The sequence below is a fragment of the Rhinoraja longicauda genome, chromosome 36 (genome assembly GCF_053455715.1).
Source record: "Rhinoraja longicauda isolate Sanriku21f chromosome 36, sRhiLon1.1, whole genome shotgun sequence".
Classification (NCBI taxonomy): Eukaryota; Metazoa; Chordata; class Chondrichthyes; order Rajiformes; family Arhynchobatidae; genus Rhinoraja; species Rhinoraja longicauda.
In genome coordinates, this window is record NC_135988.1 from 3615751 (window position 1) to 3686910 (window position 71160).

Here is a 71160-nt window from a genome sequence, read left to right on the forward strand (position 1 = left end):
TGGGCCGAAGGGCCTGTTTCCATGCTGTATCTCCAAAACTATACAAAATCACTCTTAAGATGTTCACCCTTGTGGACAATGAACAAGATGTACAAAGGCGTACAGGTATGTAGGTTAATTGACTGGGTAAAATGTAAAAATTGTCCCTAGTGTGTGTAGGATAGTGTTAGTGTGCGGGGATCGCTGGGCGGCGCGGACCCGGTGGGCCGAAGGGCCTGTTTCCGCGCTGTATCTCTAAATCTAAAAAAAAATCTAAAAGATGGGTGTGGGTTTCTTAAGAGAGGCTAATGCCTTCCATTAACATATATATAACATATAACAACTACAGCATGGAAACAGGCCTGTCCGGCCCTACCAGTCCACGCCGACCATTCCCCCTGACCTAGTCTCATCTACCTGCACCTTCCATTCTTGTTGCCATGAAGGTAGGTCAATACTCGATCCATCTTCCTTCAAAGTCCTGCGTCATAAACCACGGCCTCACCAGTGCAAAAGTGTAAATTGGCCCTAGTGTGTGTAGGATAGTGTGTGGTAATGTGGGGCGATCATGGACTCGGTGGGCCGAAGGAGGCCATTTGGCCCTTCGAGCCAGCACCGCCATTCATTGTGATCACGGCTGATCATCCACAATCAGTAACCCGTGCCTGCCTTCTCCCCACATCCCTTGAATCCGCAAGTTCCGGGATTTATCGAAGGATAATAGTGCATAGCGTTGCCAAACTTGTGGTGGAATACCAGTGTTGTGGCTGGTAGAGCCGCTGCCTCACAGCACCAGAGGCCCGGGTTTGATCCTACCTCAGATGCTGTCTGTGTGGAGTTTGCACGCTCTCCCTGAGACCACATGGATTATATGCGGGCAGATGAGAATTGCTCTTGGCATCGTGTTTGGCACAGACGTGGGGGACAATAGACAATAGACAATAGACAATAGGTGCAGGAGGAGGCCATTCGGCCCTTCCAGCCAGCACCGCTGGGGACAAACGGCCTTGCTCCTGCACTGTACTATTCCATGTTCTGTGTAGTTACAGGAGGAGGCCCTTTGGCCCTGATAACCATTCAATACTCAGCACGGCACAGTGGCACAGCTGGTGGAGCCTCTGCCTCACAGCGCCAGAGACACAGGTTCAATCCTGATGATGGGTGCTGCCTGTGTGGAGTCTGCACGTACCCCCTGTGACCGCGCGGGTTTCCACCAGGTGCTGCGGCTTCAACCGGAAAACGCGAAAAGGTGAGGGCTTGTCGGTTAATCGGCCCTCTGCAAACTGCCCCAAAGTGTGTAGGGAGTGGATGAGAAAGTGGGATAACAGAACCAGTGTGAACGGGATAGTCGGCGTGGGCTCGGTGGGCCGAAGGGCCTGTTTCCATGCTGTATCTCCAAAACTAAAACTGAAACTAACTTGAACATTTTTTCACCTCTTACATAGAAACATAGATGCAGGAGGAGGCCATTCGGCCCTTTGAGCCAGCACCGCCATTCATTGTGATCATGGCTGATCATCCACAATCAGTAACCCGTGCCTGCCTTCTCCCCATATCCCTTGATTCCACTAGCCCCCAGAGCTCTCTTAAATCATGGCTGATCATCCACAATCAGTAACCCGTGCCTGCCTTCTCCCCATATCCCTTGATTCCACTAGCCCCCAGAGCTCTCTTAAATCCATCGAGTTATTTGGCCTCCACTGCCCTCTGTGGCAGAGAATTCCACAAATTCACAACTCTCTGGGTGAAAAAGTCCCTTCTCACCTCAGTTTTAAATGGCCTCCCCTTTATTCTAAGACTGTGGCCCCTGGTTCTGGACTCGCCCATTGTTCCCCTTCATTGTTCCCTCCTTCAAGTTATGTTGCTTTCTGACTGTGGACCAGTTTTGCAGATGTAGTCCCACTTAGTATTTTTGTGTTCATTTTTGGATAGATACACTTAGGTAGGAAAGAACTGCAGATGCTGGTTCAAATGGAAGGTAGACACAAAATGCTGGAGTAACTCAGCGGGTCAGGCAGCATCTCACTCCCAAATATGAGACAAGGTGACGTCACCGCCCCGCGCCCCACGTGACCTCACCCAGCCAGCGGCCACGTGCTCCCGCTCCACCAATGGCGGCCGCCCGGGCCGGGAGATGGGTTGCTACGCCACCCCCGTTAGGCGAACACATTTGGCCCCGCTCCCCGAACACACTCCGTTCGCCCACACTGTCCCGGCCGACAGCGGCCCACGGGCCTAATATGGGACAAGGGCGGTCCCGTACCAATTTAGCCCAAAATACGGGATGTCCCGGCTAATACGGGACAGTTGGCAACCCAACAGGCAGCATCTCTGGAGAGAAGGAATGGGTGACGTTTCGGGTCGAGACCCTTATTCAGACTGATGTCAGGGGAGGGGGCTGGACATTCCTTCTCTCCCGAGAGGCTGCCTGACCCGCTGAGTTACTCCAGCATTTTGTGTCTACCCTCAGGTAGTATGTGTTATCTTTGTGATCCATCGCAGGGCCACAGCTCACCAGCTCCTCTGGCAGCTGGTTCTATACACCCACCAGCTGATCGTGATTCAGCCCACTCTCACTTTCCATGTCATCTTACTTTGACAGCAAGGGTCACTGAAACCAATACTAGAAGATGAGCGGCCTCTGCTGGTCTCTGCGGCTCATTACAGCACGAGATTTATATTCATGTATTTATTCCATGAATTGGAATCTATTGTAGTTGAAACAATGACAACAGTGATTCAAATCAAGACCCAGGATCTGAGCTCATAACCTTACAAATACAAAATGGTATAGGTTTCAGAACAATATATAAAGACTTTGGTGAGAGACACAAAATGCTGGAGTAATCAAGAGAGAGCTCTTATGGATAGCGGAGTCAGGGGGTATGGGGAGAGGGCAGGAACAGGGTACTGATTGAGAATGATCAGCCATGATCACATTGAATGGCGGTGCTGGCTCAAAGGGCCGAATGGCCTATTCCTGCACCTATTGTCTATTGTCTATTCAAGATTCAAGATAGCTTTATTGTCATCCAAATTGGACGAAATTCAGTCACCCACAGTCCAACAACAAAAGCATCAAAATAGGCATTAAAATTACACAACCCCAAAACACACAAAAGAAACATCCATCAAGAAAACATCCATCACAGTGAGTCTCCTCCAGTCCTCTCCTCACTGTGATGGAAGGCCACAATGTCTTTTCCCTTCTCCTGCTGTCCTCTCCCGCAGTCAGGCTGTTGTGGTTGCAGGCCGCGCCGGACGGTCCGCAGCGGGCCGAGCCTAAGGCGAGTCGCAGCCGCTCCCGCAGCCTCCGAAGACGGCCGGCTCCACCGATGATAAGTCCGATCCGGGGCGGGCGAACACGCTGCTGCTGCCGCTGTTGCTGCACGTCGGGGCGGTCGTGGCTCCCGACATTGAAGCCCCCGCCCAGCAGAGAAATATCCCGCGGCATATCTTAGGTTGCGCCGGTCGGTGAAATGTCCGCGACCCAAGCCCCAATCCACGCGGCCCGAGCCTAAGGCGAGTCGCAGCCGCTCCCGCAGCCTCCGAAGACGGCCGGCTCCGGTGATGGAAAGTCCGGTCCGCGTGCTCTGCGAACCAGAGCCCTGGAGGCTGCCAGCTCCAGGAGTTGGGCCGATGGTAGGCCGCAGCAGGAACGGAGACACGGCCCAGAAAACAAAGGTCGGGTCTCCGTTCGGAAGGGACACATATTTACAATTTTACAGTTCCCCCACATACACACATAGTACACAAACACAAAAACACGACATCACAACTACAATTAAGACAAAAAAACAACAAAAACACAAAGACAAATGGACCGCAGGTAAGCTGCAGCTGCTATGGCAGCGCCGCCATCTGGAGAGAAGGAATGGGTGACGTTTCGGATCGAGACCCTTCGTCAGACCCGAAATGTCACCCATTCCTTCTCTCCAGAGATGCTGCCTGTCCCGCTGAGTTACTCCAGCATTTTGTGTCTATCTTTGGTATAAACCAGCATCTGCAGTTCCTTCCTACACAAGACTTTGGTGAGGCTGCATTTGGAGCATTGTGTTCAGTTTTGATCACCCCATGATAATGATAGATGCCATTATAGACAATAGACAATAGACAATAGGTGCAGGAGGAAGCCATTCGAGCCAGCACCGCCATTCAATGTGATCATGGCTGACCATTAACCTGGAAAGAGTGCGGGGAAGATTTATGTTGTCGGGACTCGCGGGGCTGAGCTACAGGGAGAGATTCTATCCTGTTCTATGTCGTGGACTGATTCAAGTCAAGTCAAGTCAATTTTATTGTTATAGCACATTTAAAAACAACCCACATTGCTGTACATCAGTTCAGGTACTAAGAAACAAACATACAATGGCACACAAACATAACAGCACATACATAAACAGTTCACAGCGCCCCCTCAGAGGGCCTCAAACGCTAGGGAGTAGAATAGGTTTTGAGCCTGGACTTAAAGGAGTCGATGGAGGGGGCAGTTCTGATGGGGAGAGGGATGCTGTTCCACAGTCTAGGAGCTGCAACCGCAAAAGCGCGGTCACCCCTGAGCTTAAGCCTAGACCACGGGATAGTGAGTAGCCCCAAGTCGGCCGACCTGAGATAGATAATCTGTAGATAATTTATAAATAAGCTGTAAAGTATCTGCCCAATCTGCATCTGTTTTTCCCAATGTTTAGTTTAGAGATACAGCATGGAAACAGGCCCTTCGGCCCACCGAGTCCATGCCAGCCATCGATCATTTTGTTCACACTAGTTCGACGTTATCTTACTTTCGCATCCCACACATGAGGAACAATTTACAGAAGCCAAATGGCCTGCAAACCTGTACGTGTGCGAGGAAACCGGAGCACCCGGAGAAAACCCACGCAGGTCACAGGGAGAACGTTAATTGTTATGTAGTTAATTATGAACGTTATGTAGGTTAATTGGCTGGGCAAAAGTAAAAACTGTCCCTAGTTGGTGTAGGATAGTGTTAGTGTGCGGGGATCGCTGGGCGGCGCGGACCCGGTGGGCCGAAGGGCCTGTTTCCGCGCTGTATCTCTAAAACAAAAACGTACAAATTCGGTACAGACAACACCCGTAGCCAGTATTGAACCAGAGTCTCTGGCACTGTGAGGCAGCAACTCTACTGCTGCACCACCTTGCCACCCCGATGTGCTGGAAACCACACTGTCAGCACCTGTACGGCCGTATGTTAAATTGGAAGAAGATAATAAATGCTAAAGAGCGGGCAGAGGTGCCAACATTGACCAAAACATTTTAAAACAGTGCTAGCAGGGGGCGCATAGTAACCTGGCCCAGAAGCTGGAACCAGCCACTTCCAACACTAGGGTTGCCAACTGTCCCGTATTAGCCGGGACATCCCGTATTTTGGGCTAAATTGGTTTGTCCCGTACAGGACCACCCTTGTCCCGTATTAGGCCCGGGGGAGCGCTGTAGGCCCGGACACTGTAGGAGGATGAGGGGTGATCTTATAGAGCTGTACAAAATCATGAGAGGAATAGATCGGGTAGACGCACAGAGTCTTTCACCCAGAGTAGGGGAATCGAGGACCAGAGGACATAGGTTCAAGGTGAAGGGGAAAAGATTTAATAGGAATCCGAGGAGTAACTTTTTCACACAGAGGGTGGTGGGTGTGTGGAACAAGCTGCCAGAGGAGGTAGTTGAGGCTGGGACTATCCCATCGTTTAAGAAACAGTTGGACAGGTACATGGATAGGACAGGTTTGGAGGGTTATGGACCAAGCGCAGGCAAGTGGGACTAGGGTAGCTGGGACATTGTTGGCCGGTGTGGGCGAGTTGGGCCGAAGGGCCTGTTTCCACACTGTGTCTCTAAGGGAAAGAGAGTGATGACAGACAGAATGAGGCCCCTTAGAAACCAAAGCGGCCATCTCTGTGTGGAGCCGAATAGGATGGGCAAGGTTGTGAAGGCTGGGACAGTTAATGGAAGAATCTTGAGGACAGTCAGGATTACAGTCGAGGAGGTGGTGAACATCTTAAAGTGTATGAAGGTGGATAAACTTCCTGGGCACGATCAGATATATCCAAGGCCTCTGTGGGAAGTTGGAGAAGAGATTGGGGGCGTCCTGGCTGAGATTTACAAACCATCATCAGATACAGGTGAAGTGCGGGAAGACTGGATGGTGGCTAATGTTGTGCCTCTCTACAAGAAGGGCTGCAAGGGAAAGCCTGGGAACTATCAGCCAGTGAGTCTAATATCTCCTCGATATCCCACAGCTCTGCTCACTCTCCCTCCCCCCTAGTCACAGCAGGGCCAGAGTTCCCCTTGTCCTCACCTCTCACCCCATCAGCCATCGCATACAGCACATAATCCTCCGGCATTTTCGCCCCCTCCATCGGGACCCTACCACTAGCCACATCTTCCCATCTCCGCCCCTCTCTGCTTTCCGCAGAGACCGTTCCCTCCACAACTGCCTGGTTAACATCACTTCCCACCTAAACCATCCCCTCCCCAGGTACTTTCCCCTACAACCGCAGGTGATGCAACACCTGTCCCTATAACTCCTCCTAGTCACATACAAAGCCCTAAACGGGCTTGCCCCCCCATATATCAAAAATCTTCTAACCCACCACTCTATCTCCAGGTCCCTCAGGTCGGCCGACTTGGGGCTACTGACTATCCCGCGGTCTAGGCTTAAGCTCAGGGGTGACCGCGCTTTTGTGTTTGCAGCTCCTAGACTGTGGAACAGCATCCCTCTCCCCATCAGAACTGCCCCCTCCATCGACTCCTTTAAGTCCAGGCTCAAAACCTATTTCTACTCCCTAGCGTTTGAGGCCCTCTGAGGGGGCGCTGTGAACTGTTTATGTATGTGCTGTTATGTTTGGGTGCCATTGTATGTTCGTTCTTAGTACCTGAACTGATGTACAGCACTTTGGTCAACGTGGGTTGTTTTTAAATGTGCTACACAAATAAAATTGACTTGACTCCCCTCGACTCCATCCAAGGACCCCGACAGTCTTTCCAGGTGAGGCAGAGGTTCACTTGCACCTCCTCCACCCTCATCTACTGTATCTACTGTTCCAGATGTCGACTCCTGTATATCAGCGAGACCAAGCGCAGGCTCGGCGATCGTTTCGCTGAACACCTCCGCTCAGTCCATCTGAACCTACCTGATCTCCCGGTTGCCAAACACTAACTCCCCCTCCCATTCCCACACTGACCTTTCTGCCCTGGGCCTCCTCCATTGTCAGGTACAGCACCTCATATTTCGCTTGGGCAGCTTACACCCCAGCGGTATGAACATTGACTTCTCTAACTTCAAGTAACCCTGGCTTTCCCTCTCTCTCCATCCCTCCCCCATCCCAGTTCTCCCACCAGTCTGACTGTCTCCCTGATTACATCTTCCCTGTTTACTTTGTTGTCACCTTCTCCTAGTTAACCATGATCTATTCTACATTTTCCTAGATCCGCATCTCTTTCGATGTCTCGTTTTGACACCTTGCCCTTCCTTATCTCTGTGTCTCCCTCTCCCCCGACTTTCAGTCTGAAGAAGGGTCTCGACCCGAAACGTCACCCGTTCCTTCTCTCCAGAGATGCTGCCTGTCCCGCTGAGTTACTCCAGCGTTTTGTGTCTATCATATATGTATGTAGGTTAATTGACTGGGTAAATGTAAAAATTGTCCCTCGTGTGTGTAGGATAGTGTTAGTGTGCGGGGATCGCTGGGCGGCGCGGACTTGGTGGGCCGAAAAGGCCTGTTTCCGCGCTGTATATATATGATATGATATCAAGATGAAAGCAGAGAGAGGCCAAACATGCAGGAACACTGGATGAAACATTTCTCCCGAACCACGTGTCTGGTCAGAGCCAGTCTAGGATAGCTGTATGAGTCTGATAATGCTACAATACATGTGTACAATACTTGTGTCCATGGCAGTTTGCACCCGGTCAGAAACAGGCACAGTAAAGGCCTGAAGAAATTCAGTGGATCAGTGTTCACCAGTTCATACCAGTGTGTGTAGTTCTGGTTGCCCTCTTACAGGAAGGGTGTGGTGGCTTTGGAAAGGGTGCAGACTGAAAGGGTTTCAGTCAGAGGGTTGTAAATCTGTGGAATTCACTGCCTCAGAAGGCAGTGGAGGCCAAGTCTCTGAATGCATTCAAGAGAGATCTAGATAGAGCTCTTAAGGATAGCGGAGTCAGGGGGTATGGGGAGAAGGCAGGAACGGGGTACTGATTGAGAATGATCAGCCATGATCACAGTGAATGGTGGTGCTGGCTCAAAGGGCCGAATGGCCTACTCCTGCACCTATTGTCTATTGTCAGACGTGGTTTACCAGAATGATGGCTGGATTACAAGACATTAGTTACAGGGAGAGGTTGGACAGACTTGTATTGTTTTCTCTGGAACACCTGAGGTTGCATGGAGACCTGCTAGAAGTACATAACACTGTGAGAAGTGCAGAGTGGATAGACTGCCTGAACCTACTTCCCAGAATGGAAATCTCCAATCGTATCGGGCATAGCTTTAAGGTTAGCCTGACTTCGGTGGTTGGGAAGATTTTAGGGTCAATTATAAAGGATGAGGTTAGGCAGTACTTGGAAGTTCACGATAAAATAGGCCAACGTCAGCATGGTTTTGTGAAGGGAAGATGTTGCCTGACGAATCTGCTGGAGTTCCTTGAGGAAGTTCATAGCAGGACAGAGAGGGGGGAGGCTGTAGATGTTGTTTACCGAGATATTCAGAAGGCCTTCAGTAAGGTGCCGCACGTCAGGCTGCTTGGGAAGCTGAGAGCCCATGGCATTGAAGGGCAGATACTAGCACGGAAGGCAAAGAGTTGGCTGCCAGTGACTGGTGGAGTCCCGCAAGGTTCGGTGCTGGGGCCAGTACTCTTCACGTGGTACATTAATATTTTGGATGAGGGGATTGAAGGCTGTGTGACCAAGTTTGCAGATGATGCTAAGACAGGTGGAGAGGCAGGCAGTGTCGAGGAAGCTAGGACTCTGCAGAAGGACGTGGACAGGTTGGGAGAGGGGACAGAGAAGTGGCAGATGGAATATAGCGTAGCAAAGTGTGGAGTCGTGCATTTTGGTAATAAGAATAAAGGCGTAGATTATTTTCTAAATGGAGAGAGAATCCAGAAATCGGAGGTACAAAGGAACCAGGACTCCCAAAAAGTTAATTTGCAAGTCGAATCAGTAGTAAGGAAGACAAATTCAATGCTAGCATTAATATCAAGAGGACTGGAATGCAAAAACAGAAATGAAATGCTGAGGTTTCACAAAAACCTGCTGGAGTAACTCAGCAGGTCAGGCAGCATCTCTGGAGAGAAGGAATGTGCGACGTTTGTGTGATAAGGCGCTGGTCAGGCCGCATTTGGAGCATTGTGAGCAAATTTGGGCCCCATATCTGAGGAAGTATGTGCTGGCTCTGGAGAGGGTCCAGAGGAGGTTTACAAGAACGATCCCAGGAATGAGTGGGTTAACATACAATGAGCATTTGACAGGTTGAAGGGGGACCTCATTGAAACGTACAGAATAATGAAAGGCATAGATAGAGTGGATGTGGAGAGGATGTTTCCACTGGTGGGAGAGTCTCGGACCAGAGAGTCATAGCCTCAGAATTAAAGGGTGCTCTTTTAGAGAGGTGAGGAGCGACTTCTTTAGTCAGAGAGTAGTTAGTCTGTGGAACATTGCCACAAGAGGCCAAGTCAGTGGATATTTTTAAGGCAGAGATAGACACGTTCTTGATTAGAACGGGAGTCAAGGGTTATGGGGAGAAGGCAGGAAAATGGAATTAGGAAGGCAGAGATCAGCCATGATTGAATGGCGGAGTGGAGTCGATGGGCCGAATGTCTTATAACTTGTGAACTTGAGAGGGCTAAAGTTTAAAGGAGACGTGGGGGGGGGCAAGTTTATTTACACAGAGGGTGGTGGGTGCCTGGAACATGCTGCCAGGGGTGGTGGTTGTGGCAGATACCATAGTGACATTCAAGAGACTTTTGGATAGGCACATCAATGTGCAGAGAGTGGAGGGATATGGATTATGTGCAGGCAGATAATGGTTGGTCATGGCAGCTTATTCGGCACAGACATTGCGGGCCGAAGGGCCTGTTCCTGTGCTGCACTGTTCTACATTCTATGTTCTTCTGTACACCATAACCTTCTGGGATGAAAACATTCTTACATAAGCGGAGCCTGTGACCACCTGGGCAAAGATACCAGAGGAGCAAGATGGGCCACTCCGTTGAAATCGCCTATACTGAAGTGTAGTACGCAAAGGAGCGTAACGGCCGCCATTTTAGTAAGCAAAGCCCGCCGTTCGCTCTGCCTCTCGCAGTGTAATCAGTGTTTTGGGGGAACAGTATGTGTGATGATACCATTAAAATGCAGAATATATCTCATCTATCAATTCACAGATTTTTGTTATTTTTCTTTTTAAACGTTTCTGCAAGTTTCTGCCGACTAAAATGGCGCCGTGACGTACTACGGTTTTTAGGGTCGAGTGGTCTATCTTGCTCCTCTAGTATCTTTGCACCTGGGTCTCCCTGATGTGTTTAGTACAACATGGCGACTGCCTGATCCAAACTGCAATTGCCTTACTTTGCAAAATATGCGGATACATTTCTAGCTGATATTTTAGCTGTAAATATAATTATTTTTCATTGCAGATGTTGGAAATCTGAAATATAATTCAAAAATACTAGAAATGCTCAGTGGGGTCAAGCAGCATCTGTGGAGAGAGAAACAGAATTAGTGTAGTGACAAAGTGCTGGAGTAACTCAGCGGGACAGGCAGCATCTCTGAAGAGAAGGAATGGGTGACGTTTCGTTTCGAGTCGAGACCCTTCTTCAGACTAAGTGTCAGGGGAGAGGGAAACTAGAGGTGTGAAAAGGTACACGGAACAAATCGCCGATGACCAGGCAAAGCTGGAGCCCACAATGATCCATTGTTGGTTGTGAGGCAAGGGTGATACAAACAGAGAAACTCGGCAGGAAGACTCTCAGCCTGAAGAAAGATCTCGATCCGAAACGTCACCTATTCCTTATCTCCAGAGATGCTGCCTGACCCGCTGAGTTACTCCAGCATTTTGTGCCTAAACCAGCAACTGAGGTTCCTTCCTGAACAACGGAGATAATGTTTCAGGTTGAGGTAACTTCATCAGAACTGAGAACGTAAGATTATTAGTTAGTTTTAAGCTGCAGGGGGTGGACAATTAAGACGAAGGGAATAGCTCTGATAAGGTAGGGCCAAAATAACCTGGTGATGTTCAGTAAACCCTCGTTGTAATAGACCATAGTGGAGGTAGGGTGTCCATATTGGCGATTGTCCACTATAACCAAGTAAGGAATTACCATTGTATAAGTAATGGATATAAGGATCTGCAGATGCTCGTGACACACAAAAGGACACAAAGTGCTGGAGTAACTGGATGTGGACCTGGAGAGGATGTTTCCACTCGTGGGAGAGTCTAGGACTAGAGGTCACAGCCTCAGAATAAAAGGACGTTCCTTTAGGAAGGAGATGAGGAGGAATGTCTTTAGTCAGAGGGTGGTGAATCTGTGGGATTCATTGCATTAGAAGGCTGTGGAGGCCAAGCCAGTGGATATTTTTAGGGCAGAGTTAGATAGATTCTTGATTAGTGCGGGTGTCAGAGGTTACAGGGAGAAGGCAGGAGAATGGGGTTAGGTGGGAGAGATAGACCAGCCATGATCAAATGGGGGAATAGACCTGATGGGCCGAATGGCTAAATTCAGCTTCTATCGCAGAATTTGAACTCAACAGGTCAGGCAGCATCTCTGGAGAACATGGATAGGTGACGTTTCAGGTCGAGATCCTTCGTCAGGCTGTGGGTCTGGAACTGGGCCTGGAATCCAGGTGAGTGGAGGTGGGGATCGGCGCAGTCAATGGTCGTGGCAGGTGAGTGTGGGTGAGTCTGGGTGAGGGAGGGTGAGTGTGGGTGAGGGGGTGAGTGTGGGTGAGTGGGGTGAGTGTCGGTGAGTGGGGTGAGTGTGGGTGAGGGAGGGTGAGTGTGGGTGAGTGTGGGTGAGGGGGTGAGTGTGGGTGAGGGGGTGAGTGTGGGTGAGGGAGGGTGAGTGTGGGTGAGGGGGTGAGTGTGGGTGAGGGAGGGTGAGTGTGGGTGAGTGTGGGTGAGTGTGGGTGAGTGTGAGTGAGTGTGGGTGAGGGGGTGAGTGTGGGTGAGGGGGTGAGTGTGGGTGAGTGGGGTGAGTGTGGGTGAGTGGGGTGAGTGTGGGTGAGGGAGGGTGAGTGTGGGTGAGGGGGTGAGTGTGGGTGAGGGAGGGTGAGTGTGGGTGAGTGTGGGTGAGTGTGAGTGAGTGTGGGTGAGTGTGGGTGAGTGTGAGTGAGTGTGGGTGAGTGTGGGTGAGTGTGGGTGAGTGTGGGTGAGGGTGAGGGTGGGTGTGTGGGTGAGGGGGGTGAGTGTGGGTGAGGGTGAGGGTGGGTGAGTGAGGGTGAGTGTGGGTGAGTGTGGGTGAGTGCGGGTGAGTGTGGGTGAGTGAGGGTGAGTGTGGGTGAGTGTGAGTGAGGGTGGGTGAGTGTGGGTGTGTGTGTGGGTGAGTGTGCGTGAGGGCAGGTGAGGGCAGGTGAGGGGGGTGAGTGTGGGTGAGTGTGAGTGTGGGTGAGTGTGGGTGAGTGTGGGTGAGTGTGGGTGAGGGGGGTGAGGGTGGGTGAGGGGGGGTGAGTGTAGGTGAGTGTGGGTGAGTGTGGGTGAGGGGGGTGAGGGCAGGTGAGTGTGAGTGTGAGGGTGGGTGAGTGTGGGTGAGTGTGGGTGAGGGGGGTGAGTGTGGGTGGGTGTGGGTGGGTGTGGGTGAGGGGGGTGAGTGTGGGTGAGTGTGGGTGAGGGGGGTGGGTGAGGGCAGGTGAGTGTGGGTGAGGGTGGGTGAGTGTGGGTGAGGGTGGGTGAGTGTGGGTGAGGGTGGGTGAGTGTGGGTGGGTGTGGGTGAGGGGGGTGGGTGAGGGCAGGTGAGTGTGGGTGAGTGTGGGTGAGTGTGGGTGAGGGGGGTGAGTGTGGGTGAGGGTGGGTGAGTGTGGGTGAGTGTGGGTGGGTGAGTGTGGGTGAGGGTGGGTGAGTGTGGGTGAGTGTGGGTGGGTGAGGGTGGGTGAGTGTGGGTGAGTGTGGGTGAGTGAGGGTGGGTGAGTGTGGGTGAGTGTGGGTGAGGGCAGGTGAGTGTGGGTGAGGGGTGGGTGAGTGTGGGTGAGTGTGGGTGAGGGGGTGGGTGAGGGTGGGTGAGTGTGGGTGAGGGGGGTGGGTGAGTGTGGGTGAGTGTGGTTGAGGGGGGTGGGTGAGTGTGGGTGAGTGTGGGTGAGTGTGGGTGAGTGTGGGTGAGGGGGGTGGGTGAGTGTGGGTGAGTGTGGGTGAGTGTGGGTGAGGGGGGTGGGTGAGTGTGGGTGAGTGTGGGTGAGTGTGGGTGAGGGGGGTGGGTGAGGGGGGTGAGTGTGGGTGAGTGTGGGTGAGTGTGGGTGAGGGTGGGTGAGTGTGGGTGAGGGTGGGTGAGGGTGGGTGAGTGTGGGTGAGGGTGGGTGAGGGTGGGTGAGGGCGGGTGAGTGTGGATGAGGGTGGGTGAGTGTGGGTGAGGGGGGTGAGGGGGGTGGGTGAGGGGGGTGGGTGAGGGGGGTGAGGGGGGTGAGTGTGGGTGAGTGTGGGTGAGGGCGGGTGAGTGTGGATGAGGGTGGGTGAGTGTGGGTGAGGGGGGTGAGGGGGGTGGGTGAGGGGGGTGGGTGAGGGGGGTGAGGGGGGTGAGTGTGGGTGAGTGTGGGTGAGGGCGGGTGAGTGTGGATGAGGGTGGGTGAGGGTGGGTGAGGGGGGTGGGTGAGGGGGGTGAGGGGGGTGAGTGTGGGTGAGTGTGGGTGAGGGCGGGTGAGTGTGGATGAGGGTGGGTGAGTGTGGGTGAGGGGGGTGAGGGGGGTGGGTGAGGGGGGTGGGTGAGGGGGGTGAGGGGGGTGAGTGTGGGTGAGTGTGGGTGAGGGCGGGTGAGTGTGGATGAGGGTGGGTGAGTGTGAGTGAGGGGGGTGGGTGAGGGGGGTGAGGGGGGTGAGTGTGGGTGAGTGTGGGTGAGGGCGGGTGAGTGTGGATGAGGGTGGGTGAGTGTGGGTGAGGGGGGTGAGGGGGGTGGGTGAGGGGGGTGGGTGAGGGGGGTGAGGGGGGTGAGTGTGGGTGAGGGCGGGTGAGTGTGGATGAGGGTGGGTGAGTGTGGGTGAGGGGGGTGAGGGGGGTGGGTGAGGGGGGTGAGTGTGGGTGAGGGCGGGTAAGTGCGGGTGAGTGTGGGTGGGTGCGGGTAAGTGCGGGTGAGTGTGGGTGGGTGTGGGTAAGTGCGGGTGAGGGGGGTGAGGGCAGGTGAGGGCAGGTGAGTGTGGGTGAGTGAGGGTGAGTATGGAGAGGGGAGGGGGTGCGATAGAGGGGGTGGGGTTGATGGGGATGTGGGGCAGATGGAGATGGGGAGGGGTGCTGAAGATAGTTGCCTGACCGCACTGCCATTCAGACACAAGCAGCTAAACCTCAGCCGGGGTTGTTGCTCCTGATCCCGGTTTTCCGGCCCTACTTCCAAGACTGAGTAACACAGCAAAGGGAAAACTTTCCTGGCACCGCACTGCATTGCATTGAGCAGGAAACCTGATGCCTTGCAACCAAAAGACGAGAGAGAGAGTGAGAGAGAGAGAGAGAGAGGGAGAGGGAGAGAGAGGGAGAGGGAGGGAAGGAGTGAGGGAGGGAGGGAGAGAGAGAGAGAAAGAGGGGATAGGGAGAGAGAGAGAGAGAGAGAGAGAGCGAGAGCGAGAGAGAGAGAGAGAGAGAGAGAGAGAGAGAGAGAGAGAGAGAGAGAGAGAGAGAGAGAGAGAGAGAGAGAGAGAGAGAGAGAGAGAGAGAGAGAGAGAGAGAGAGAGAGAGAGAGAGAGAGAGAGAGAGAGAGAGAGAGAGAGAGAGAGAGAGAGAGAGAGAGAGAGAGAGAGAGATCAGAGTTACAAGCACAGCTGGCAATCATTTGGACAGAAGCCAGCAGTTCTGGGCTGGTCCTGGCCATGACATTAACATGGGTGGAACAGGCACATAGTTCAAAAACATTCCTTACTTGGAACCAATCTCTGGGCCACTTCTCCTTCACCCCCATCGTTGTCTGACCATCTCCTTGCACAGACAGGACCCTCTCCCACAAGACCAGAGCTCCCTGTTGATGTGTGTCAGCCTCTCGGTCCCGTCTCTGCCAATGTTCACTGCAAGTTGAGTCAGGAAGCACAGAGCTTCGGGAGCTTGTCTCTGGCTCGCTCCCACCCCAGCCCACGGCAAGCCTCTGCTTTTGTGGGTGTTCCCTGCAGGGGACTGGGGATTGGTTCTGTCTGCACAAGGCAGGGGCTTGTTCCAGCAGATGGCGAGCGACCGAAATACTGATGTGCACACGAGCAAAGTGAGGCACCATCTATATCTCGTTTACATTTAAAACATAGAAAATAGGTGCGGGAGTAGGCCATTCAGCCCCTCGAGTAGTGTTGCCAACTGTCCCGTATTAGCCGGGACATCCCGTATTTTGGGCTGAACTGGTTTGTCCCGTACGGGACAGCCCTTGTCCCGTATTCACTGTGGGCCCGGACACTGTGGGAAAGAAACTGCAGATGCCTGTTTTAATTGTAGATAGACACGAAACGCTGGAGTAACTCAGCGGGACAGGCAGCACCTCGGGAGAGAAGGAATGGGCGACGTTTCGGGTCGAGACTCTTCTTCAGACTGGGGATGGGTCTTGACCCAAAACGTCACCCAGTCCTTCTCTCCCGAGATGCTGCCTGACCCGCTGAGTTACTCCAGCATTTTGTGTCTATCTCTGGACAGTGTAGGCCCGGGCGCCGCCTAACGGAGATTGCGTAGCAACCCGCCTCCCGGCCCGGGCGGCCGCCATTGGTGGAGCAGGGGCACGTGGCCGCTGGCTGGGTGAGGTCACGTGGGGCGCGGGGCGGTGACGTCACCTTGTCCCGTATTTGGGAGTGAGGTAGTTGGCAACCCTACCCTCGAGCCAGCACCACCATTCTATATGATCATGGCTGATCATCCAGAAGCAGTACCCCGTTCCTGCTTTTTCCCCACATCCCTTGATTCCTTTAGCCCTAAGAGCTCTATCTAACTCTCTCTTGAAAACATCCAGTGAATTGGCCTCCACTGCCTTCTGTGGCAGAGAATTCCACAAATACACAATTCTCTGGGTCAGTCAGAGAGTTGTAAATCTGTGGAATTCTCTGCCTCAGAAGGCAGTGGAGGCCAATTCTCTCAATGCATTTAAGAGAGAGCTAGATAGAGCTCTTAAGGATAGCGGAGTGAGGGGGTATGGGGAGAAGGCAGAAACGGTACTGATTGAGAATGATCAGCCATGATCACATTGAATGGCGGTGCTGACTCGAAGGGCCGAATGGCCTACTCCTGCACCTATTGCCTATTGTCTATTGTCTAAAAAGATTTTCCTCCTTTCAGTCCTAAATGGACTTTATTCTAAAACTGTGACCCCTGGTTCTGGATTTGGAAACCGGAAAACGATTAACGAGGCAAATCAAAAAGTGTCCGAACCCGAAATGTCACCTATATATGTTTGAGTATAGAAGTTGGGAGGTTATGTTGCAGTTGTATAAGATGTTAGTGAGGCCACATTTAGCGTATTGTGTTCAGTTCTGGGCACCGTGTGATAGGAAAGATGTTGTCAAGCTGGAAAGGGTACAGAGGAGATTTAGGAGGATGTTGCCAGGAGTAGAGGGTCTGGGCTGTAGGGAGAGGTTGAGCAGGCTGGGTCTCTATTCCTTGGAGCGCAGGAGGATGAGGGGGCGATCTTATAGAGGTGTACAAATCATGAGAGATCGGGTAGACGCACAGAGTCTCTTACCCAGAGTAGGGGAATCAAGGACCAGAGGACGGAGGTTTAAGGTGAAGGGGAAAAGATTTGGGCGGCACGGTAGCGCAGCGGTAGAGTTGCTGCTTTACAGCGAATGCAGCACCGGAGACTCAGGTTCGATCCTGACTACGGGTGCTGCACTGTAAGGAGTTTGTACGTTCTCCCCGTGACCTGCGTGGGTTTTCTCCGAGATCTTCGGTTTCCTCCCACACTCCAAAGACGTACAGGTATGTAGGTTAATTGGCTGGGTAAATGTAAAAATTGTCCCTAGTGGGTGTAGGATAGTGTTAATGTGCGGGGATCGCTGGGCGGCACGGACTTGGAGGGCCGAAAAGGCCTGTTTCCGGCTGTATATATATGATATGATATGATATGATTTAATAGGAATCTGAGGGGTAACATTTTCACACAAAGGGTGGTGGGTGTAGGGAACGAGCTGCCAGAGGAGGTAGTTGAGGCTGGGACTATCCCAACATTTAAGAAGCATTTAGACAGGTACATGGATAGGACAGGTTTAGAGAGATATGGACCAAACGCGGGCAGGTGGGACTAGTGTAGCTGGGGCATGTTGGCCGGTGTGGGCAAGTTGGGCCGAAGGGCCTGTTTCCACACTGTATCACTCTATGATAAGTTCGTAAGTTCCAGGAGCAGAATTAGGCCATTCGGCCCATCAAATCTGCTCTGCCATTCAATCATGGCTGATCTATCTTTCCCTCACAACCCCATTTTCTTGCCTTCTCCCCATAATCCCTGACACCCATACTACTGAAGAATCTGTAAATCACCGCCTTAAAAATATCCATTGACTGGTCCTTGTGCAATGCATTCCACAGATTCGCCAGCCAGTGGCTAAAGAAATTCCTCCTCGTCTCCTTTCTAAAGGAACGTCCTTTCATTCTGAGGCTGTGCCCTCTGGTCCTAGACTCTCCCACTAGTGGAAACATCCTCTCCTCATCCACTCTATCCAGGCCTTTCACTATTCTGTGAGTTTCAACGAGGTTCCCACTCATCCTTCTAAACTCCAGCGAGTACAGGCCCAGTGCCGACAAACGCTTCCGAGATGCTGCCTGCCCCGCTGAGTTACTCAGGCACTCTGTGTCCTGCCTTTCCAAAGGCAACTCCCTACACTGCCTGACTGAAGAAGAGTCCCGACCCGATATGTCGTCTGCCTGTTCACTCCACAGGCTCACTAAGTTACTCCAGCACTTTGTATCTTGCAGCTGCACGGAGGCAGAAAGGAAAGCCCTTCAGCGGGTAGTCCATAGAGCTCAGAGGACCATCGGAACACAGCTACCAGCCTTGGAGGGCATCTACAACACACGATGCCTCAGAAAAGCCACCAGCATCCACAAAGACTCTTCACACCCCTGCAACAGTCTGTTCGAACTCCTTCCATCGGGCAGACGATACAAGGCCTTCTATGCCCGCACCTCCAGACTCAGGAACAGCTTCATCCACAGGGCCATAGCTGCTATGAACCGGTCCTGCTGAGCCGGATGGTCACATCGCACAGTGAACCGGCACAGATCTACTTGCACTTTATTCTGCCTTAAAACTGTTACAATTTGTTTCGTTGGGTTGTTGTTGTTTAAATTAATTAATTTATTGCATCGTATGGGAGGCGCATTCCCAATCTGGTTGTACCCCTGGGTACAATGACAATAGAGATATATTGTATTGTATTGTATTGTAAATAACACGGATCGGTTACATTTCAGGTTGAGACCCTTCTTCAGACCAAGAGAGGTGGGGTGTAGGACAAAGTCTGGCAAGTGATAGGTGGATACAGGGGAGAGGGGGGAAGTTGATCGACAGATGGCTGGACAAAGGCTTGGAGAAGAAGATGGGAAGAAGGTGAAAGGCTTGGAGATAAAGTGAGAAGAGGCACAAAATGTGAAGCCAGAGGAAAGGATGTAGGTGGAAGGGGAAAGGGGTGCAGAATAGTGGGAGAAATGAGTGCACACCAGGAGTGTCATGGGGAAGAGGGGGGAAAGCCTTTTGTCTTCTTCTCTCTGGCCTTTGTCCACTCATCTGCCAAACAAAAAACCCACTTCACCTGTATCCACCTATCACTTCTGAAGAAGGGTCTCAACACCAAAACGTCACCCATTCCTTCTCTCCAGAGATGCTGCCTGACCCGCCGAGTTACTCCAGCATTTTGTGTCTATCTTCAGTTTAAACCAGCATCTGCAGTTCCTTCCTCCACTGACGAAATCGTTGACCCGTCCCCACCTCCCTTCCGGCTTTCTTCTCCCCCCCCGTTCAGCATCCGTGGGGGCGAGAGGGATGGATAATGTTTCGTTAGGACTGAGAGAGTGGAGAGGGGAGATAGCCGGTATAGAGAGGAGAGTGGGAGAGGGGGAGGGGGGAGACGGGGGCTGGTAGGTGGGCTGAGGAGGGGTGAGAGATGAGGGGCAGATGGAGCCAGGAGATCCGACCACATCCCCTCTACCTCTGGTTCCATCTGCCCACCATCTCTTCCTTGATGGGTCCCATTATCACCCATCCTGCTTATCACAACACAGGGCTGGTGGTTTCCTAGTCCCCACTTAACTCCCCCCCCACCTGGCTCCATCCTGCACCCCCCCCCCCCCTAAGGTTGCCACCTGTCCCATATTAGCCGGGACATCCCGTATTTGGGCTAAATTGATGTGTCCCGTACCGGACCGCCCTTGTCCCGTACTAGGCCTGGGGGACGCTGTAGGCCCGGACACTGTAGGCCCGGACATTGTAGGCCCGGTGGACGCTGTAGGCCTGGACACTGTAGGCCCGAACATTGTAGGCCCAGACACGGTAGGCCCGGGGGCCGCTGTAGGCCTGGACACTGTAGGTCTGGACAGTGTAGGCCCAGAAGCCCGGGCGCCACCTAACGGAGGTTGCATAGCAACCTGCCTGCCAGCCTGGGCGGCCGCCATTGGTGGAGCGGGAGCACGTGGCCACTGGCTGGGTGAGGTCACGTGGGGAACGGGACGGTGACGTCACCTTGTCCCTTATTTGGGTGTGAGATAGTTGGCAACCCTACCCCCTCCCCCACCCTTATCCCACCAGCCCCTGTCTCACCCCTGCCCCGCCCTCCTCACACCACCCATCCCCCCTCTCAGACCTGATGCAGGGACCCAACCCGAAAAGTCAACCACTTCTTCCCTCACCCTCCATAGGTGCTGCCCGACCCACTGAGTTCCTCCAACAGTTTGTTTAGTTTAGTTTAGTTTAGAGATACAGCACAGAAACAGGCTCCTCGGCCCACTGAGTCCACACCGACCACACATCAACACGATCTCACCTACACACACTGGGACAATTTACACTTATACCAAGTCGTCGTCTTTGGAGTGTGGGAGGAAACCGAAGATCTCGGAGAACACCCACGCAGGTCACGGGGAGAACGTACAAACTCCGTATAGACGGCGCCCGTAGTCGGGATGGAACCCGGGTCTCCGGCGCTGCATTCGCTGTAAGGCAGCAACTCTACCACTGCGTTTGCTTACTATCCCAATCAGAACCATTTTCCACGAAGGATTTAAAAATTCATTCTTGCGATCTCCGTGACACTGGAAGGGAAGCATTTGCTTCCCATCCCCGTTAATACTTCACCCCTATTAATAAAGCACAGAATTACACAGTGTAGTCCATTGTGTTGTGCTTATTCACAGTGGCCAGATGCATCATTGTGTGCTTGCAATATGTATACAACCTCAATATGGCATTAGATTTTCAATCCCAAACATTCCACAGTCATTATCTTGAGGGATCTCGACACCGGCTCACACCCTTCAATGTCCGAGCCGACTGCCTGCCTCCTTCCCGGGGTTACGTCCGTGCCCGCGTGTCCCGTGAGAATGAACACCCGATGTCTGCGGGCACCACGGGTGATTTCCGGGACCGCTGGGCGCCGCAGGGGGTTAACTGGATCCTGGATCAGGATTAGAGATACAGTGCAGAAACAGGGCCCTTCGGCCCACCGAGCCTGCACCGACCGGCGATCCCTGCACCCCGGCACTATCCCACACACACTGGGGACAATTTACAATCTTTACCGAAGCCAATTAACCTACAAACCCGCACGTCTTTGGAGTGTGGGAGGAAACCGGAGCTCCTGGAGAAAGCCCACGCAGGTCACGGGGAGAACGTACAAACTCCGTGCAGACAGCGCCCGTAGTCAGGATCGTACCTGGGTCTCTGGTGCTGTGAGAAAGCAACTCTACCACTGTGCCACCGTGCCGCCCTTAGTAATAGTCATTGGGGCGGCACGGTGGCGCAGCGGTAGAGTTGCTGCTTTACAGCGAATGCAGCGCCGGAGACTCAGGTTCGATCCTGACTACGGGTGCTGCACTGTAAGGAGTTTGTACGTTCTCCCCGTGACCTGCGTGGGTTTTCTCCGAGATCTTCGGTTTCCTCCCACACTCCAAAGACGTACAGGTATGTAGGTTAATTGGCTGGGTAAATGTAAAAATTGTCCCTAGTGGGTGTAGGATAGTGTTAATGTACGGGGATCGCTGGGCGGCACGGACTTGGAGGGCCGAAAAGGCCTGTTTCCGGCTGTATATGTATGATATGATATGATAATATTTAGTAACAAGAACATTTGGTAGCTTCGTATGTGTTGGTGTTGTTTGTTTTGTAAATATTATCATACATAATTGAATAAATGTCGTTTTGATAACTGAAATTTAGAAGTGTCCATTAACAGGAGAGCCTGAGGCTGTGCCCTATCTCCAAACAGTGCTTGTGACATCTGTATCGCACCTGAGCTCATCTCTCAGCAAAAACCTCTCACAACGCACCAAACAAAAGCCTTTAGCTGCACACATTTCCTTGCACTGAAACCCCAACAACTCTTGCGTGCACGCCAAAGTTTGTCCTTCTCCAATTAGATAGAGTCATAGAGTGATACAGTGTGGAAACAGGCCCTTCGGCCCAACTCGTCCACACCGGCCAACAATGTCCCAGCTACACTGTTTCGTAACTGTGAATCTGTGGAATTCTCTGCCTCAGAAGGCAGTGGAGGCCAATTCTCTGAATGCATTCAAGAGAGAGCTGGATAGAGCTCTTAAGGATAGCGGAGTCAGGGGGCATGGAGAGAAGGCAGGAACGGGGTACTGATTGAGAATGTTCAGCCATGATCACATTGGATGGTGGTGCTGGCTCGAAGGGCCGAATGGCCTCCTCCTGCACCTACTGTCTATTGTCTATTGTCTATAAACGATGGGATAGTCCCAGCCTCAACTACCTCCCCTGGCAGCTTGTTCCATACACCCACCACCCTTCGTGTGAAAAAGTTACCCCTCGGATTCCTATTAAATGTTTTCCCCTTCACCTTCAACCTATTCCCCTACTCTGGGCAAGAGACTCTGTGCATCTACTCGATCTATTCCTCTCATGATTTTGTATACCTCTCTATAAGATCTCCCCTCGTTCTCCTGCGCTCCAAAGAATAGAGTCCGAGCCTACTCAACCTCTCCCTATAGCTCACACCCTCTAGTTCTGGCAACATCCTCGTAAATCTTTTCTGAACCCTTTCAAGCTTGACAATATCTTTCATACAACATGGTGCCCAGAACTGAACACAATATTCTAGATGCGGTCTCACCAACATCTTATACAACTGCAACATGACCTCCCAACTTCTACACTCAATACTCTGACGAATGAAAGCCAAAGTGCCAAAAATCTTGACCTTCAAGGAACCATGCACCTAGATCCCTCTGCTCTACAACACTACCCAGAGGCCTACCATTTACTGTGTAGGTCCTGCCCTTGTTCGACGTCCCAAAATGCAACACCTCACACTTCTCTGTATTAAATTCCATCAATCATTCCTCCGCCCACCTGGCCAATCGATCCAGATCCTGCTGCAATCGTTCACACAACCATCTTCACTATCTGCAAAACCACTAACTTTTGTATCATCAGCAAACTTGCTAATCTTGCCCTGTATGTTCTCATCCAAATCATTGATGTAGATGACAAACAGTAACGGGCCCAGCACTGAACCCTGAGGCACACCACTAGTCACAGGCATCCAGTCTGAGAAGCAACCTTCCACCATCACCCTCTGCTTCCTTCCATGGAGCCAATTTGCTATCCATTCAGTTATTTCTCCTTGGATCCCATGTGATCTAACCTTCCAGAGCAGCCTACCATGCGGCACCTTGTCGAATGCCTTACTGAAGTCCATGTACACAACATCTACAGCTCTGCCCTCATCAAACTTTTTGCTCACGTCTTCAAAAAGATCAATCAGATTTGTGAGACACGACCTCCCACGTACAAAACCATGCTGGCCGTCCCTAATCAGCCCTTGCCCGTGGAAATGCCTGTATATCCTATCCCTCAGAATACTCTCAAGTAACTTACCAACTACAGATGTTAAGCTCACCGGCCTATAGTTCCCAGCATTTTCCCTGCAGCCCTTCTTGAAAAGAGGCACAACATTTGCCACCCTCCAGTCTTCCGGCACCTCTCCTGTATTTAAGGACGACTCGTAAATTTCAACCAGGGCTCCTGCAATTTCCTCTCTAGTTTCCCGCAATGCCCTCGGATATATCTGATCAGGTCCTGGAGATTTGTCTACCTTCATACACGACAGTACCTTCAGTACTTCTTCGACGGTAACCCTGACTGCTCTCAAGGCACTTCCACTGACTGCTCCAATTCCCTTCGTCCTACTGTCTTTCTCCTCGGTAAATACAGAGGAGAAATACTCATTTAGTACCTTGCCCATCTCCTGTGGCTCCACACACTGGGAACAATTTACAATCTTTACCGAAGCCAATTAACCTACAAACTCGCACGTCTTTGGAGTGTGGGAGGAAGCCATCACCTATTCCTTCTCTCCAGAGATGCTGCCTGTCCTGCTGACATTTTGTGTCTATCTGGGGTGTTACTAAAGGTTATCTAAAACTCAATAGTTCATACCATTGGACTGTAAGTTACCCAAGTGGAATACGAGGTGCTGTTCCTCCATTTTGCTTATTTCCAACCAGCCAGCTTGCTAACTTTCTCTCCCCAATCTGCTGACGTTTACTCTGGGTGTGGCTTCACCAACAGGAAGTACTTCATCTTGTGTGTCCTTCCACATTTTGTAAAACTACACGTACATTTATGCAGGCTGCAAGATCACTTCACAGAGGGCTTCACAGTCAGACCCGAGACATTTCCAGCCTACTTGTTCCTAGGGGTGTCATAGTGAGGCCCAACGCAAATTGGAGGAACAGCATCTCATATTTCGCTTGGGCAGCTTACACCCCAGTGGAATGAACATTGACTTCTCTAACTTCAGATAGCTCCTCCGTCCCTCTCTTCCCCTCCCCCTTCCCAGGAGAGAAGGAATGGGTGACGTTTCGGGTCGAGACCCTTCTTCAGACTGATGTCAGGGGAGGGGGCGGGACAAAGATAGGATGTAGTTGGAGACAGGAAGACAGTGGGAGAGCTGGGAAGGGGGAGGGGAAGAGAGGGACGGAGGAGCTATCTGAAGTTAGAGAAGTCAATGTTCATTCCACTGGGGTGTAAGCTGCCCAAGCGAAATATGAGATGCTGTTCCTCCAATTTGCGTTGGGCCTCACTATGACACTGGAGGAGGCCCATGACGGAAAAGTCAGACCGGGAGTGGGAGGGGGAATTGAAGTGCTGAGCCACCGGGAGATCAGGTAGGTTAAGGCGGACTGAGCGAAGGTGTTGAGCGAAACGATCGCCGAGCCTGCGTTTGGTCTCGCCGATGTAGAGAAGTTGCCATCTGGAACAGCGGATGCAATAGATGAGGTTGGAGAAGGTGCAGGTGAACCTCTGCCTCATAAGCTATCATAACTTCCTCCACCACCAACCCCAGGCACCCGCTCCTCTAAGAAGGTCTCGACCCGAAACGTCACCTGCTCCTTCTCTCCGGAGATGCTGCCTGTCCCGCTGAGTTACTCCAGCATTTTGTGTCGATCTTCAGTAAAAAATAACACTTATGTTTCGAAGGACTTACCGCTAGCACGGTCGAACGCATTGTAGGCCCACTTGTTCTTTCTCTGCCTGTCCGCCAGCTTGTTTTATGCACTTCTTCACTGTGTTTTCATTAGCGAAATTTAAACAAGATCGACTGGTCTTTCCTCTGCTGAATGGAATGTTGATTCACCCAACAAGTTAACGCTTAACACTCACTCATCAACTTGCTACGTCCAGACTTGTACATGGCCCTCCCAGTTACTGAGGAGATTTAGCAGAAGGTTTTTGAACTGCTTGTTATCGGGCTGGTGACTAACTCTGAATTTGAAGGCGTGATACAGTCCACAGGCTCCTGGGTGGTCAAAGAACATTAAATACCAATGCAACAGAGTGCATTTGTTCAGCGCACGCCGTTTCACTCTCAGCTGAACATATATTTACCAAAAAATGATAAGGCTTCAGCTACATGATGCAGCGTTGGATAAGGATATCTTACAGGCCCAGTGTTGTGGTATACAATGTGCTTTAGAGCACGTGTTTCAAATCCAAAAACCAGGGTGGCACTGTGGACCGACTGCCTTACATAGGGTTGCCGACAGTACCGTGTTAGCCGGTACATCCCGTATTTTGGGCTAAGTTAGTTTGTCCCGTACGGGACAGCCCTTGTCCCGTATTAGTAGGGTTGCCAACTTCCTCACTCCCAAATAAGGGACAAGGGGTGACGTCACCGCCCCGCGCCCCACGTGACCTCACCCAGCCAGCGGCCACGTGCTCCCGTTCTACCAATGGCGGCCGCCCAGGCTGGCAGGTAGGTTGCTATGCAACCTCCGTTAGGTGGCGCCCAGGCCTCTGGGCCTACACTGTCCAGACCTACAGTGTCCAGGCCTACAGCGTCTCCCGGGCCTACGGTGTCTGGGCCTACAATGTCCGGGCCTACAGTGTCCGGGCCTACAGTGTCCCCCGGGCCTATGGTGTCTGGGCCTACACTACCCAGACCTACAGTGTCCAGGCCTACAGCGTCCCCCGGGCCTAGTACGGGACAAGGGCGGTCCCGTATGGGGCACATCAATTTAGCCCAAATACGGGATGTCCCGGCTAATACGGGACAGGTGGCAACCCTAGAGGGGGGGGGTGAATGATGGAGCCAGGTGGGGGGGGGGTTAAGTGGGGACTAGGAAACCACCAGATCTGTGGTGTGATAAGCAGGATGGGTGACAATGGGACCCATCAAGGTGGGTAGATGGAACCAGAGGTAGAGGGGATGTGGTGGGATCTCCCGGCTCCATCTGCCCCTCATCTCTCACCCTTCCTCAGCCTACCTACCAGCCCCCGTCTCCCCCCTCGCCCTCTCCCACTCTCCTCGTGACCGCTGGCTGGGTGAGGTCACGTGGGGCGCGGGGCGGTGACGTCACCCTTTGTCCCGTATTTGGGAATGAAAAAGTTGGCAACCCCACAATGTGCTTTAGAGCAGAGGTTTAATATCCAAACATCAGGGTGGCACGGTGGCGTATCGGTAGTGCTACTGCCTTACAGCGCCGGAGACCCGGGTTCAATCCCGACTACGGGTGCTGTCTGTACGGAGTTTGTACGTTCTCACCGTGACCTGCGTGGGTTTTCTCCAAGATCTTCGGTTTCCTCCCACACTCCAAAGACGTGCGGGTTTGTAGGTTAATTGACTTTGTATAAATGTAAATTGTCCCTATTGTGTGTGTAGGATAGTGTTAGTGTGTGGGGATCGCTGGTCTTGGTGGGCTGAAGGGCCTGTTTCCATGCTGTATTTCTAAACTAAACTAAACTAAACTAAACTAAACTAAACCATGTTGGAAAAGAGACTGCAAATGTGTAAATCTTCAGCGAAAAGCAAAGTGCTGGAGGAACTCAACGTGTCCGGCAGCATCTGTGGAGGGAAACGTACAGGTGACTTTTCGGGTCGGGACCCCTTCTTCAGACTGATGGAGTCGAGGGGAGGAAGCTGGTCGAAAGAGAGGAAGGGAAGGGTGGGGAGTGGGGGGGGGGGGGGGGGGTTGAGCTGGCAAGTGAGAGTGAGGAGGGGTTGGTTGGAGGATGAGTCAGGTGGAGGAGGGGAGGGTGGGGATAGTAACCTAGGCTGAAGGTGATAAACGGGGGATGCAAAAGGGTTCAGATGGTGGAATCTGATGGGGAGTGAGATGTGAAAAGGGGGAGGGACAGGAGGGGGAAGGGGGACAGGGTGTGGAGGAGGAGGTTAGCTAAATAAGGGGACCCCGAGTAGGAAGGGGTTTGGGATGATCAGAGGTAGGAGGTGGTGGAGGGGAAAGGAACTGGGGGAAAAAGGGGGCAGAGGAGATGTGTGCAGGAGTTGGGGGAAACCGGTTAGATAAGAGAAGGGAGACCCGGGTTCGATCCCGACTACGGGTGCAGTCTGTATGGAGTTTGCACGTTCTCCCCGTGACCTGCGTGGGTTTTCTCCGAGATCTTCGGTTTCCTCCCACACTCCAAAGACGTACAGGTTTGTTGGTTAATTGGCTGGGTGTGAGTGTAAATTGTCACCAGTGTGTGTGTGTTATTATTTAACAGCTAATGTATTTTTGTTACCGCAAGCTAAAAATACTAAAGGTTGTTTGTAACATTGTTTAATAGAGTTGAGTCAAACCAGGGGAGTGCTTGGCAATTTCAATGGCCTTTGCAATTTCAATGCCTTGTCAATTTCAGTGCCTTGCCAATATCAATGCCTTGTCAATTTCTATGCCTTGTCAATTTCAGTGCCTTGTCAATTTCAATGCCTTGGCAATTTCAATGCCTTGTCAATTTCTATGCCTTGTCAATTTCAGTGCCTTGTCAATTTCAATGCCTTGGCAATTTCAATGCCTTGGCAATTTCAATGCCTTGGCAATTTCTATATCTTCTGCAGTGTATCCAGTAGCTTGTGTTCTTAAAGAGATAGTCAGCTATAACCAAAATCTTTTCCAAAGTGGTCAATAATAATGAGGGTTTACTGTATATCCACTGCACCCACCTATCACTGGGTCTTCAGCGATATATACTTCACATCCTACCCTGCTGCCAATCGGCACAGTGGCACAGCGGTAGAGTTGCTGCCTTACAGCGCCAGAGACTCGGGTTCAATCCTGACTACGGGTGCTGTCTGTACCGAGTTTACACATTCTCCCTGTGACCACTTGGGTTTTCTCCAGGTGCTCCGGTTTCCTCCCACACTCCAAAGATGTGCAGGTTTGTAGGTTAATTGGCTTTGGTAAAATTGTAAATTGTCCCTGGAGTGTCGGATAGTGTTAGTGTCCAGGGTGATCACTGGTCGGCACAAATTTGATGGGCCGAAGGGCATGTTTCCACACATGTATCTCTAAAGTAAAGTAAAGTCTAAAGTTCCCAATGTGTACTTAAAACTCACAGGATTATTTTACGTGAAGTGTTGTTGATGCATGAGAGAGCTATAAACAATTCATAATAGCACTGCTTATTCTCTGGTGCAAGGCCAAGATGTCTCACAGATTATTTATTTTACTTATTCCCTTCAGGTGCCACATATATTAAAGCTGTGACATTCTTCATTGTTTCTGTGCAACACCGTGAGGGCTCGACAATTCAAGTACAGATGTTGGACGTCCACTATTGTGAAAGTTTACATTTTAAAAGTGATTCAGTCATAAGTGACCGAAGTAGAATTAGGCCATTCGGCCCATCAAGTCTACTCCGCCATTCAATCATGGCTGATCTATCTCTCCCTCCTAACCCCATTCTCCTGCCCACAGTTTAAGAATAAGGGGTAGGCCATTTGGAACTAAGACGAGGAAAAACCTTTTCAGTCAGAGAGTTGTGAATCTGTGGAATTCTCTGCCGCAGAAGGCAGTGGAGGCCAATTCTCTGAATGCATTCCAGAGAGAGCTAGATAGAGCTCTTAAGGATAGCGGAGTCAGGGGTATGGGGAGAAGGCAGGAACGGGGTACTGATTGAGAATGATCAGCCATGATCACATTGAATGGCGGTGCTGGCTCGAAGGGCCGAATGGCCTCCTCCTGCACCTATTGTCTATTGTCTATTGTCTATTCTCCCCATGACACTCTGACACCCGTACTAATCAAGAATCTATCTATCTCTGCCTTAAAAGTATCCACTGACTTGGCCTCCACAGCCTTCTGTGGGAAAGAATTCCACAGATTCACCACCCTCTGACCTAAAGACAATTCTCCTCATCTCCTTCCTAAAAGAACGTCCTTTAATTCTGAGGCTAGGGCCTCTAGTCCTAGACTCTCCCACTAGTGGAAACATCCTCTCCACATCCACTCTATCCAAGCCTTGCACTATTCTGTACGTTTCAATGAGGTCCCCCCTCATTCTTCTAAACTCCAGCGGCTACAGTCAGAGGGATGAAGGGTTTAAGCCTGTGTATATCACAGTTGCAAAAATGAATCTGTGTAAGAGAGACAGGTTGCACATTATCACCCTTCCCCTGGGGGTAAGGATGATTATTTATTTTGCCTGTGCTCCATCCAGTCTCCCGGCAGTCATATTTAAAACAGCAGACACTACCACGCCGAACATGAAGACAAGTTTACTTAATCTCCTCTGCCTGCATATGATCCATATCCCTCCATTCTCTGTATATCCATGCGCCTGTCCAAAAACCTCTTGAACCTATCATATCTACCACCCCCGCTCGGCAGCGCGTTCAAGGCACCCACCACCCCCCGTGTAAATGTTGGAGAATGGCGGACTGGAAATGGCGGAGAATGGCGGAGGCTGGTGGGGTGAAAGGTAAGGAAATATATACGCTTATATACATATACATATATACATATACATGTACATGTACATGTACATATACATATAAACATATATACATATATACATATATTTATATACACATACATATACACATACATATACATATATACATATATTTATGTATATACATATACATATACATATACATACACACACACACACATTATATATATATATATATATATATATATATATATATATATATATATATATATATATACACACAAATATATATATGAAAGGTAAGGAAACATATACGCTTATATACATATACATATATACATATACGCCAGGGAACATATACGCTTGTTCCGTCTGAGGGGGAGAGGGGACAAAGAGGAGAACGGGTGAGGACTCCACCCACATCAGCAGGAAGGGAAACCATGCTTACTGAAGGAAGAGGACATCTCGGATGTCCTAGAATGGAAAGTGAACAAGGGCCCCTCTGTAAGATTTGAGAGGTTTTCCCTCATTCGGAAAGCAACACCAAAACCAAAGAGCTGCAGTTTGGACATTTTAAACGGGAGACTGGGGCTGATGGCGGACCCCACATACACATATAAATCCCCTCATCCGGTTCCCACCATTTGTCCCAACACACACTCAACTGTTCTTTAGTCCCAGAAATAGTCCTGTGAGTGTCGTTGTTAAGTCTCTCCCACTCAACAGTGGGAGTTGGCCATTGTCCTGCTCGTTTTCCTCAGCCACCACCGCCTGCTCGCGGGGACCTTCCCCGTGCATACCAGGCCGATCCTTTTGCCAACGGTGGCGCTGATCTTTTGGGCGATGATCTTGACTCTCGGGCACAATAACGAAGTGTCCCGATAAGCAAAACCTGGGGCACTGGAATACTCTGAAGAGTTCGATCCCAGCTATCCCGGCCACCGGCCTTCATGGAAGTGAACTGCGGTCTCCTCCGCTTCTCTCCTTCCAGTCCCATCGGTCGCGATGGGAGCCGTGTCCCCAGAGCAGCCGTAAATGATGATGTCCTTGGTGCGGCCCCGATAGACCCACCCACATCCGATCGCTGTGGCAACGATCCACCATACGAGTGCCTCCTTCCACTCCAGAAAAACAGATAAAGAAAAATGGTATAGCCAGCCTCTTGGGGAGCGCTTGGCTTTGTTAAACGCCTCTGCGGGCGGGTCTCTTGACCCCCAGCCTGCACCCCACACCCACACATCCTGGACGCATCAACTTTATTTATAACTAACTATCCCCATAAAACTTATCTAAATTACTTTTCCTTATCTAATTACCTAATCCTTATCTATATTACCTAATCCTTATCTATATTACCTAATCCTTAACTATCTAAAATATAATACAGTGCCGCCTTCCCAGGGCGGCTCAGCTAATCCCTGTCAGGGCTGCAGCAGGTCGTCTCCTGCGGCTGCACCACGCTGTCTCCCACCTTTGATCCTCCACAGCCTGTTGCTGCCTGGCGGGGGCTAGGTCCCCTCCGAGACGTAAGCTCCCTCCTCCTCACTTGGCTCCCGTACCTCGGGGCGTGATTGACCTCTGGCCAAAACTTTGTACGTTGGGGTTTCCTGCTGGACCTACGGAGAGTCACCTTAGGCACTGCCCCCTGGACAGCCTGGCTGAGGACCGGTTCCTGCCGTGCCGCAGCTCGGGTACCCCCCGCAGCTCCCGACCCTGGCACGGGCAACAGCATATTTTTCCAGAGACAGTGGCAGGATGACGGTAAGGGGATGAGGTGGGATGTTAGCTCGCGGGCTTGTGGGGTCCCCCTTTCCCCGATCCCGGTAAACGCCACTGAACTCATCACACGGCCACGCACGACACCTCCCACAGTTCCGCTGGCAGTAGCACAGGAGGGTGAGTGCCCAAAAACCACTAAGGGGCCTGGGAATGGCCTGGTACTGATACCGACTGACCAGGTATTGTACCAGGGGGTGCACTACGCGGTAGCCTCGGTGATCTTAAACCTCACCGAGGTGCGGTTGCCGGGGTGGTGCCCCAGGGAAACTGAAAGACTGTACCAGGTGCTACTGACCAACATGTTCCGGCAATTTTACGAGTTCGACCTTGCCAGTGTGGACAAGGAGAGCTTGTATAGCCAAGAGCCGGAGGACTGGGGGCAGACGGGGAGGCATAGGAGGGGTGTAGTGAATGATGTATTTACGGGCTTTAACACCGGGACATCTGTGGTCAACGCTCTAGATACCATGGAGCTGCAGACCCAGATTAACAGGTTAAAGGCGCAGTTAAAAGGCATCCTCACGGATGAGAACAAGGTCGTCGGGTCCGAGCTGCATGAGGACCAGGCAATGACACTACACCTGCGCGAGATAATTGCTGAGCTGGAAAGGCATGCCGGCACGGTGAACGCACTGATTAGGGAAGATCGGAACGCGTCCGATCAGGCAGCGCAAAATGAGGTATGCATAGTGTACGGGGCATGGTTGCTGGGCGAGGGCCGCAGCAACCTTGAGGACCTAAAGGAAGGATTGGTCCCGTCCTGGATCAGTAACAAGCACCTACAGGCGCTGCTACCCTTTCAGAATGCGCTCACCCCGTGCCAGCTCAGGTTAGCGTCGGAGGCATACCCTGTTCACATAGATTGTGGCCAGTCAAACCACACAGTCATGGGAATAGTGGTGCGGATGCCAGTGTTGGGCAAGACGACAAGGCCCGCACCAGTGTACAGGGTGGAGAACATTGGAGTCATTCAGGGGGGAGCCCATATTCGCTATGCAGCGGTCCCATCGCACGTCATCCGCTGGGAGCAGTCGATGACGGGTACTGACCTCTCGGGGTGTCGGAGCCGGGGAGCACATATCATATTGTGTCCTCAGCACTTGAATGCCTTTTCGGAACAGCAGTGCGGGTTCAGGACTGCTGGCGCGAAGCCTATGAATTGTACCATGGAGGCAATGGCACAGAGCCATGTGCCCCCACAGGTGGCATACATAGGGGGTGGTACCTATTGTGTTACCACTGCAGCGCAGTACTATCGACACGGACAGCACGGTTCGTGTCCGGTAAGAGACAGCAGCTTCTGTTTTAAACCCAGGGCAGAGGTTCAAGTGGCACAGCAGCGAATTGTTCCCATTCCTGAACCCTCCACGGTTCACCTAACTGTACAGGAAAACTTCACCGACCTGCAGCGATTTGTAGCGCATTTCGGGTATGCCATTCCCCCTCTCCCCGAACATCTCACAACCCTGTTAAAGGCAGTCGCCGTGTCACAAAGGCACTTTTACACCCTGGAGCAAAAGACCGTAGAGATAGGGTCCGAAATATTAGACATTGTGATTCCACCATGGTGGGACCTGTTCACCAATATCGAGGTCCCGTCTGGGGTTAGGATAGCGTCACACGCATTAGTTGTGGTACAAGCAGGGATAGTATTATATTTATTATGTGTAAAATGTAAAAGAGGGCAGCACCTCAATAACCGAGTATATCAAGGGGAATGGAGAGACCGTTACGTGCGGGTGGGCGAGCAGGACCCAGCCGCAAGCTGCTAGATAGGACGGGCCCCTCCGCACCGAGTGAACTGTGTTTTTGTATTGTCCTCTTCGAATTTGTATCAAGAGTGATTGTGAAGGAATGTACAAAATGTATCGTTTTGCTGTTGTGTTGTTTTCATGTCCTACATTAAAGCTGACACCAGTGGGAGGATGGCGGAGGCATCGGCCTGGGACGAGGTGTAGGTGTATATGTCTGACATGAAAATGTACATACTTGTAATATAGTTTTGCCCGGGACACGGGCAGTAAAGGTCAGCCTAGAAGATGGGGACTGTACGTTCGCAATGAAGCACTGGTTTAGTTAAAACCTCAGGGGTCTGGATGTGGAGAATCGGGAAAACATTGCTCAACCACATTATTTAATTGATTCGATAAACTGGGGTTATGCAAATCAACAGGAGGGACTGTAAGATTTGAGAAGTTTTCCCTCATTCGGAAAGCAACACCAAACTAAAGAGCTGCAGTTTGGACATTTTAAACGGGAGACTGGGGCTGATAGCGGAGAAAGGCTGCGGTCCGTTTACCAAGGGATGTCACAATCTGTGGGTCCTAAAATGGCCGCAGGACCTCGTGACCAGCCACAAAAGGTAAAAACCTTACAACCCAGTCTCTAGGTTTCTGCAAAGCCACGGCCAGAACAATGGATGGGTATTGGCCATGCAGAAACCTACGAAACCAGGTCGAAGTCCAGACACTGGGCGCTGATATCAGCATACTCACAATGCCCCAAGCCGACCTAAACAGTTCATCTCGTTAAGGGGGCACAATAGCCCATAGAAAACTACCTGGTAGGTGATGGAAAACCAGTTAAACCCATCTCCTCGCAACGAAATACCAATTAACACCGTCTGGCCATCCCCGGTATCCCCGGACATAAGCGCAGATCAGAGAGAGAACTCATACATATCTTTTTGAACAAAGAGATTCCAAGATCTGGCGGGAGATAGGACGGGTCAGAATAGTATAACTGGCCACGACTTTTGGGTTTTAAAAAAAAGAAGAACTCGGTGCAAGGAACGCAAGAAGAAATACCACAAGAAGGAAGTCAAACGGATGCAGGAGGAAGAAAAAATAGACAAGAAGAACGGATGCAAGAGAGAGGAACAGGCACGCAACTCGAGAAGAAATAGTGCAAAACGAACAGCCAGTAACCCCAGTAATAGCCCCATGAGTTGGCTGCGCCTAACGGCTGCGGCTCTCTGGCAGTCTGTTGTCTTTTTTTCTTTTTTTTTTGTTTGTGTCGGTGTTGGGATGGTTTTTGTTTCTGTTTTTGGCTGTGTATGTGTGGTGGGGGTGTGTGGTGGGGGTGTGGGGTGGGGTGGGGGGGTGGGGCGGGGGGAAACCTTTATTTTATTAGGTCTCTTCCCCGGGGCGCGGCTCGGCTGCGGGCCTTAACATTGCCGGCGCAGCTTGGCTGCGGGACGTTTCAGTGCCCGGTGCGGCTCGGCTGCGGGCCTTAACATTGCTGGCGCAGCTCGGCTGCGGGACGTTTCAGTGCCCGGTGCGGCTCGGCTGCGGGCCTTAACATTGCCGGCGCAGCTCGGCCGCGGGACGTTTCAGTGCCCGGTGCGGCTCGGCCGCTGGATTTAACATCGCCCGGTGCGGCCGCGGGACGTTTCAGTGCCCGGTGCGGCTCGGCCGCGGGACGTTTCAGTGCCCGGTGCGGCTCGGCCGCTGGACTTAACATCGCCCGGTGTGGCCGCGGGACGTTTCAGTGCCCGGTGTGGCCGCGGGACGTTTCAGTGCCCGGTGCGGCTCGGCCACGGGACGTTTCAATGCCCGGTGCGGCTTGGCCGCTGGACTTAACATCGCCCGGTGTGGCCGCGGGACGTTTCAGTGCCCGGCGCGGCTTGGCCGTTGGACTTAACATCGCCCGGTGTGGCCGCGGGACGTTTCAGTGCCCGGCGCGGCTTGGCCGCTGGACTTAACATCGTCAGCGCTGTTCGGCCGCGGGACGTTTCAGTGCCCGGTGCGGCTCGGCCGTTGGACTTAACATCGCCCGGTGTGGCCGCGGGACGTTTTGGTGCCCGGGGCGGCTCGGCCGGGGGGCCTTCCATCCCCTTGCGGGGGCTGTGCGTGTCGTTTGCCTCGGTAGGGGTCGAGCTGCCTGTCCGTGGGTGCGGGGGGAAGAGAGGGGAAGTTTTATTGCCTCCATCACAGTGAGGGGGTGTTTGGAGTCACTGTGATGGATGTTTGTGTTGGGGTCGGGTGTCCTGTGTTCTTTTCTTTTTGCTGTATTTTGTGTGACTGCTGAAATTTCGCTCGGTGTTGTGCCAAGTGACAATAAAGTGTTGTTATGTTATGTTATGTTATGTTATGTTATGGTGAGCATGTACCCCGATCTTGCATATCCTGGACATAGTTTAGTGTAGAGGGGAGGGTGGTTTGAATAAACGTTGGGTGTGTAAAGAAATATGTGTTGGTCAATTTTGCGATGTGTCGTACGTTCCCCATCTTACAGTCGTATATATGTCTTGTAGAACTGTGCGTTTTACAATTCAGAGTAAAAGGTATTCGTGTATATGTCTTGTAGAACTGTGCGTTTTATGATACATAGTCAAAAGTATTCATGTGATTCGATATGTGTTTAATAGATATGTCTTATAGAACTGTATAAGTATTCATGGACAATAGTCCCAAGCGCTAAATAAAAGCCTTTTCCATTTAAACCCTGGTTTTTCAAATCTGGTCTGGTTGAATTTTCTGCACTATAAACGCTCCTGCATCTAAGTCCAGTGTCTAGAACCGTAGGGGGTGAGTGGGTCGAACCACTCACGGGGAACCAGTGTGCACGGCCTGGTCAAGGGATCAGAGCGAGGCACGGGGACCTTAGGTCGGGCGAAAGCTCGGCGCAGAAACCCCTTACACCTCCCTGAAACATCGTCTGCCCATTCCCTCCACAGATGCTGCCTGACCCACTGAGTTACTCCGGCACTTTGTGCTTTGCTCAAGATTCCAGCTTCTGCAGCCTCTTTTGTCTCCACCTGAGCAATGAAGTCCTTTGAACGTTCCTCATGGAGATGAGTTTGGTTTGCAGGCGAGGCCCTTGTTTGATTTTAATTATTGCTCGTCAATGTCAAGGGGTGACATTGTGTGTGGGCTGTGGCCTCACAGCACCAGGGAACCCTGGCTCGATTCTGTCTGTATGGAGCTTCTTCATTCTCCCTGCGACCGTGTGGGTTTTCTCCGGTAGCTCCGGCTTGTTCCCACATCCCAAAGATGTGTGGTCCAGCAGGTAAAATGTGCCCCAAGTGTGTAAGGAAAATGGGATAACATAATATGGGTTTGCAGGTTCATTGGCCTCTCACGGCGCTCCCCTTACATGAAGAACAGTGGGGACCCGGCGTGGGGGGGATCGCCCTGAGGAACGGTGGGAGAACAAAGGGGGACCCAGTGTGGGGGGAGTGGGGGAGCACTCTAGTTTTAGAATGCTCTGCCCAGGGGATAAGCCTGCGTCCGTTTGTTCGTTTGTTTGTTCGTTTGTTCCGGTGAAGTCGTCGTGCACACGGCAGCCAGCCAACTGTCGCTTGTCTTTTTCTTTTTTTTTCACTTTTAATTTAATTTTAATTTCAAGTTTCCATGTACCTCGTTGTGTGTTGTAACCGTTGGCAGACCAATTTCCCTCCGGGGATGAATAAAGTTCTATCATATCATATCGTATCGTATCATAAATTTCCTCCAGTGTGCTGGGAGTGGATGAGAAGGTGGGATAACATAGAAGCAGTGTGGACGTGTGGACTAGTGTGTTTCTCCACCGGGTGGCGCCAGCAATGGCTGCCTCGTCAACAGTCTGTCTGTCCTTTCCTTCTTTGTGTTTTAATAGTATGTGTTAAATGTATGTTTTTTCGTGTTCTTTAGCTTGTTTTATGTGGGGGGGGGGGAGGGGTGTTGGAGGGAACTTTTTCCAATCTCTTACCACGATGGAGATGCGATTTTTTCCGTATCGTATCTCCATACGCACTGCGGCCTAACATCGAGGAGTTGGCGGCCATTGCTGGAGACCGATTTTAAGAGCTCCATCGCGGTCGCCTGCAGACTTACCATCGCAGAGCACGTGATCCCTTTGCCAGGGATCGACCTCGGAGCTCCAACCGTGGGTGCTTGCGGACTTAACATCATGGCGCCCACGGTCTCTGGTCAGAGACCGACTTCGGGAACTCCAGGCCGCGGGAGTTTCGACCGCCCCGATGTAGAAGTTTCAATCGCCCCAACGCGGGAGTTTCGATCACCCCAACGCGGGAGTTTCGATCGCCCCAACGCGGGAGTTTCGATCACCCCTACGCGGGAGTTCCGATCACCCCAACGCGGGAGTTTCAATCACCCCAACGCGGGAGTTTCGATCACCCCAACGCGGGAGTTTCGATCACCCCGATGCAGGAGTTTCGATTACACCAATACGGGAGTTTTGACCGCCCCCATGCGGGGGCTTCAACCGCTGGCTGTGGGAGCTTTGATCGTTCCGATGGATGGTTCGACTGCCCCGACCACGGGAGAATAAAGAAGAAGAGGCTTGGACTTTTCTGCCTTCCATCACAGTGAGGAATGTGGGGAATCCGCTGTGGTGGATGTTTATGTTAACTTGTATGTAGTTGTGTGTCTTGTTGCTTTCTTTAAAATCATATGGCTGTATGGTAATTCACATATCACTGTACCTTAATTGGTACACGTGACAATAAAAGACCTTTGAAACCTTTGATCTATGTTCGGTGTGGACTTGTTAGGCCGAATTTCCTGTTTCTGTTCTCTCTCTCTCTCTTTCCTTCTTTCCTTCCTTCCTCCCTTCTCTGGAGAGACAAACTCAAATGCTCCACATGGACTTGCTGAGGATGGAGATCCACACTTGCTCACAGGAGGGATGTGGATCAAATGTGAGGCTGAAGGGGAAGAGAGTTTGCTCCCGACCGTGAGGCAGGCTGGAGATCTGTGCGTCGTTCAGAGACAGGTGGCATGCTTGGACGGAAAGAAAGCCAGTGGGTGGTAACCTTTAGATCAGGCTGAACATTGAAAAATGATTACAGCATTACCATGGAGACCATCATCCTAGACAGTTGTAATCTTTTCCCCGGGATGGGAATGCCAATGGCTGGCGGTCATCGCATTAAGGTGAGAGGGTCTAAGTTTAAAGGAGATACGCGTGGCATGTTGTTTTACACAGAGGGTGGTGGGTGCCTGGAACGTGGTGCCAGGAAGGTGGTGGAGGCAGATACATAGTGGCGTTTAAAAGGCTTTTAGATAGACGCATGGGTATGCAGGGAATGGAGGAATGTGGATCACATGCAGGCAGAGATTAGTTTATCTTGGTATTCAGCATTGACACAGTGAGCTGAAGGGCCGGCTCCTGTGCTGTTCTATGTTCAATGCTGTATGACGTTATCAGCAGCTGATAGTCTGAATGGATTAACCGAATTGCCTGAAGACCACTCAGATTCAATGTTTTCACCAAATGTGATGCTTTATTTAACACAATTCAATTGTAAGGAAAGGTATTTACAATCTGCGGCCAATGTGTATAAAACATAGACTTTAAAACCTGGTTTCCTTACCAAGGGGGGGAATAATCAAAGATAGATTGTGAGGGAGATTTTAGGTTCATCTGGAAAAGAGCAGAACAGCACACAACAGGTCCGTGACTGAATGTTCTCCAGTCTAGTTATCCAAAGAATAAAATGGTCACAGTAGCAATGTCCAAGATTTATTGCCCTCAACTATTAGGGCTTCTAGAACCACTCACAATCTTCATTTATCTTGTCCCGTTATTAATTATGCATCTTCTGGTGCCAGAACTTGGCGTTCTGATAACAGTGTGGAAAAAGACGGCTTTTCTAACTATCCCAGAAAACAAAGTTCAAACAGGACAAATCATAGAACAGGAAGAACGCGTGCACAAATTGGACCTTTATCTGTTCGACAGAGCAACGTGTTACATCAGACCAGGCAGCACGGTGGCGCAGCGGTAGAGTTGCTGCCTCACAGCGCCAGAGGTCCGGGTGCGATCCTGATTACAGGTGCTGTCTGTACGGAGTCTGTACGTTCTCCATGCGACCGCGTGGGTTTTCTCCAGGAGCTCTGGTTTCCACTCACACTCAAATGTGTGATTTTGGAGGTTAAATGGTTTCATAAATTGTCCCTGGTGTGTAGGATAGAACTAGTATACAGGTGATCGCTAGTCGGTGGGCCGAAGGGCCTCTTTCCACGCTGTATCTCGCAACTAAACTAAACTAAACTAAGATTGACACAAAAAGTTGGAGTAATTCAGGGACACAGGCAGCATATCTGGAGAGAAGGAATAGGTGACGTTTCGGGTTGAGACCCTTCTTCAGACTGATCATTCCTTCTCTCCAGAGATGCTGCCTGTCCCGCTGAGTTACTGCAGCATTTTGTGTCTATCTTCGAATAAACCAGCATCTGCAGTTCTTTACTAAAGTAATCTAAACTAAACTAAACTAAACTAAACTAATCTAAACTAAACTAAACTAATTAACTGTAGGGCAGCAAGCAATCCTGTGTGGTAAAGAATACAATAGACAATAGACAATAGACAATAGGTGCAGGAGGAGGCCATTCGGCCCTTCGAGCCAGCACCGCCATTCAATGTGATCATGGCTGATCATTCTCAATCAGTACCCCGTTCCTGCCTTCTCCCCATACCCCCTGACTCCGCTATCCTTAAGAGCTCTATCTAGCTCTCTCTTGAATGCATTCAGAGAACATCAAACAGAACAAAGTTGTACATTATTAAACGTGGGTATTCCAGTTTTACAGTTTCTCCACAGTTGACAGCAAGCTTGTTATCCACGGAGAATCATCAGTGACTGACCACGGTCTCCTGTATAAATCTTTAATATGTTCCCTCTCACAATCCTGCACTAATCAAACCAAGTCCCCATGGATTTAAGAGGTAAGAACGCAGATGAGGTACCGTGGGACTGGCGGATGGTTAATGATGTACCTATAAAAGGGGCTTCAGGGATGTGCCAGGGCACTACATGAAGGTACGCTGTACTTCAGTGGTGGGAAGGTCATTGGGGGGGGATTCTGAGAGGTGAGATCTAACAGCATTGGATTAGTGATTAGGGATAGTCAGCAGGGCTTCGTACGTGAGAAATTGTGCCTGGTGAATTTGAATGTTTGGAGAGGTGACCGAGATGATTGATGAGGGCAAGATAGTAGGTGTTGTCTGTATTTGATTTTAGCAGGGACTTTGTTCAAGGTCCACATCGCGAGCTGGGCCAGTATTGTGCAACACATGGGATCCAGGATAAGCTCGGCAAATGGAAACAAAATAGTCTTGGTGATAGCTGAGGGCTGTATCTCCGATTGGACATCTGTAACCAGTGGTGTATTGCAGGGACTGGAGCTGGGTCCACTGTTGTTGAACGTATCAGTGAGTTAGATCAGAATGATGAATAGGTTTGCAGATGGCGCCAAACATGGTGGTGAGTTGAACAGCGAAGACGGAGGCTGACTATCCCTGTAGCACAGCGGTAGAGCTGCTGCCTTACAATGAATGCAGCGCCAGAGACCCGGGTTCGATCCTGACCACGGGCGCTGTCTGTATGGAGTTTGTAAGCTCTCCCTGTTACCTGCGTGGGTTTTCCCCGAGATCTTCAGTTTCCTCCCACACTCCAAAGATGTACACGTTTGTCGGTGAATTGGCTTTTATATGTGTCAATTGTCCCGAGTGTGTGTAAGATAGTGTTAAGGTGCAGGGATCGCTGGTCAGTGCAGACTCAGTGGGCCGAAGGGCCTGTTTCTGCGCTGTACCTTTAAACTAAACTAAACGGTTGCCAACACATCTCGATCAACTGTTGAGGCAGGGACTATCGCAACATTTAAGAAACATTTAGCCAGTTACATAGATAGGGGAGGTTTAGATTGATATGGGCCAAACGCAGGCGGGAGGGACTGGTGTAAATGGAGCATGTTAGTTGGGCCGAAGAGCCTGTTTCCACGCTATAAGACTCTGTGACTCTATGACTAGCTGAGAAAGTGGCAGATGGAATTTAACCCAGGTATATTTTGGGAAGTTAAACCAGCTCGGATATATATAGAAAATGACACGACCCTGTGGAGTGCAGTTGAACAGAGAGACCTGGTGGTACAAGTACATCGTTCCCAGAAAGTTGCCAATTGATAGAAAGGGTGGTGAAGAAGGTGTATGGCATGTTTCCCTTCACCGACCAAGGCACTGAGACTACGGTTTGGGGCATGCAGTCACAGTTGTACAAATGTCCGTTAGACTTGGGGTTACCAACTTCCTCACTCCCAAATACGGGACAAAGGGTGACGTCACCGCCCCCGTGCCCCACGTGACCTCACCCAGCCAGCGGCCACGTGCTCCTGCTCCACCGATGGCGGCCGCCCGGCCCGGGGACGGGTTGCTACGCATCCTCCGTTAGGCGGCACCTGGGCCTCCGGGCCTACAGTGTCCATGCCTACAGCGGCCCCCGGGCCTACAGTATCCGGGCTACAGTGTCCGGGCCCACAGTGTCCGGGCCTACAGTGTCCGGGCCTACAGTGCCCGGGCCTACAGTGTCCGGGCCTACAGTGTCCGGGCCTACAGTGTCCGGGCCTACAATGTACGGGCCTACAGTTTCCGGGCCTACAATGTCCGGGCCTACAGTGTCCGGGCCTACAGTGCCCGGGCCTACAGTGTCCGGCCCTACAGTGTCCGGGCCTACAGTGTCCGGCCCTACAGTGTCCGGACCTACAGTGTACGGACCCACACTGTCTGGGCCAACAGCACCCCCTGGGCCTATATGGGACAAGGGCGGTCCCATATGGGACAAACCAATGTAGCCCAATATACAGGGTGTCCCTTCCACTCGGACTCTCCCCTTCCACCTCCTTCTCCCCCGGAGTCACTGACATTCTCGGCCTTGGAAGGTGTCGGTGAGTGCAGGGGGAGGAGGGAGCAGCAGAGTGGAGAGAGCGGCAGGAGGAGGAGGAGGAGGAGGAGGAGGAGGAGGAGGAGGAGGAGGAGGAGGACGAGCGGGTAGCGGAGAACGCGGTGTCATGACGGGAAGAAGCAGGTGGGAGGGGAAGAAGCCCATGGTGACCGGGCGCGCCCTGTCAGTACCAGCGGCCTGATGAAAGCCCTGTCCCAGGGGCTACAACGTGAGCCACAACAACCGGACTGTACAGCAGCTGATGAAGCAGGGCTCGCTGGAGCACACCGGTCACACGGGCACCGAGCGTTAATGTGAAACGACACAGTGCTTTAGTAACTCAGCCAACTGAATCAGTCTGAAGAAAGGTCCCAGAGATTTACTCCACTGAGTTACTCCAGCACTGTGTGTCATTTTGTATATTGGCCATCATCTGCTGTTCTTTCTTTCAACTACACATAATGATAATCCTGTACTTGGTTATAGCAGACAATCAGCAATTACTGCCACCATTCCCCCCCTCCACCCCCCCCCCCCCCCCCCCCGGCCCCATGTTCCGTTATAACGAGGGTTTACTGTATATCCGTAATTCAATGGTGGTGAATCTGTGGAATTCTTTGCCACAGAAGGCTGTGGAGGCCAAGTGAATGGATATTTTTAAGGCAGAGATAGATAGATTCTTGATTAGTACGGGTGTCAGGGGTTATGGGGAGAAGGCAGGAGAATGGGGTTAGGAGGGAGAGATAGATCAGCCATGATTGAATGGTGGAGTAGACTTGATGGGCCGAATGGCCTAATTCTGCTCCTATCACTTATGACCTTATGGTCTTTTGATGTAATGGTGTTGGCTGAATAATGTCAAAACCTCCACAGTGGATTGTAACATGAAGCAATCACAGTAACTACACGCGGGCAATCTAGTCAATCTTTTCATTCTCCTTGACGATCCCCAGAGTAATGAACAGTTGTGCCATGTAGTAAGTGCTCATGACGATGAGATTCTGAAAGGGCACCGTGAAGCACAGCAGGTTTGTGGCCAGGATGAAGTCTGACACCATGAAGAGCCAGGCCCCCATTGCCCCGGTCACCCGTGGCGACGGCCTGTGGCTGCGGAAGAGGACGGGAGCGTTGGCTCGCCAGGACATCAGGCCGATCAGGAAGCAGTAGAGGCATAGCAGGAGCACCTGGTAGATGTTGGAGCAGGTGCTGAGGAACGTCAAGCCCAGCACCACCGCCACGCCGATCAAACCTCCCGCCTTCACGTTCAGCGGCTCGAAGCCAAAGGCCCAGGTGTAGAAGCAGTGAGCCAGGGCAAACATGGCCGCACCTGCGGTGTGGAAGAGACAACGTTAGTCACACAGCCCCAACTCTAGGGTCGCCAACTGTCCCGTATTAGCCGGGACATCCCGTATTTTGGGCTAAATTGGTTTGTCCCGTACGGGACCGCCCTTGTCCCGTATTAGGCCCGGACGGCGCTGTAGGCCCGGACACTGTAGGCCCGGACACTGTAGGCCCGGACGGCACTGTAGGCCCGGACACTGTAGCCCGGGGGCCGCAGCAGTCCCGGACAGTGTAGGTAGACACACAATGCTGGAGTAACACAGTGGGTCAGGCAGCATCTCGGGAGAGAAGGAATGGGTGACGTTTCGGGTCGAGACCCTTCTTCAGACTCGACTCTTCAGGGTCTCGACCCGAAACATCACCCATTCCTTCTCTCCCGAGATGCTGCCTGACCCGCTGAGTTACACCAGCATTGTGTGTCTACCTACACTGTGCGGGACTGCTGCGGCCAGACAGTGTAGGCCCGGGCGCCGTCTAACCGAGGTTGCTTAGCAACCCACCTCCCAGCCCGGGCGGCCGCCATTGGTGGAGCGGGAGCACGTGGCTGCTGGCTGGGTGAGGTCACGTGGGGCGGGGCGGGGCGGTGACATCACCCTGTCCCGTATTTGGGAGTGAGATAGTTGGCAACCCCTAGCCCCACCACTTACCCCGAAGACAGACACGGTGTAACTCTGGAGAGAAGGAATAGCTGACGTTTCGGGCCAAGACCCTTCTTCGGACTGGTCAGGGATAAGGGTAATGAGAGATATAGACAATGATGTAGAGAGATAAAGAACAATGAAAGAAAGATATGCAAAAAAAGTAACTATGCTAAAGGAAACAGGCCATTGTTAGCTGTTTGTTGGTTGAAAACAAGAAGCTGGTGCGACTTGGGTGGGGGAGGGATGGAGAGAGAGGGAATGCCGGGGTTACTTGGAGTTTGGGAAATCAATATTCAGACACAATATTCAGGCAAGGCATGCTGGATCTCCCGGCTGCCACCCATTGTAACTCCCCTTCCCATTCCCACACTGACCTTCCTGTCCTGGGCCTCCTCCATTGTCAGAGTGAGCCCCAATGCACATTGGAGGAACAGCACCTCATATTCCATGTGGGCAACTTACAGCCCAGTGATATCAAAAATTAAATCTCCAATTTCAAGTCATCTTTTTTTCTGTGATCCCACCACAATGCTCATCTGTTTCTCCTGCCATTATGGGCCAAGGGGCATGTTCCTGTGCTGAACTGTTCTATATTCAAGGACCTCATTTAGCTTAGTTTAGTTTAGAGATACAGCGTGGAAACAGGCCCTTCGGCCCACTGGGTCCGCGCCGACCAGCGATCCCCGCGCATTAACACTATTCTACACCCACAAGGGACAATTTTTACATTTGCCCAGCCAATTAACTTACAAACCTATACGTCTTTGGAGTGTGGGCGGAAACCGAAGTTCTCGGAGAAAACCCACGCAGGTCACGGGGAGAACGTACAAACTCCACGCAGACGGCGCCTGTAGTCGGGATCGAACCCGGGTCCCCGGCGCTGCATTCGCTGAAAGGCAGCAACTCTACCACTGCGCCACCGTGACCGCCCAAACGGTGTTGGTGGGCATGGCAGAGGAACCTGCCGGAGAGGCGGTGTGGGCTTGGGGTGGCAATTGCAGCTATGGCAGAGGAAGGTGTCGGGGTTGGTGTCGGCACGCGTGCCTGAGGATCCTGGCAGGTGTGGCATTGGTGGGGATGGCTGAGGATCCTGCTAGGGGTGCCCCTGCTAGGGGTGCCAGGTGCCAGGGGTGCCCCTGCTAGGGGTGCCAGGTGCCAGGGGTGCCCCTGCTAGGGGTGCCAGGTGCCAGGGGTGCCCCTGCTAGGGGTGCCAGGTGCCAGGGGTGCCCCTGCTAGGGGTGCCAGGGGTGCCCCTGCCAGGGGTGCCAGGGGTGCCAGGGGTGCCAGGGGTGCCAGTGCCAGCTGGGGGTGGCTCACCAGGCGCCCCCTGGCGGTGAATTTCGACAGGTCCGTCCGCTGTAACCGAAATCCGTTGTATAACCAGCTCGGTACAAAACCGGGGGCTTACTCTGTTCCGCTTACCGACAATGAAGATCTTTGTGTTGTTCATGAGGAGAAGCACATCCCCCGCTGCTGAGAAGAGGAGAGCGAGAAGCAACTTCTGAACTCGGTGGCGTTGACTGATGAAGTCTCTCCCATGATTCAGAATGTAAACACACAGGCAGATGAGCGGCAGGATTTTGCTCAATCCTTTCACCCAAAGTGGGGCCGAGGTGATTGAACTGATGATCGTGTAGATGCAGACAGTCACGAAGAATGGAACCAACCTCCCGAAATCATTGGTATCCTGCAGACAGAGAGAACAAGCCATGACTACAATGTAATTAACTCCCTCCCACACAATCCCCTCAACCAAGTAGTTTAGTTTAGTTTAGTTTAGTTTAGTTTAGTTTAGTTTAATTTAGTTTAGTTTAGTTTAGTTTAGAGATCCAGCGTGGGAACAGGCCCTTCGGCCCACCGGGTCCGCGCCGACCAGCGATCCCCGCACATTAACACTATCCTACACACACTAGGGACAATGTTTTTACACATACGCCAAGCCAATTAAACTACAAAACTGCACGTCTTTGGAGTGTGGGAGGAAACCAACGATCTCGGTGAAAACCCACGCAGGTCACGGGGAGAACGTACAAACTCCGTACAGGCAGCACCCTTGGTCGGGATCGAACCCGGGACTCTGGTGCTGCAAGCCCTGTAAGGCAGCAACTCTACCGCTGCACTACCAATGTTTACTTTACATTGACAATAATAAACTAGACTAATGTTTAGGTAGTGCCGATTAGTTTATCATATTATTGTCATGTGCACCGAGGTACAGTGAAAAGCTTCTTGCCACGTGCTTTCCAGTCAAAGAAAAGACTAGACATGATTACAATCAAGCTGCGCACAGCGTCATAGATAAAGGGTACAACATTTAGTCAGATAAAGTCCGATTAAAGATAGATCAAAGGTCTCCAATGAGGTGGGTGGGAGGTCTGGCCCACAGTCTAGTTGGTGAGAGGATATGTCGGTTAATTGGCCTGGTAAATGAATAAATTGTCCCTGGTGGGTGTAGAATGGTGTTAGTGTGCGGGGATCGCTGGTCGGCGCGGATCCGGTGGGCCGAAAGGGCCAAACGTTTCCGCGATGTATCTCTAAACTAAACTAAAGGTGAGGTTGTTCAATGATGATTACCTGACATTACATTCCATTCGCAACTGCTCAGCAATCTCTGTGGCCAAAACAAGACCAAAGACAACATTCAAGGTGACGATAGACACAAAATGCTGGAGTAACTCAGCAGGGCAGGCAGTGTCTCCGGAGAGAAGGAATGGCTGACGTTCCCTCTCTCCAGAGATGCTGCCTGCCCCACTGAGTTACTCCAGCATTTTGTGCCTATCTTCGGTTGAAACCAGCATCTGCAGTTCCTTCCGACAACATTGAAGGTGGGCTGATTTTTAATGGAAAATAACATTAGAGGCACACAAGCTCCAGGCACTGACCTTCTCCAACAAGAACAAATCTATCTGACCTCCTTCTCCTGATGCACAATGCCATTAGCAATTGCAGGTCCCTCAGCATCAGTATTCTGCAGCTCACCATTGACTCGAAGCCCAACGAGATCGTCTAGATTGATACAGTGGCTTCCAAAGAGGACCAGAGGCTGGATATTCTGCAGGTGATCGATGGTCAGCACGGACTCGGTGGGCTGAAGGGCCTATTAACGAGCAGTAACTCCGCTCTGCTAAGTATATCAGGGTGGTGAATCTGTAGAATTCTCTGCCACAGAAGCCTCCGGAGGCCAAGTCAGTGGATATTTTTTAAAGTAGAGATAGATAGATAGGTCCTTGATTAGTACGGGTGTCAAGGGTTATGGGGAGAAGGCAGGAGAATGGGGTTAGGAGAGAGAGATGGATCAGCCATGATTGAATGGTGGAGTAGACTTGATGGGCCGAATGGCCTTAATATGCTCCTATCACTTATGACCTTATTTAGATTTAGATTTTTTAGATTTAGAGATACAGCGCGGAAACAGGCCCTTCGGCCCACCGAGTCCGCGCCGCCCAGCGATCCCCGCACATTAACACTATCCTACACACACTAGGGACAATTTTAACATTTACCCAGTCAATTAACCTACACACCTGTACGTCTTTGGAGTGTGGGAGGAAACCGAAGATCTCGGAGAAAACCCACGCAGGTCACGGGGAGAACGTACAAACTCCGTACAGACGGCGCCCGTAGTCAGGATCGAACCTGAGTCTCCGGCGCTGCATTCGCTGTAAGGCAGCAACTCTACCGCTGCGCCACCGTGCCGCCCTTATTACCTTATGAACTCTCTCGAACCTGCAGACTTCCCTGCACGTCTCTCAGCCTCACGACATGAAAAGTAACTGTTGTTCCTCCATCAGCACCAATTCTAAATCTTGGAGCAACCTCCCAGAAAGTTCCGTGGTCGCACCGTACAGGGCTCATCTACACTTGAGAAAATTAGGAATGAATCTAATTCAGACAGCGTGACTTTCTGATGGTGGAGAGTTCTTTTGTCATGGGGACCTTGTGGGCAGAGATGTACCTCAGGGGTCAGTGGCGGGACCTTTACTCTATGTTATATCCATCAATGATTTGGATGGTTAGTTTGGTTTTGAGATTCAGCATGGAAACGGGCCCTTCGGCCCACCGAGTCCACGCCGACCATTGATAAGGTTGCCGACTGTCCCATATTGGCCGAGACATCCCGTATTTTGGGCTAAATCGGTTTGTCCTGTACATGACCGCCCTTGTCCCGTATTAGGCCCGGGGGGCGCTGTAGGCCCGGACATTATAGGCCCCGACGCCCTAGGTCCCGACACTCTAGGTTTCCGACATTTTAGCTCCGGACAGTCTAGGCCCGGAGGCCCGGGCGCCGCCTAACGGAGGTTGCATAGCAACCCACCTCCCGGCCCGGGCGGCTACCATTGGTGGAGCGGGAGCACATGGCCGCTGGCTGGGTAAGGTCACATGGGGCGCGGGGCCGTGACGTCACCTTGTCCCGTATTTGGGAGTGAGATAGTTGGCAACCCCTAACCATCGATCACCCGTTCACCCGTTCACACTAGTTCTATGTTATCCCACATCCTCAGCCACTCCCTCCACACTAGGGGGCAATGTACAGAGAGACAATTAACCCACACACCCGCATGTCTTTGGGATGTGGGAGGAAGCCGGAGCACCCGGAGGAAACCCACGTGGTCACTGGGAGCACATGCAAACTCCACACAGAAAGATACAAGTTGAGGATCAAGCCCGGGTCTCTGGTGCTGTGAGGCAGCAGCTCTACCAGCTGCACCACTACGTTCCCTAAACGTAGAGGGTATGATTAATAAACGTGCCGATGCTGTGAAGATTGGCAGGGACGCTGATAATGGTATTGGTATTATTTGTTATTGTCACACCTAGCGGAAAATGAGAAACCCTTTACTTTAGCGGGCTATCCAGTCAATTCATACCATACATGAGTACATTCAGGCCATGCACAGTACAGCAAGTGGTGCAAAGGAGTAAGTAAACCGAGTGGAGAGAATCGTGTTACACCCACAGAGAAAGTGCAGATGAAAAGTGCAAGGGCCGTAACAAGGTAGACTGGAAGATCGGGACTACATCCTTAGCTTATGAAATGACCGTTCAGCGGCCTGATAACACGGTGGCACAGCGGTAGATTTGCTGCCGTATCACGCCACAGACTCAGGGATAGACCCCGACTACGGGCGCTGTCTGTACGGAGTTTGTAACTTCTCCCCGTGACCTGCGTGGGTTTTCTCCGGGTGCTCTCGTTTCCTCCCACACTCCAAAGATGTGCAGGTTTGTGCAGGTTAATTGGCTTCTGTTAAGTGTAAATTGTCCGTAGTGTTTAGGATAGTGCAAGTGTACGGGATTATCGCTGGTCGGTACAGACTCGGTCTGTCTCCCCAATGTATCTCTGTTGACTAAGGTCCAAACAGCAAGGAAGAAGCTATTTCTGAATAGATTTCAGGCTTTTGGATCTTCTGCCTGACAGGACAGGGGAGAAGAGAGTATGACCGTGGTGTGAGTGGTCGTAGTCTAGAGGATGCTATTGACCAGTTATTAAGATCGGTAGAACAATGACAGATGAAATTTAATCCTAAAAAAAATACGCTGGGCTAATAAGCCTAGGACATGTACAATGTACACAGCCTGAGGAAGTATCACAAGGACCTTTGAGTGCAAGGAAAGGAAAGGTTTAGAGGGATATTGGGCAAACGCAGGCAGGTGGGACTTGTGTAGATGGGGCATCTTGATCATATGGGCAGATTGGGCGGAAAGACCAACAAGTCAAAGGAGTCCAGAACCAAGGGCCACAGTTTAAGAATAAGAGGTAGGTCATTTAGAACGGAGATGAGGAAAAACTTTTTCACTCAGAGAGTTGTAAATCTGTGGAATTCTCTGCCTCAGAAAGCAGTGGAGGCCAATTCTCTGAATGCATTCAAGAGAGAGCTGGATAGAGCTCTCAAGGATAGCGGAGTCAGGGGGTATGGGGAGAAGGCAGGAACGGGGTACTGATTGAGAGTGATCAGCCATGATCACATTGAATGGTGGTGCTGGCTCGAAGGGCCGAATGGCCTACTCCTGCACCTATTGTCTATTGTCTATTGATATTTTTAAGACAGAGATAGATAGATTCTTGATTAGTACAGGTGTCAGAGGTTATGGGGAGAAGACAGGAGAATGGGGTCAGGAGGGAAAGATAGATCGGCCATGATTGAGTGGCGGAGTAGACTTGATGGGCCGAATGGCCTAATTCTTGACCCTATGACTCCATTATTCTACAGGTCTCTAAAGGTGCCATCACCGTTAGGTAATGTGGTGAAGAAAACAAATGGGGCACTTCCCTTTATTGGCTGGTGCTTACAAGGTGAGAGCTGGGAGGTTATGGTGCAACTTGATAAAACATGGGTTGGGTCTCAGCCAGAGCGCTGTGTGGAGTGTGCAGGAAACAACTGCAGATGCTGGTTCATACCGAAGATGGACACAAAATGCTGGAGTAACTCAGCGGGTCAGCCAGCATCTCTGGAGAGACGGAACGGGTGACGTTTTGGGTCGGGACCCTTCTTCGGACTAAAAGCAGAGGGGGGGTGGGAACAGGAGGTAGGAAAAGGCCAGAACAAAACACGTCACTGCACTGGAGAGGCTGCAGCGGAGATTTTCCAGGATGTCCCCGGAAATATTCCGGGATTTTCCAAGATTAATCTGAATAAGAATGTCATAACTGCTCGTGCTAAATGATGGTGAATCTGTGGAATTCATCGCACAAGTCATTGGGTATTTTTATAGCGGAAATGATAGGATCTTGATTTGTAAGGGCAGTCAAAGGTTAAAGGGGAGAAGGCAGGAGAATGGGGTCGAGAGGGAGAGATAGAACAGTCATGATCGATTGGCGGAGCAGACTCGATGGGCCGAATGGTCTAAATCCTCTCCCACGTCTTTATGACAATAGGCAATAGACAATGGGTGCAGGAGTAGGCCATTCGGCCCTATCGAGCCAGCACCGCCATTCAATGTGATCATGGCTGTTCATTCACAATCAGTACCCCCCCCCGTTCCTGCCCTCCCCCCAAACCCCCTGACTCCGCTATCATTAAGACTATTATTATGGTCTTAAGGCATCCGAGGATTTATTTTTTTCCCCACCCAGACTATGCTTGGAATGTGTAAGAGACGGAGAGAGCTGGTGGGAACAGGCACTCTCACTGCATTTAAGGAGTGTCGGGATGGGCGTTGGTATCTCTGAGACACAGGCAGCTGCAGAACGGGTCTTGGTATAGGAGATTAGGTGCAGAATCGGCATGGGAATGCCGGGTGGTGGGGCCTGTCTCTCGTCTGGACTCTCTGACTCGCATTCACATTCGGGTACATTCCGCTCGGACTCGAAAACCCTGCACAGATAAACACTCTACTAATCAGCCGCCCTGCTCGCGAGGAGAAGCCTTGCCGGGTAGTCCTTGCGACACAATCTTTTGCAAGGGTGCACTAAAGCAGAAGGCATCAGCTTGCCAGCATTCACAACGCCAGTCTAGTCAAATGAAAGCGTGTTAACTCACCCTCTGGCTTCTACCTACCAGGGAAACAGGCAGTCCCACTTTGAGGAAGGTCATCCTGCTCAGTGATGTCCGTTCGTGTGTTGTCAGAAGCAGTGTTGTTTGTGGTCGCTCGTTCCGCTGGCTCGTGGGCTCACTGTGGACGTAGTGTGGCTTTGATCTAGTACAGGCGGTTACGACGTGCTTTTTCAAATTGATCGAAGTCAGGGGGGGGGGGGGGGGAGAAGAAAAAAAAGTAGAAGAGTTGAAAGGGAAGGAAACTTGTTTGACCGGCTAAAATTCAAAAGGGTGGTTGCCTGAAGTGAATGAGCAAGTTGTGTTTACAGCCAGTCATGTGATCGCTTCTTGTCAGCTGCAATCTAGATGCAGCTGTGAGCAACGGTGGCCTGTGTGTTGTACACACCTAACCAGCTACGTGGCTGGCAACCTGAGCCGGGAACTCAGCAAGTCTTTCAGCCACAGAAAACCCTCTCCACCTGCTTTCAGATTGCGAAAGACTTTCCTAATGCAGACTGCCTGCTTTGCAGCCAGTACAGCAGTTGCCTCACAGCGCCAGAGACCCCGGTTCGATCCTGACCTCGGGGCTGCTGACTGTGTGGAGTTTGCACGTTCTCCCTGTGGCCAGGCCCCCCCCCCACCCCCCCCCCCCCGTATATATATCCTCCCGCATCGCAAAGACGAGTGGGTTTGTAGGTTGACGCTAAATTCCTGAGTAACTCAGCGGGACCGACACCATCTCTGGAGTTTAGAAGGATGAGAGGGGATCTTATAGAGACATATAAAATTATAAAAGGACTGGACAAGCTAGATTTCGATTTTTTTTAGATTTAGAGATACAGCGCGGAAACAGGCCCTTCGGCCCACCGGGTCCGCGCCGCCCAGCGATCCCCGCACACTAACACTATCCTACACACACTAGGGACAATTTTTACATTTACCCAGTCAATTAACCCACATACCTGTACGCCTTTGGAGTGTGGGAGGAAACCGAAGATCTCGGAGAAAACCCACGCAGGTCACGGGGAGAACGTGCAAACTCCGTACAGATGGAGCCCGTAGTCAGGATCGAACCTGCGTCTCCGGCGCTGCATTCGCTGTAAGGCAGCAACTCTACCGCTGCGCCACCGTGCCGACATATAAAATTATAAAAGGACTGGACAAGCTAGATGCAGGAAAAATGTTCCCAATGTTGGGGGAGTCCAGAACCAGGGGCCACAGTCTTAGAATAAAGGGGAAGCCATTTAAAACTGAGGTGAGAAGGAACTTTTTCACCCAGAGAGTTGTGAATTTGTGGAATTCTCTGCCAGAGAGGGCAATGGAGGCCAAATCTCTGGATGAATTTAAGAGAGAGTTAGATAGAGCTCTGGGGGCTAGTGGAATCAAGGGATATGGGGAGATGTTGGGCACAGGTTACTGATTGTGGATGATCAGACATGATCACAATGAATGGCGGTGCTGGCTCGAAGGGCTGAATGGCCTCCTGCACCTATTTTCTATGTTTCTCTATGTTTCTAGAAGAGGAATCTGTGTCGTTTCGGTTCGAGATCCTTCTTCAGACTGAAAGTTAGGGGAGAGAGTCAGGGGAAACTAGAGGTATGAAAAGGGATAAACCACTAATCAGAGCCGGCACCGACGACTCACGAAAGGTGGAGCCCACAATGGTCCATTGTTGGCTGTGGAAAAGGTGATAACGAAGTGATACGAACAGTGAAACTATTCTTGTCTCTATCTTTGGTGTAAACTAGCATCTGTAGCTCCCCAGGTACCTTCCCCTGCAACCGCAGGAGATGCAACACCTGTCGCTGTATCTCCTCCCTCGACTCCATCCAAGGACCCCGACAGTCCTTTCAGGTGAGGGAGAGGTTCACCTGCACCTCCTCCAACCTCATCTACTGTATCCGCTGTTCAAGATGTGGACTCTTATACATCGGCGAGACCAAACGTAGACTGGGCGATCATTTCACAGAACACCTTCGCTCAGCCCGCCTGAACCAACCTGATCTCCCGGTTGCCAAATACTTTAATTCTCCTTCCCATTTCCACACTGAAGATGGGTCTCGACCCGAAACGTCACCCATTCCTTCTCTCACGAGATGCTGCCTGACCTGCTGAGTTACTCCAGCATTTTGTGAATAAATACCTTTAATTTGTACCAGCATCTGCAGTTATTTTCTTATATCCACACTAACCTTTCCGTCCTCGGTCTCCTCCATTGTCAGAGTGAGGCTGAACGCAAATTGGAGGAACAGCATCTCATATTTCGCTTGGGCAGCTTACAGCCCAGGGGTATGAATATTGATTTCTCTCACTTCAAGTAGCCCCGGCATTCCCTCTCTCTAACCCTCCTCCACTCAAGTCGCACCAGCTTCTCGTTTTTACCCAACAAACAGCTAACAATGGCCTGTTTCCTTTATAACGGGGCCTACAGCGCACCCCGGGCCTACAGTGTCGGGGCCTACAGCATCCGGGCGTACAGCGACCCTTGGGCCTACAGCGTCCGGGCCTACAGCATCTGGGCTTTCAGCGCTCCCCGGGCCAACAGTGTCAGGGCCTACAGCATCCAGACGCACAGCGCCCCCTGGGCCTACAGCGTCCGGGCCTATAGCATCCGGGCCTACAGCGCCCCCGGGCCTACAGTGTCGGGGCCTACAGCATCCAGACGCACAGCGCCCCCTGGGCCTACAGCGTCCGGGCCTATAGCATCCGGGCCTACAGCGCCCCCGGGCCTACAGTGTCGGGGCCTACAGCATCCAGGCGTACAGCGCCCCCTGGGTCTACAGCGTCCGGGCCTAATACCGTATTAGCGGTGGAGCAGCGGCGGTGGACACCAGAGCTACGCTTGGCCAGGCCGACCCTGCAACGCCGCCAGCACCACAGACCTTCATGGTCAGGACAAGATCCCTGCACTTACAACAACTGGGACTTGTAAATGGAGTGTCACTGGCCACGCTGTGTACTGTATTAGAGTACCAGTGTTATACACATAAACTGTATCTGAGATGCTTATGTGGAGGCCAAGTCACCGGATGTTTTCAAGAGAGAGTTGGATTTAGCTCTTCGGGCTAACGGAATGAAGGGATATGGGGAGAAAGTAGGAACGGGGTACTGATTGTGAATGATCAGCCATGGTCACATTGAATGGCAGCGCTGGCTCGAAGGGCCGAATGGCCTCCTCCTGCACCTATTTTCTAGGTTTCAATGTTATCTAATATAGATCTAAGTGCTTAGGTACGCAAGTGCTTATGCTTTTGGGTCGCAACCCGAAGCGTCACCCATTCCTTCCCTCCAGAGATGCTGCCTGTCCCGCTGAGTTACTCCAGCAGTTTGTGCCTATCTTCGCTTTGAGCCAGTATTCTACAGTTCCTTCCTACACTGCTTATGTACAGTGATACTTGTACTGAACATATACAGAAATCAATTTCACTGTACCTCAACACATGTGACAAATAAAGAGCCATGTTTCACATCGGGACCCTTCTTCAGACTGTTTGTACTGGGGCGAGAGGGAGCGAGAGAAAGCTGAAAGAGAGATGGGGTCGGACAAAGCCTAGGGCAGTGGTAGAGTTGCTGCCTCGCAGCGCCAGAGTCCCGGGTTCGATCCTGACTATGGATGCTGTCTGTATGGAGTTTGCACATTCTCCCTGTGACCGCGTGGGTTTTCTCCGGGTGCTCCGGTTTCCTCCCACACTCCAAAAATGTTCTGGTTTATAGGTTAATGGGCTTCGGTTAATTGTACATTGTCCCTAGTGTGTAGGATAGTGTTAGTGGACAGGGCGATCGCTGGTCGTCGCAGACTCGATGGGCCGAAGGGCCTGTTTCAGCGCTGTATCTCTAAAGTCTAAAGGCTAGAGTCTAATATTATCTTCCTGCACCTGTACGATTAGCCTTTCACTGTTGCAGAGTTACAAAACATAGAACAGTACAGGTCCAGAACAGTTTTGGAAGGAACTGCAGATGCTGGTTTAAACCGAAGATAGACACACAAAGCTGGAGTAACTCAGCGGGACAGGCAGCATCTCTGGAGAGAAGGAATGGGTGACGTTTCAGGTCGAGACCCTTCTGAAACGTCACCCATTCCTTCTCTCAGGAGATGCTGCCTGCCCCGCTGAGTTACTCCAGCATTTTGTGTCTAACTGAGCATAGAAGTTGGGACATCATGTTACAGCCGTACAAAGTGCTGGTGAGGCCGTAGGACTTACAAGGATGTGTGCCAGAACTCCAGGGCCTGAGCTAGAGATAGAGGTTGAGCAGGCTAGGACTTTATTCCTAAATGCACAGGAGGCTGAGGGGTGATGTTATGAAGGTGTACAAAATCATTTGGGGAATAGATAGGCTAAATGCCTACAGTCTTTGATGCAGGGTAGGGGGGTCAAAAACCAGAGGCCATAGGTTTAATATGAGGGGGGAGAGGTTTAAGAGGAACCTGAAGTTTAACAAAATGGTGGATATATGGAACAAACTGCCAGAGGAGGTCGTTGAGGTAGGTTCTATTACAATATGTAGCTTTGGTGTAATTTAACTTTTTATTGTCACGTGTTCCAAGATACAGTTAAAAGCTTTTTGTTGCACCCTATCCAATCACAGAAAGACAGCACATGATTACAATCAAGCTGTCCACAGAGTTTAGATCATAGGATAAGCCATACACCATTTATGCAAGATAAAATCCTGTTAAAGATAGTTCAAAGGTCTCCAATGAGTTAGACAGGAGGTCAGGACCGTACTCTAGCCAGTGGGAGGCCGGTTCAGTTGCCTGATAACATCTGGGAAGAAACTGTCCCAGAATCTGGAGGTGTGCGTTTTCACACTTCTGTACCTCTTACCTGATGGGAGAGGGGAGAGGAGGGAGTGGCCGGAGTGAGACTGGTCCTTGATGGCCTTGCCGAGGCAGCGTGAGGTGTAGATGGAGTCAATGGAAGTACATAGGGGTGCCAACTTTCTCACTCCCAAATAATGGACAAGGTGACACCTTCAGTTTTGACTGTTTCGGTGCTTGAGACAAAGGCTGTGTTTTGAACAGTTCGTCATCCAGCCAGCGGTCACGTGCTCACGCTCCACCAATTGCAGCCGCCCGGGCCGGGAGGCGGGTTGCTATGCAACCTCAGTTCGGCGAACACACTCGGCCCTGCTCCCTGAACACACTCCGTTAGCCGACACTGTCCGGGCCTGCAGCGGCCCCCGGGCCTGCAGCGGCCCCCGGGCCTACAGTGTCCGGGCCTACAATGTCCAGGCCTACAGTGCCCGCAGGCCTAATACGGGACAAGGGCGGTCCCGTACGGGACAAACCAATTTAGCCCAAAATACGGGATGTCCCGGCTTATATGGGACAGATGGCGATCCTAGAAGTACTACTTAAGTCAGTGTCAAATTTACAATACTTCCATCCCAGTGATTTATCGTGATCGATAATCGTGAAGTGTAGATGGAGTCCATGGGAGTGAGGGTGTATTGTGTGATGGTCTGGGCTATGTCCACAACTCTCTGCAATTTATTTTGCAGATAGGAAAGGTTCAGAGGGATTTGGGCCAAACTCGGGAAAATGGGACAAGCTTAGATGGAGCGTCTTGGTCGGCATGGATGACTTTGGGCTCAAGGTGTAGGAAGGAACTGCAGATGCTGGTTTACACTGACGATGGACACAAAATGCTGGGGTAACTCAGTGGGACAGGCAGCATCTATGGAGAGAAGGAATGGGTGATGTTTCGAGTTTCGAGAGAAGGGCCTATTTCCATGTAGTATGACTTTATGATTCTAGATTCAAAATTTTAAGTAAAAGCAACAAGGACTTTTAGATTTTTTAGATTTAGAGGTACAGCGCGGAAACAGGCCCTTCGGCCCACCGGGTCCACGCCGCCCAGCGATCCCCGCACACTAACACTATCCTACACCCACTCGGGACAATTTTTACATTTGCCCAGCCAATTAACCTACATACCTGTACGTCTTTGGAGTGTGGGAGGAAAGCGAAGATCTCGGAGAAAACCCACGCAGGTCATGGGGAGAACGTACAAACTCCGTACAGACGGCGCCCGTAGTCAGGATCGAACCTGAGTCTCCGGCGCTGCATTCGCTGTAAGGCAGCAACTCTACCGCTGCGCCACCGTGCCGCCCCAAGGAGAATGTGAGGATTTGGTTTACTCTGACGAGTATCTGTACTGTGCGCAGATTTGGTCTCCTAATTTGAGGAAGGACATCCTTGCTATTGAGGCAGTGCAGCGTAGGTTCACCAGGTTAATCCCCGGGATGGCGGGACTGTCATATGAGGAAAGATTGGAAAGACTGGGCTTGTATTCACTGGAGTTTAGAAGGATGAGAGGGGATCTTATAGAAACGTATAAAATTATAAAAGGCCTGGACAAGCTAGTTGCAGGAAAAATGTTCCCAATGTTGGGGGAGTCCAGAACCAGGGGCCACAGTCCAAGAATAAAGGGGAGGCAATTTAAAACTGAGTAGGAAAATAACTGCAGATGCTGGTACAAATCGAAGGTATCACAAAATGCTGGAGTAACTCAGAAAGTCAGGCAGCATCTCAGGAGAGAAAGAATGGGTCTGAAAGTCTGAAGAAGGGTCTCGACCCGAAACGTCACCCATTCCTTCAATTTAAAACTGAGGTGAGAAGAAACTTTTTCACCCAGAGAGTTGTGAATTTGTGGAATTCTCTGCCACAGAGGGCAGTGGAGGCCAAATCACTGGATGGATTTAAAAGAGAATTAGATAGAGCTCTAGGGGTTAGCGGAATCAAGGGATATGGGGAGAAGGTAGGCACGGGTTACTGATTGTGGATGATCAGCCATGATCACCATGAATGGCGGTGCTGGCTCGAAGGGCCAAATGGCCTCCTCCTGCACCTATTTCCTATGATCTATGATCTATGACGACTCAGAATCTGTAATTCGCTGCCTGTGAAGGTGGTGAGAGCAGTCCCTTCCATTAGTGCCTTCGAAGGGAATGAGAGAGATGTTTAGCGAGATACAGCGTGGAAACAGGCCCCTCGGCCCACTGAGTCCGTGCCGATCAACCATACACTAGTACTATCCTGCACACTAGGGACAATTAACCTACAAACCTGCACAGCTTTGGAGTGTGGGGGGAAACAGGAGCATCTAGAGAAAACCCACGTGGTCACAGGGAGAACGTACAAACTCTGTACAGACAGCCCCCTTACCAAGGCTCAAACCCGGGTCTTAAAGTGAAAGGAGTCAAATTAGACCATTCGGCCCATCAAGTCTGCTCTGCCGTTCAATCATGGCTGCTCTATCTCTCCCTCCTAACACCATTCTCCTGCCTTCTCCCCATAGCCCCCGACACCCGTACTAATCAAGAATCCATCTATCTCTGCCATAGAAATATCCACTGACTTGGCCTCCACAGCCTTCTGTGGCAAAGAATTCCACAGATTCACCACCCCCTGACTAAAGAAATTCCTCCTTGTCTCCATCCTAAAGGAACGTCCTTTAATTCTGAGGCTGTGACCTCTGATCCTAGACTCTCCCACTAGTGGAAACATCCTCTCCACATCCACTCTACCCAAGCCTTACACTATTCGGTAAGTTTCAATGAGGTCCCCCCCCTCGTCCGTCTAAACTCCAGCGAGTACAGGCCCAGTGCCGACAAACGCTCATCATATGTTAACCCACTCATTGCTGGGATCATTCTCGTGAACCTCCTCTGGACCCTCTCCAGAGCCAGCACATCCTTCCTCAGATATGGTACCTAGATATGGGTGTCTGGCGCAGTAAGGCAGCAACTCTACCACTGCGCCACTGTGCCACCCTTATGCTTGAGAATAAGCATGGTCTTGATGTGATGTGTGTGATAGAGAGGGAGGGTAGGACTGGCAGGATCTCGAAATGGAGACATTCTCCGCGGATCTTGGAGCGCAGGTATATAGTTCCTTGAAAGAGGCATCCCAGGTGGACAGGAGGTCAAAGAGGCATTTGGCACATTGGACTTCATCATTCAGAGTATTGAGTATAGAAGTTAGGATGTTATGTCACAGTTCTACAAGGCATGTGGGCGGTCACGGTGGCGCAGCGGTAGAGTTGCCGCCTTACAGCGAATGCAGCGCCGGAGACCCGGGTTCCATCCCGACTACGGGCGCCGTCTGTACGGAGTTTGTACGTTCTCCCTGTGACCTGCGTGGGTTTTCTCCGAGATCTTCGGTTTCCTCCCACACTCCAAAGACGTGCAGGTTTGTAGGTTAATTGGCTTGGTAAATGTAAAAATTGTCCCGAGTGGGTGTAGGGTAGTGTTAGTGTGTGGGGATCGCTGGTCGGCGCGGACCCGGTGGGCCGAAAGGGCCTGTTTCTGCGGTGTATCTCTGAACATTAGTGAGGCCACACTTGGAGTAGTGTGTTCAGTTTTCATCACCCTGTTGTACCAAAAAGATGTTGTTAAGCTGAAAAAGGTGCAGAGAAGATTTATGAGGATGTGGCCAGGACTCGAGGGTCTGAGCTACAGGGAGAGGTTGGGCAGGCTAGGACTTTATTCCTTGGAGCACAGCAGGATGAGGGGTGATCTTGTAGAGGTGTGTAAAATCATGAGAGGAATTGATAGGGTAAAGGCACACCCTTTTACCCAGAGTAGGAGAATCAAGAACCACATAGGTTTAAGGTGAGAGGGGAAAGAGTTAATAGGAACCTGAGGAGTAACTTTTTTTACACAAGGGGTGTGGGTGTATGGAACAAGCTGCTGGAGGAGGTAGTTTAAGAAACATTTTGACTGGTCCATGGAAGGCTTGCGTCAGACCCAGAACTGGCACCCAGTGGTGTGACTGAACAGGTACCATCACAACATCTAAATAACATGGACAGGTACATGCGATAGGATAGGTTTGGAGAGATATGGGCAAAACACAGGCAGGTGGGACAAGAGTGGACGGGGCGTGTTGGTCGGCATGGGTGAGTTGGGCCGAAGGGCCTGTTTCCACACTGTGTGACTCTATGCCCAGCCGTACTTTCTTCTTTCCAATGGCAACTGTTTGGCCTTTGACAGTCCTTGGTGTAGGTTCACAAACTCACACACACACACACACAGGCACATGCACACACAAGCACACCCACGCACACACAAGCATGCACACTCACACAAACACACACACGCATGCACACACACACACAAGCATGCACACTCACACAAACGCACACACACACGCATGCACACACTCACACACATGCGCACACACACACACATGCACACACACGCACACACTACACACATACATGCACACAGGCACACACAAGCGCACACACACACACACACACACACAGGTGCACACGCACAAACCCACACACGCACACCCGCGCACACACACGCACACACATCCACACACACGCACAAACCCACACACGCACACCTGCGCACACACACGCACACACATCCACACACGCACACACACACACACACACGCTAAAAACCCACACACGCACACCCGCGCACACACGCACACACATCCACACACGCACACACACACACAACTGCACACACACACACACACACACACACACACACACAGAAACAACACAGAATGGTGCGTTGAGACATTCTATTACCAGGAGAGCATGCTGTACAAAAATATTGATTCAGCCTCGGGAACTTGCTTTACACATGACCAAGGAATTCATTGGTGTCGAGTTTGGCTCCTGGAAGGCAAGCCAATGGTTCCTTGCCCCTGCACGACTGTGGAGGCAAGGTTGAGGCTTCATCACAGAGCAGGCCAGAACGTCCATGTCCCCGTGGCTCACAGTCGCACCGGGTGAAGCAGTAAGGTGGCATCTTTAGCTTGGTTCAGCACATTGATCAGGATCAACGACTTCTGCTGATAGTACTCGATCATTTCCAGAAGATCTTTAAAGACCTGGACCAGAAACAAGGAAACAAAAATAGCAAGTGAGTTGGAAGTGAAAGACTGGGAAGGGATCTGAGGAAAGACTTTGGCCTAGAAGTTCAATACCATGAATGCACATGCTGAGGATAGTCAACAGAGAGCGCTTTGCTAGATTATTAAGTCTTTCATAGAGTTAATGAGTCATAGAGCTTGGAAATAGGCCCTTCGGCCCAACTTGCCCACACTGACCAAAATGCTCCATCTACACTCGTCCCACCTTCCTGCATTTGGTCCATATCCCTCTAAACCTATCCTATCCATGTACCTGTCTACATGTTTCTTAAACGTTGCGATAGTCCCTACCTCAACTACCTCCTCCAGCAGCTCATTCCATACACCCACCACCCTTTGTGTAAGGGGGAGTCATAGAGACATAGAGATGCCCAGCATGGAAACTGGCCCTTCGGCCCATCTTGTCCATGCCGACCGAGTTATCATACTGAGCTAGTCCCATTTGCCTGCATTTCGACGGCAAGTGGAAAGTCGAGCCTTCGTTGGTAAGACCATTGAGTGGAGAAGTTAGGACACCCGGATGCATCGATGAGCCTTGGGCGCACAACACCCTGTCACCGGTTTGTGGTTTGTCCCTCCTCGGACCACTGTCGGTAGGTACTCACCACTGCTGACCGGGAGCACCCCACAAGCCTTGCCGTTTCAGAGATGCTCTGACCCAGTCGTCTGGCCATAACAATTTGGCCCCTGTCAAAGTCGCTCAGGTCTTTACTCCTGCCCATTTCTCCTGCATTCAACACATCAACTTCAAGAACTGACTGTTCACTTGCTGCCTAATATATCCCACCCCTTGACAGGTGCCATTGTAACAAGATAATCAATGTTGTTCACTTCGCCTGTCAGTGGTCATAATGTTTTGGCTGATCGATGTATGTTGCCACTTTCAAAGAGCTATGGACTCGGACACCAAGATCCCTCTGAATATAATTGCTGTCAAGTGTCTTGCCATTAACTCTACTTTCCCCTTTACGTTCACCCTTGCAAAGTGCAATACCTCACGCTTGCCTGAACTAATTCTACGCGTCTATGCCTGTCTGGAATAGAATATCTAGGCACCAACGATAGACACAAAATCCTGGTGTAACTCAGTGGGGCAGGCAGCATCTCTGGGTAGAATGAATGGGTGACGTTTCTGGTTGAGACCCTTCTTCAGACTGATGGTCAGGGGAGAGGGAAACACAGAGATATGGAAGGGTAAAGTGTGAGAACGAGACATCAAAGGGGCCAACGTTCAAGGAGAATGTAGAATGGTCTTTGTTAGCTGAGGGGGAGGTCACAATAGACAATAGACAATAGACAATAGGTGCAGGAGTAGGCCATTCAGCCCTTCGAGCCAGCACCGCCATTCAATGCGATCATGGCTGATCACTCTCAATCAGTACCCCGTTCCTACCTTCTCCCCATACCCCCTCACTCCGCTATCCTTAAGAGCTCTATCCAGCTCTCTCTTGAAAGCATCCAATGAACTGGCCTCCACTGCCTTCTGAGGCAGAGAATTCCACACCTTCACCACTCTCTGACTGAAAAAGTTCTTCCTCATCTCCGTTCTAAATGGCCTACCCCTTATTCTTAAACTGTGGCCCCTTGTTCTGGACTCCCCCAACATTGGGAACATGTTTCCTGCCTCTAATGTGTCCAATCCCCTAATTATCTTATATGTTTCAATAAGGTATACAATCAGCAAGATTTAATCAGAACAGCCAAACTAGTCGGATAACGAGGGTGTGGAGGGACGGAGAGTGAGGGAAAGCAATAGTTACTTGAAGTTAGAGAAATCAAATTCATACCGCTGGGGTGTAAGCTGCCAATATGAGGTGCTGTTCCTCCAATTTGCGCTGGGCCTCACTCTGACAATGGAGGAGGCCCAGGACAGAAAGGTCAGTGTGGGAGTGGGAGGGGGAGTTAAAGTGTTTGGCAACCGGGAGATCAGGTGGGTCTAGGCGGGCTGAGAGGAGGTGTTCAGTGAAACGATGGCCGAGCCTACGCTCGCTCCCGAAGGACTCCAGATCACGAGACAAGTTGGTGCAGTGTGTTTCCTGCAGGATGTGGGAAGGTAGGGACACCGCTGGGGCTTCTGGGAGCTACACCTGCAAGGTGTGGCTCCTGAATGGACGTGTGGTGGAGTTGGAGAAGCAGCTGGATGACCTCAGGGCCATCCGGGAATGCGAGAGTTTCCTGGACAGGACCTACTGTGAGGCTGTCACGCCAAGGGTCCAGGTCGAGTGAAGGTGGGAGGCCGTTTCAAGGGGGAGCAAACAGGAGACCCTGGTGGCTGTGCCTATTGCAAACAGGTTCACCCTCTTGGGAGCTGTTGGGGCAGAAGACACTTCCAGTCCGAGCGGCGGACAGATTGGCAGATCTAACCCAAGCAAGGAGACTCGACCGGGGAGACCGAAGTCAGGAAGAGCCATAGTAGTGGGAGACTCCATTGTTCGAGGTACGGACAGTAGATTCTGTGGCGACAGGCGGGACTCGAGGATGGTCTGTTGCCTCCCTGGTGCCAGGGTTCAAGACATCACGGGGCGGCTTCAGAACATCCTAGCGAGGGAAGGCGATCAACCGGAAGTAGTTGTGCACGTGGGCACGAACGACGTCGGGAGGAAGAGAAAGGAGATACTGCGAAGTGAGTTTAGAGAGTTAGGAAGAAGTCTGAGAAGTAGGACGTCGAAGGTGGTTGTCTCTGGACTGCTGCCTGTACCTCGTGCTGGTGAGGGCAGGAACAGAGAGATCGTGGATTAGAATGTATGGCTGAGGGGCTGGTGCAGGGAGCAGGGATTTAGATTTCTAGACCACTGGGATCTCTTCTGGGGAAGGGGTGACCTGTACAAAAGGGACCTGTAGCAAAGGGGATTACAGAGGCATGAGGCAGGAGCTGGCCAGAATTGACTGGAAGGAGGCCCTAGCAGGGAAGATGGTGGAACAGCAATGGGAATAATGCAGAAGTTGCAGGTTCAATTCATCTCAAAGAGGAGGAAAGATTCTAAGGGGAGTAAGAGGCTCCCGTGGCTGACAAGGGAAGTCAAGGACAGCATAAAAATAAAAGAGAAGAAGTACAACAAAGCAAAAAAGAGTGGGAAGCCAGAGGATTGGGACTCTTTTAAAGAGCAACAGAAGATGACTAAGAAGGCAATACGGGGAGAAAAGATGAGGTACGAGGATAAGCTAGCCAATAATATAAAGGAGGATAGTAAAAGCTTTTTTAGGTATGTGAAGAGGAAAAAAATAGTTAAGGCAAATGTGGGTCCCTTGAAGACAGAAGCGGGGGAATTTATTATGGGGAACAAGGTGTTGAACCGGTACTTTGGATCTGTCTTCACTAAGGAAGATACAAACAATCTCCCAGATGTTCTCGTGGCCAGAGATCCTAGTCGGGATGGAACCCGGGTCTCCGGCGCTGCAAACACTTCAAGGCAGCAACTCTACCGCTGCGCCACCGTGTCGCCCATTCCATGTTCTATGTTATCCCACTTTCTCATCCACTTCCTACACAGGAAGGGCAATTTGCAGAGATCAATTAACCTACAAACCCGGACGTCTTTGAGATGTGGGAGAAAACCGGGGCACCTGGTGGAAACCCCCGCAGTCACAGGGAGAGCGTGCAAGCTCCACACAGACAGAAACCGAGGGCAGGGTTGGACCCTGGCATTGTGAGGCAGCAGCTCTACCAGCTGTGCCACCGCGCCACCCCACGATATAACAATGCCCTCACGTCTAACACACAGGCTCTCGCCTTCTCACCTTCTCTCCTGCCTTCTCCTTGCCGAGGATATACTGATTGCTCCCTTCATTAAAACGGACGGGAACGTTGTAAACCTTTCTCCTGTACAGCACGGCTAATGTGTAGGGTTGCTTTCCGTTATATCCCGAGCTTTGCCGGACAAGGAACGCACCATCCTTGAGTCAGAAGAGACATGCGTTATTCATCACACGTTACATGCGTGTTTTATCGGCTGGTTAGAAACATAGAAACATAGAAAATAGGTGCAGGAGTCGGGATATGGGGAGAAGGCAGGCACGGGTTACTGATTGTGGATGATCAGCCATGATCACAATGAATGGCGGTGCTGGCTCGAAGGGCCGAATGGCCTCCTCCTGCACCTATTTCCTATGATCTATGATCTATGACGACTCAGAATCTGTAATTCACTGCCTGTGAAGGTGGTGAGAGCAGTCCCTCTATGTTTCTATGTCTACCATTTACTGTGCAATGTCTGTTCTGGTTTAACATAGCAAACTGCAACACTTCACATTTCACATTTTCTATGTTTCTATGTTTCTATTCGGCCCTTCGATCCAGCATCGCCATTCAATGGCTGATCATCCAAAATCAGTACCCCGTTCCTGCTTTTTCCCCCATATCCCTTGATTCCGTTAGCCCGAAGAGCTAAATCCAATTCTCTCTTGAAAACATCCGGTGAATCGGCCTCCAATTATTCAGCATAGGGACCTACAGGCTATTCAATGTGCTGGAAGGAACTGCAGATGCTGGTTTAAACCGAAGATAGGCACAAAATGCTGGAGTAACTGTCAGTCCGCCTAGATCTACCTGATCTCCCAGTTGCTAAACACTTTAATTCCCCTTCCCATTCCCACACTGACCTTTCTGTCCTAGGCCTCCTCCATTGTCAGAATGTGGCTAAATGCAAATTGGAGGAACAGCATCTCATATTCCGCTTAGGCAGCTTACAGCCCAGTGGTATGAATATTGATTTCTCTACACTTCAAGAGAGGCATTCCCTCTCTCTCCATCCCAAGACACACCAGCTTCTCGTTCTCACCTAGCAAACAGCTACCAATGCCCCATTTCCTTTATCAATGTTACTTTTTTGCATATCTTTCATTCATTTGTTCTATATCTCTCTGCATCATCGTCTGTATCTCCCGCGATTTTCAGTCTGAAGAAGGGTCTCGACCCGAAACGTCACCCATTCCTTCTCTCCCGAGATGCTGCCTGACCCGCTGAGTTACTCCAACATTTTGTGTCTACCTCAGGCAATTCAAGATGGCCGATAAATGCGTGAAATGCCTGGGTCTTGCACATCTTGTGAATAAATAACGCATGGTTTGTGTATGCAATATCAAAAAGCTGATTTCAAGAGATATTGTCTTCCCATTCTTCAAATCCTTCTCTTGGTCAGACAATGGGAAAGATCAAGGGATGGGGGAAATAAAATGGCTTCAAAATACCTGCTGAAAAGCCGCTGAACTGTGGATGTTTTTTGCTCTATGTTTGTACAAACTTATTGTTTAGTTTTAGTTTAGAGATACAGCGCGGAAACAGGCCCTTCGGCCCACTGGGTCTGTGCCGACCAGCGATCCCCACACATTAACACTACCCTACACACACCAGGGACAATTTTACATTTGTACCAAGCCAATTAACCTACAAACTTGTACGTCTTTGGAGTGTGGGAGGAAACCGAAGATCTCGGTGAAAACCCACGCAGGTCACGGGGAGAACGTACAAACTCCGTACAGACAGCGCCCGTAGTCAGGATGGAACCCGGGTCTCTGGTGCTGTGAGGCAGGAGCTCTACTTCTGCGCCACCATGAAGGCGGTGGAAGCCCTTGCGATCAGTGAGTGAGTGAGTTAAACGAAGCATGTGGAAGATATAGAGAGAGGTATCGGAACCGAGTTAGATAGAGCTCTGGGGGCTAGCGGAATCAAGGGGTATGGGGAGAAGGCAGGCACGGGTTACTGATTGTGGATGATCAGCCATGATCACATCGAATGGCGGTGTTGGCTCGAAGGGCCTGCACCTATTTTCTACGTTGTCTATGTTTAACCCAAGAAAATCCTCAAGTGCAATGTTATAGAGCTGAGCAAAATGAGGGTTACAATCAATATCAAAATCTAAAGTTGACAATAAAACATAGAACAGCAGAACACAGGAACAGGCCCTTTGGCCCATCGTGTCTGTGCTTGGCAAGATGCCAAGACCAACACTTCTCTCCCCGCACATAATCCATGTGCCTCTACTCCCTGCAGTGGGAGTACCGCAAGGTTCGGTGCTGGGACCCCAGCTATTTACGATATACATTAATGATTTAGACGAAGGGATTAAAAGTACCATTAGCAAATTTGCAGATGATACTAAGCTGGGGGGTAGTGTGAATTGTGAGGAAGATGCAATAAGGCTGCAGGGTGACTTGGACAGGTTGTGTGAGTGGGCGGATACATGGCAGATGCAGTTTAATGTAGATAAGTGTGAGGTTATTCACTTTGGAAGTAAGAATAGAAAGGCAGATTATTATCTGAATGGTGTCAAGTTAGGAGGAGGGGGAGTTCAACGAGATCTGGGTGCGCTAGTGCATCAGTCAATGAAAGGAAGCATGCAGGTACAGCAGGCAGTGAAGAAAGCCAATGGAATGTTGGCCTTCATAACAAGAGGAGTTGAGTATAGGAGCAAAGAGGTCCTTCTACAGTTGTACCGGGCCCTGGTGAGACCGCACCTGGAGTACTGTGTGCAGTTTTGGTCTCCAAATTTGAGGAAGGATATTCTTGCTATGGAAGGCGTGCAGCGTAGGTTCACTAGGTTAATTCCCGGAATGGCGGGACTGTCGTATGTTGAAAGGCTGGAGCGATTGGGCTTGTATACACTGGAATTTAGAAGGATAAGGGGGGATCTTATTGAAACATATAAGATAATTAGGGGATTGGACACATTAGAGGCAGGAAACATGTTCCCAATGTTGGGGGAGTCCAGAACAAGGGGCCACAGTTTAAGAATAAGGGGTAGGCCATTTAGAACGGAGATGAGGAAGAACTTTTTCAGTCAGAGAGTGGTGAAGGTGTGGAATTCTCTGCCTCAGAAGGCAGTGGAGGCCAGTTCGTTGGATGCTTTCAAGAGAGAGCTGGATAGAGCTCTTAAGGATAGCGGAGTGAGGGGGTATGGGGAGAAGGCAGGAACGGGATACTGATTGAGAGTGATCAGCCATGATCGCATTGAATGGCGGTGCTGGCTCGAAGGGCTGAATGGCCTACTCCTGCACCTATTGTCTATTGTCTATTGTCTATTGCCATTCAAAACTATCTTCAATAGAACAGGCCCTTCAGCCCATTGTGTTTGTGCTGAACATGATGCCAAAGGAGACTGATCTCGTCTGCCTTTACGTGATTCATTTCCCTCCATTCCCTGCTTACCGACGTGCCCGTCCAAAACGCCACTATCGTATCTGCCTCCACCAACCCTCCCCCCCCCCCCCCAGCAGCACGTTCCAGTCACGTCCCAATAGACAATAGACAATAGGTGCAGGAGTAGGCCATTCGGCCCTTCAAGCCAGCACCACCATTCAATGTGATCATGGCTGGTCATCCACAATCAGTACCCCGTTCCTGCCCTCTCCCCGCACACATCCTTTAAACTTTGCCCCTCTCACTTAGGGAAGATCCATCCAGACTGGACACAAACCAGCGTGGTCGACCAAAAGCTGCTTGTCACAGTATGTGCGGAAAGAAGAATGAAGGTACTCGGAAATTGGCCAGAGTTGACAAATGCTGCGGGTTTGTAAAAGGTGAGTCAGTGGAAGTTGTCGAAGTCGGAGGCTTCAAGCGGGAATGTTAAGTGAGGAAACGCCCATGCTGACCTGGCCATTTTTATGCAATGCAACCTCCGCTGCCTTCCGATCGCACTTGTTTGTAAACCAAGGCTTGCACTGCAAACTGGCATTCTGTGGGGACAGAAGTTCTTATTTATTGGATGATTGTTCACAATAAAGCTCAGCTGAAGAGTGGCACAGTAGCACAAGAGATAGCCCGGTGGTGCAGCGGTAGAGTTGCTGCCTCACAGCGCCAGGGACCCGGGTTCCATCCTGACTATGGGGGCTGTCTGTGTAGAGTTTATACATTCCCCCTTGTGACCGCGGGGGTTTTCTCCGGGTGCTCTGGTTTCATTCGACATTCCAAAGACGTAGGGACTTGCTAGTTTACACCGAAGATGGGCACAAAATGCTGGAGTAACACAGCGGGTCAGGCAGCATCTCTGGAGAACAGGAATAGGTGACGTTTCGGGTCGAGACCCTTCTTCAGACTTTGATGAAGGGTCTCAACCCGAAACGTCACCTATTCCCTTTCTCCAGGTTTATAGGTTAATTGGCTTCTGTAAATTGTGTGGATAGGACTAGTTTTACACGTAATTGCTGGCCGGCGTGGACTCGGTGAGCCGAGGAGCCTGTTTCCACAGTTTATCTCTAAACTAAACTAAACTAAACTAAACTAAACTAAGGCAGCAACTCTACCGATGCTTGAAGAAAGTTGTTCCCAGTGAACGTGGGTAGAAGATCCAAAATCACCAGAGTTATGGCTCGGCTCACAGTGGAATTTGCATTCTTGGTATTTAACATGGTGCATATGAGGTAAAATGAGTTTGAGTTAGATAGAGCTCTAGGGGCTTTGAGTTAGATAGAGCTCTAGAGGCTTTGAGTTAGATAGAGCTCTAGGGGCTAGCGGAATCAAGGGATATGGGGCGAAGGCAGGCACAGGTTACTGATTGTAGACACAAAATGCTGGAGTAACTCAGCGGGTCAGGCAGCATCTCAGGAGAGAAGGAATGGGCGACGTTTCGGGTCGAGAGATTGTGTTTGATCAGCCATGATCACAATGAATGGCGGTGCTGGCTCGAAGGGCCAAATGGCCTCCTCCTGCACCTATTTTCTATGTTTCTATGTTTTCTATGTTTAGAATCAAAACTGCCCAACGTAACAGATAAAAAGAGCAGCGTGGCACATCTTCTAACCCGTACCCGTCCAGAACAAGGGGTCACAGTTTAAGGATAAGGGGGAAGTCTTTTAGGACCGAGATGAGAATGTTTTTTTTCACACAGAGAGTGGTGATTCTGTGGAATTCTCTGCCACAGAAGGTAGTTGAGGCCAGTTCATTGGCTATATTTAAGAGGGAGTTAGATGTGGCCCTTGTGGCTAAAGGGATCAGGGGGTATGGAGAGAAGGCAGGTACGGGATACTGAGTTGGATGATCAGCCATGATCATATTGAATGGCGGTGCAGGCTCGAAGGACCGAATGGCCTACTCCTGCACCTATTTTCTATGTTTCTATGTTTCTATGTACACGCACTTGTGTTTGGAAGAGGAGAGTGGGATTGCCTCTCGTTACTGGGGGCATGGCTTTGAGGGGAAAGGGGAAAGGATGAGAGGGGATGTGCGGGACAGGTTTATTTACGCAGTATGTGGTGGGTTCCTGGAACGCACTGCCAGTTGTGGGAGTTGAGCTCGGAGTTGTACAACAGTGGCTTTTAAGAGGCTTTTAGACAGGCGCATGGATATGCGGGGAATGAAGGGATATGGATCACGTGCTGGCAGAGGAGGTTCGTTTATCGTGGTATCATGTCGGGTACTGACATTGTGGGCCTGTTCCTGTGCTGACATTTCCAAAGCTGTATTTGGTTTAACTTAAATATAATTTTAAAATACAGCATGGAAACAGGCCCTTCGGCCCACCGAGTCCACGCCAACCATCGATCATCCGTTCACATGGTTCTGTGCTATCCCACTTTCTCATCCACTCCCTGCACACACCAGGGGCGATTTACAGACCACAAACCCGCACGTCTTTGGGATGTGGGAGGAAACCGGAGCGCCCGGAGGAAACCCACACAGTCACAAGGGGGGGCGTGCAAACTCCACGCAAACAGCACCCATGGTCAGGATACCAGCTGGGCCACCCCTCTGTGAACTATTTGAAGTTCAGGTGAAGGGCGCCCATTCTAAGAAATGTTGCTGCCAAGAGCCTGGAAATTAGACTGTGGGCAAGATGATTATCAGATCGCTGATCTTATCTCTGCAAAGATTAACTGGTATAAGGAACTGCAGACACTGGTTTACAGAAAAAGACACAAAGTGCTGGAGTTACTCAGCGGGGCAGGCAG

At 51.0% G+C, this 71160-nt stretch overlaps 3 protein-coding genes across 4 annotated transcripts in view; all 3 read right to left on the bottom strand.

Annotated features, from left to right (window-relative positions):
* Positions 1-15278, bottom strand: part of LOC144610207 (lysoplasmalogenase TMEM86A-like) — a 21595-nt gene extending 6317 nt beyond the window's left edge. Inside the window, exon 1 of the mRNA XM_078428786.1 lies at positions 15031-15278. Coding sequence (XP_078284912.1) covers positions 15031-15069 — 39 coding nt within the window. The 5' untranslated portion in view covers positions 15070-15278. The remainder of the gene's footprint in view (positions 1-15030) is intronic.
* A 27199-nt stretch (positions 15279-42477) lies between these two features.
* LOC144610363 (lysoplasmalogenase TMEM86A-like) lies at positions 42478-51708 on the bottom strand. Of its 2 annotated transcripts, none has more exons than XM_078428988.1 (3): positions 51402-51708; positions 45328-45592; positions 42478-43250 (listed from the first exon to the last, which is right to left on the bottom strand). In XM_078428988.1, the coding sequence occupies exons 1-3, from the start codon at positions 51435-51437 to the stop codon at positions 42841-42843; spliced, it is 711 nt and encodes a 236-aa protein (XP_078285114.1). In that variant the 5' UTR covers positions 51438-51708; the 3' UTR covers positions 42478-42840. The 2 variants fall into 2 exon arrangements, with proteins under 2 accessions (XP_078285114.1, XP_078285113.1); XM_078428987.1 differs by having other exon boundaries at positions 51384-51708.
* Positions 51709-60935: 9227 nt separating this feature from the next.
* The window catches only part of LOC144610260 (uncharacterized), a 51698-nt gene continuing 41473 nt past the window's right edge, over positions 60936-71160 (bottom strand). Inside the window, exons 13-15 of the mRNA XM_078428849.1 lie at positions 68866-68949; positions 65017-65172; positions 60936-61236 (exon numbers count right to left, since the gene is read on the bottom strand). Coding sequence (XP_078284975.1) covers positions 61120-61236; positions 65017-65172; positions 68866-68949 — 357 coding nt within the window. The 3' untranslated portion in view covers positions 60936-61119. The remainder of the gene's footprint in view (positions 61237-65016; positions 65173-68865; positions 68950-71160) is intronic.

Excerpts from the sequence above, each read along its gene's own strand:
- LOC144610363 (XM_078428987.1), bottom strand. The coding sequence starts at position 51,437 with ATGACCTTCCTCAAAGTGGGACTGCCTGTTTCCCTGGTAGGTAGAAGC. Across the intron at positions 45,593-51,383 it reads TGGTAGGTAGAAGCCAGAGG|GATACCAATGATTTCGGGAG; the intron begins GTGAGTTAACAC and ends CTCTGTCTGCAG. Across the intron at positions 43,251-45,327 it reads CACAAAGATCTTCATTGTCG|GTGCGGCCATGTTTGCCCTG; the intron begins GTAAGCGGAACA and ends TCCACACCGCAG.